Here is a 71,412-nt window from a genome sequence, read left to right as displayed (position 1 = left end):
CATTGCCTTCCCCTGAGGCTGAGAGCATGGGACTTGCCCAAGGTCACCCATTGGCTTTTATGACTGAGTGGGAATCGAACCCTGGTCACCAGAGTCATAGTCCAACACTCAAACCATTATGCCACGCTGGCTTACAATGATATAAATTGGACATAATGCCAGCAACTCACTTTTTTTTAACTTTAAGGTGGTTGGAAATATGCTGTGACCCAAATCCCCCTCAAATCATTTTATACACAGCACAGTCCCTCTCCAATGCTGCAAGGACATCATCTGCAGGGATGTACCAAGGAGCCTTTGAGGTCCATGCCAAACTCTGTTGCATGGCGTCGGCATCCAACTAAAGGAAAATACAATCAGCCCTCCATATCCACTGATTTTTTTTTTATACACAGATTCAAGCATCCATGGTTTGAAAATATTTTAAAAATATGTAAATCCCCAAAAGCAAAACTTGATTTTGCCATTTTATATAAGGGACACTATTTTACTATGCCAGTGCATTTAATTGGATACAGGAATCCACATGTTTTGGTATCCATGGGCGGTCCTGGAACCAAACTGCAGCGGATACCTAGGGCTCACTGTAGCTGGATGTGTCCCCAGTGATACTCCTGATCTCCCACAAGATGGAAATGGCCTTCTTAACAAGTGGGGCTAGTACTGGGAGATATAGTGATATATGCACATCTCCTGATGCAGGAGCTCAGTCATCTATCTATTCCAGGGTCACAACTCCAGGAATTATCCTTTGTCCCTCAAACCACCAGCTCACTGTGGCACCTACATACTACCTCTATGGATCATCTCATTCTTCCCTAGGTAAGGAGTAGGAATTATGTGGTCCTTCAGATGTTCTTGGGTTGCATTTCCCAGCAGGCCTGTCCAACATAGCCCATGGTAAAGAATGCTGGGAGTTGCAGTCCAAAAAAATCGGGAGGCTACACAGTTCCCACTTCCCTTCCTTATGGGGAAGAGCCCACAATGTGCTTTGTCTAATAAAGGACCAAAATTTAAGCTTTGGCATGGTCTGTTGAAGTGCAGTATGGTACTAGCAGATGATGTGAAAGACTCTCTTCCGGAGATCTTGGAGGAGGTCACCCTGTCCAAGGTTCAAAATACACTGCATAAAATAATCCAGTTTGAGACCACTTTAACTGCCCTATCTCAGTGCTAGGGAATCCTGGGAACTGCACTTTATTGTGGCACTGACAGAGAAGGCTTAATGTCTCCCAGGGTTCCCTAGCATTGAAGCAGGGCAGTTAAAACAACCTTGAACTGGATTCTGCAGTGTGTTTTGGACCCAAGTAAATTGTACAAGGCTAAGCTGTACTCAGTACCAGTGTTGCCAACAAGCCTCAAAGATATTCCCCAGAATGCTTTACCAAAATCCAAAATCCCTGAAATTCTCCAATATTTATTATTATTATTCAGTCAAAATCCCTGGAAAGAAATTAATTAAATTCCCTGGATTCCGGGGAATTCCCCCAGAAATTGGCAACACAGCTCAGAACATCTGGGAGAGCCACCAGTTGCTCACCCTTGTTTTACAGCCAACACAGTACAATTCAAGTCCACCCTGTCCTCCTTCAACACACACACAGCCTCCAAATTACTGAACCCACCCCATTGCAGGACATTAAAAACATTCTGTGGGGCTGCATAATTCTGCAGTCGCTTTTCCAAAACTCTCTTCCAGCTTTCAATGGCAACATTTTATTGTCAGAGACCAAAAGCCATCCGCTACTCTGCTGCCATTTTAGCAAATTTTGTGTGGTTTTCAAATCAAAGATGAATTATGGCGGCATAAAAAACAAGGCAACGAAAGCATATACACAGAGGTATATTACAATTGTTAACATGTACAGCTCAGCAACTTGCACTCAGCTATAATCGATGAAAATTTAAAAGGCAGTGATATAATAAAAACCCATTAAAAAGCACGAAAGCAACCAAGCTATTAAAAGAACATCATTGTTCAACTCAAAAATTAAGGTGTGGGAGGAATAACAAAAATCAATTTAGACTGGAAATCCTTGTTAAAGCTTTTAAACGCTCATCAAGATGAGGATTGACCAATATATGAGCCAGGAAATTCTAGATTCACATTTCAATTATGTTGTTAACTTACCAAGATGGCAACTTTTGCTCAGGTGAAGTCTCCCCTCATCTGCCTTATCGGGACACCAACCGTGATTGACTTTAGCATAGCATGACAATTTGGACCAATTGCTTAAAATATATAAATAAAAGGCTTTAGAGCGTCCATGGGTAGCATATAACTCTGTCAAAATTTTCTTCTCTGTGAATTTCTGTCCCTTCAAAATATCCCCCCCCACACACACACACAGAGTTTGGTTACCTCATTTGAATTGTTAGGTCAGGATAAGAGAGACCAGAGTTTGAATCTTGCTCAGCCAAAATGCTCATTAGGTATCTTGGCCCCAGTGCTCTCGTAGTATAATGTGTCTTGCAGGGTTTTTGTGAGGATAAAATAGGGAAAGGAAAGAACCATATATGCTCTTGGTTTTCTACAGAAAAAAATTGGGATATAATAGTAATAAGACAAACATTGACAACTAACAATTGGAGGAACTGTGGTCTCTTTAACACTTGGCGCTTTAAAATAATTTTAATTGCCATGGGTGCAGCCAGCGTGGCATAGTGGTTTGAGTGTTGGACTACAACTCTGGAGACCAGGGTTCGATTCCCAGTTTGGCTATGAAACTCACTGGGTGACCTTGGGCAAGTCACATGCTCTCAGCCGCAGGGGAAGGCAATGGCAAACCTCCTATGAACAAAACTTGCAAAGAAAACTCCCATGATAGCTTTGGCAAATACAATACACGCCCACACCTAATTAATAGTCCACTTTCCTCCTGGCATGGGTCCCAAAGCAGTTGTAATTGTGTTTTTTGAATGTAACTTTCCAAGCTCTGACAGTAATACAGTAAACAGCAGCGGAATACAAAGTACAAAACTCAAGAGGGAGAGGAATCCAAAGCAACAAGCAGCAAGACCAATTCATAACAGTATTTAGAACCAAAGGAAACAGAAGGGAGGCACAGTAAAATATTCAAGATTCAGTCAATCCCAAAGGACTACTTGGGATAGCCAGGAGTTAGCTTGGTGTCCAGTCATATAAGGTCTGGGATTGACAGGCTTCCTTTGAGCATTTCAATTTGCCTTCATAAAGGAGTTTAAGAACTCTGTGGCCAGATCAGACCATAGGTCCATTTAGCACAGCATTCTGTTTTTATTTCAGCAGCCAGCAAGATACCTCTGGGAAACTTCCAAACAGGACATGAAGTCAACAGCACCTCCTTCTTGTTTGTCCCCAGAGTCTGATATTTAGAGGTGTACATAGTGCTGCTGTGTGATTTTCATCCATTCACTTGCTTTATTTATATCCCAACTTTTCCACTGGTTACCCAAGGCAGCTATATAAAGACCCCATTTGTTTTTTAAGCAGAAAAGAAAACATCTTCCCTAACCATACCTGATCCTTTTATAAAGTCACCCAAGCTTCCTCTTTATATATGCCTTGGATTTTCTCTTCTGGCTCCTTCTGTTTTACATGTGCTGTGTAGTTTGTCTTGCATACTTTGTACACTAAAACATTGTGGAAATTTGCTGAAAAATTAAAGTTTGCCGCCTAAATAAACAAAACTCCCTCTGATGTTAATCGAACAAAAGCGTAAAGCTACAGGAACCTCAAATAACAAATTTCTCATTATTCATGGTCAAAACATGTTTGCCTACCATAAATATTTTAAAAGTTTTGCAGATGCTAGGAATAGCAACTGCTTTTCACCCCACAAAATAGTAGGTTGACTTCAGATTGCTTTCCAAGCAGCTGTATTTCAACAACAACATCAACTACAGTAAGCACTAAAATCCAATTGGACAGAGACAACTGAAACGTTCTGGGATTTTTTAATTGTGGGAGCTGGACTGTGGTAGAGACGGTGATACATGATTGTATATATGTGTGTATTGGGATTTAAGAGACTGGGTAAAGTTTCCAATAGGAAAGTTCCAGGGCTTGTAAGTAATAAGTAACAAGCAACAAATTATTTGGCATAACTACTAAGGCATAACTACAAAGTTTCAGTCTTTGTAACTTTTGTCATCTACCTTTCTGATCCACATCCACCTTTGTAACTTAACAAAGATATTGATGGTCCTTTGTGATGCATCCATAACTTTTAAAGTTATGTTTTCAGTTAACTCAGTAGGGGAGGAGAAGTATCATATGGATCAAATGCTGTTGTTGTTTATTGTTGCTATGTGCCTTCAAGTTGTTTTCAACTTATGGTGACCGTAAAGTGACCCTATCATGAGATTTTCTTGGCAAGATTTGTTCAGAGGTAGTTTGCCATTGCTTTCCCCTGAAGCTCAGAGCATGTGACTTGTCCAAGTGGATTTAATGGCTGAGCTGGGAATCAGACCTTTGTTTCCAGAGTCGTAGTCCAACACTCAAACCACTCCTGCTTTATTGTGAGTGTTCAGGTGATGATGAGCTAAACAGAAGGAGAAGATATTTTGTACCACCACTTTTGAGGTGAACATCACAGTTCCAAACTGAACGACCCTCCTATTTTGACAGGACAGCATTGGTACATTTATTCACTTCTGGCACTGCCATTTCTCACAAGCAGGGGGAAATCTGTGAACTGACTTAATGGATTGCCTCTTTTTAACTAGCTTTGCAATCTTGAGAGCTTCTGGGGGATGGGGAGAAAAGAACACAAAGAAAACAGGACAGTGAGGAAAATCCTCTGAGGTGAGGACAGAACTTGGAAATAACTTTTCGGACTACAAGTTCTAGAATCCCCACAACAGCATGGCCACTGCCATCTTTGCTTGAGTATGCAGGGAACTGTCATCCAAAAATAACTTTTCCCAGCTGTGAGGTGGGGATACATGGGAGAACACATGAAGGGCCTGACTTATCTCTTGTTCTGTTTAATCCAGAACACATTACTACAAATGTATAAAAACTTGTAGGAATCATACAATTCCTTCAGTTTTCTCATACACACACACACACACACAATCATTAGTGTTTAGAAATTTGGAGACATTGGCGGGATACAAACCGCCATATAGTACGTATAGGATGCGTACTAGGGTTAGGAAGGGGCGGTGCTTCCGCACCCCCCTAACCCTAGTACAGTGGTACCCCGGGATACGAATTGATCGCGTTACGAAATTTCCGGGATACGAAAAAAATAGATAGGAAAAAACTGTTCCGGGTTACGATGTTTTTTTCGGGTTACGAATTTTTTTTTCGGCGCGAAATTCAAACCGCAAAGCGCGGCTAGCGGCTTTCCAGCGCTAGCTGCTAGCCTTTTCGGGTTGCGAAATTACTCGGGTTACGAACGGAGCCGCGGAACGAATTAATTTCATAACCCGAGGGACTACTGTACGTATCCTATACGTACAAGATGGCGGCGCCCCTTCTACATGGGCGCCGCCATCTTTACGTACTGGACGCATAGCGTCCAGACGTGTCGCGGCGCCTATGACGTCGCGAATGCGCCGGCGGCGCTTCGCGACGTCATCAGTGCGCCGCAAGAAGAAGCTCCGAAATGGAGCTTCTTTTTTGCTCCGCGCGGGAGCCGCGCGGTTTGGCTGCTGCGGCTCCCGCGTGGAGCAAACGGCGGCGGCGGGGAAGCGCCGCAAAGCGGCGGTTTGTATCCCGCCTTAGGGTCTTGAATATGTTGCAGCTAGGAGATAGGAGACAATCAACAGGGAGAGTGTGATGAACAGTTTCACATTTATTTTACAAGCTATTGTACATGTTCTAAAATAACTAGGCTTGCCTTGGTTCTGTCAGTTTCATCAGAGAAGGCACAGCTTTTCAAAGAGGCTATCCTAGAAAGGAGAAAAGCATGAAAGTGGAGACTAGTAAATATAATATCTTATGAGGCATTTCCAATTAGAAAACTGTATGGGTATTTTTATAGCATGACCTCATCATTAAGTGAGATGAATCAGGCAGTTGCTCATAAATTGAGGATAGAAACTCCTACAGTATTTAGGGTGTCATGCACATGGTTCTCAACCATAGGTCCTTGCCAGTTAGGCAGAAACTGTTTAAAATTTAAGCAATCTAGAATCATAGAATCATAGAATTGTAGAGTTGGAAGAGACCACAAGGGCCATCCAGTCCAACCCCCTGCCATGCAGGAAATCCAAATCAAAGCATCCCCGACAGATGGCCATCCAGCCTCTGTTTAAAGACTTCCAAAGAAGGAGACTCCACTCCACTCTGAGGGAATGTGTTCCACTGTCGAACAGCTCTTACTGTCAGGAAGTTCCTCCTAATGTTGAGGTGGAATCTCTTTTCCTGTAGCTTGCATCCATTGTTCCAGGTTCTGTTCTCTGGAGCAGCAGAAAATAAGCTTGCTCCCTCCTCAACATGACATCCCTTCAAATATTTAAACAGGGCTATCATATCACCTCTTAACCTTCTTTTCTCCAGGCTAAACATCCCCAGCTCCCTAAGTCGTTCCTCATAGGACATGGTTTCCAGACCCTTCACCATTTTAGTCGCCCTCCTTTGGACACACTCCAGTTTCTCAATGTCCTTTTTGAATTGTGGTGCCCAGAACTGGACACAATATTCCAGGTGGGGCCTGACCAAAGCAGAATACAGTGGCACTATTACTTCTCTTGATCTAGACACTATACTTTTATTGATGCAGCCTAAAATTGCATTGACATTTTTAGCTGCCGCATCGCACTGTTCACTCATGTTCAACTTGTGGTCTACTTGGACTCCTTAATCCCTTTCACACGTAGTTTCATTCAGCCAGGTGTCTCCAATCCTATATTTGTGCGTTTTATTTTTCCGCCCTAAGTGCAATACCTTACATTTCTCCATATTGAATTTCATTTTGTTAGCTTTGGCCCAGCTTTCTAGTCTATTCAGGTCATTTTGAATTTTGATCCTGTCCTCTGGGGTATTAGCTATTCCTCCCAATTTGGTGTCATCTGCAAATTTGATAAGTATGCTCCCAATTCTGTCATCCAGGTCACTGATAAAAATGTTGAATAGCACTGGGCCCAGGACAGAGCCCTGTGGGACCCCACTGGTTACTTCCCTCCAGGATGAAAAGGAGGGACAAAACATCTTGATTGTTGTGTGAAATGTTTTGTAAATAAATAAATGTACGTTCATAAATGTAAGAAAAATTGTTAGTGTTTATGCATTATGGAGTTAACTAAAATAATTAAGAAAACAATTAAAAAAAATAAAATAGACCACAACATAATCCTATGCATGTCTATTCAGAAATGAATTCTGCTAAATTTAGTTGGATATTGTTCCTGGTAAATAGGAAAAGAATTGCAGCCTAATTTTGGTATCATGGTCAGACTACAGTAGATGGTGGAAGATTCCAGTTCCTGCTGAACTATGAAACTTGCTTTATGGCCTTAGAATAGTCATGTTCTATCAGCCTCAGCTATTTTGCAAGATTGTTGTGAGGATAAAGCAGAAAAACAATATACAGTGCCATCAATTCTTTGAAACAAGAATGTATTGCAGAGGAGAGGAAGAAAGAATGAAAAGGAGACAATAAAAAGGAGGGAGGAATAAAAAGAGCAGAGATAGTGCCCATGTCAGACTGCCCTCTGGCATGTCTCCAGGAAGGAAGACTGTTGTCTAGGACAACCACACCTGTTTCAATTATGCTGGTATGTGTATGTGTTTAGTTAGCTTATTTGTTTTATGAGAAAAATCAACATCTGGTGAATAGATTTCTTATGAACGATGACAATTAGTCAAACTCAGTGACTGTCGACATTTACTGACATATACTTCACTCTGCAAATGGCATGTTTTTCTTTGAGATGGGTGGAGGAAGACAAGCAAATTCTTACTTCTTATGGCTGCATGCCTGGAGTAGTACTTAGGCTGGGACAGCAAGCTGTTTTGATTCTGTGATGTTGGCTGGAAGCTTCCCACAGGAAAATTCCTTTTCAAGCTCCAAATTCCTTCCAGAGCAACTGTTCATAATATACAAGCAACACTGTTAGAATTAAGGATCCAGCCTTCCCTCCTAATTTTATGAAGAATATAAACCAATTTTATTTATTATTTATTTCAAGGATTTATATCCCACCTTTCTCCCACAATGGATTCAAGGCAGGTTAATACCTACAAACGGAAATAGCTGCACAGTCAGCCAAACTGATCATATCACTCTAGTTTTAGAAGGAACCTGTATAATATTCTGAAGTACATGACATGCAAACGTGGAATCATTTTTCTTTGTAACACATTGTTTCATAGCCATGTTTAAATATTTGATGGGATGCTATATTGAAGATGGAGCAAGTTTGTTTTCTGCTGCTCCGGAGAACAGGACCCAGAACAATGGATGCAAGCTACAGGGAAAGAGATTCCACCTCAACATTAGGAGGGACTTCTTGATGCTAAGAGCTGTTTGACAGTGGCATATACTGCCTTGTGGTGGAATCTCCTTTGTTGGAGATTTTTAAACAAATTCTGGATGATTGTCTGCCGGGAATGTTTTGACTGTGTATTCCTGCACCTCAGGGGGTTAGATTGGATAGCCCTTGCAGTCTCTTCGAACTCTATAATTCTCTATACAGCACGCACACCCCAACAGCGGGCTTGCCATTCACAGACGGCAAGCCCCATTGAATTTAATGGTCATGCATGCACACGGTCCGAACACAGCAGCAGAGCACACACATGCCACCATTGAATACCACAAGACTTGTGGTCCCACAGTTTTCCCCATCCGCAGGGAGGTCTGGAACGGAACCAACATGCATAAGAAGGACCCACTGTAAATAAAATAAAATAAAAGTCTGCATAGGATAAATTAACACATGTAAGCCCCCAGTCTGCAGGTATCTACACTCACATGTGGATACTAGAGTTGAAAGGAACGCAACACTGGCAGCTGCGTGGGCACTGGCTACCCAAAGCCCTTCTCCTTACATAGGAGTTTATCAAATGGGAAGAATTTCTCTTAAATTCGAATGAAAAGAAAGTGGGGCCAAAACGCATTCAGTTAAAGTCACTAGTTTTGCGCAATTACGTGAATACACAATGCATTTGAACTGGCTCCACATTGCCCGAAAATAGCATGCCATTGCCCGAATTTGCGTGTGGCAGTCTATCATGCAATAATGTGAAACCACACAATTGCGTTTGGACTGACTTCCCATTGCCCGAATTTGTGTGTAGTGGGTTATCACATAATAATATTAAAACCCATGATTACGTTCAGATTGCCATCGGATTATACTTCCAATTCCCCTTGTCTGATAAACTCTAGAGAGATGTTCACATGATTAACATCGGAAGAAGGCCTAATATGTTCTCACCATCCTTTGTTCTTTGGGAACTTGTTTCTTCCCAGGACTCCAGGTCTGAATCTGTGGTTGTATTCATACTGCAGAAATAATGCAGTTTGACACCACTTTAACTGCCATGGCTCAATGCTATGGAATTCTGAGAAATGTAGTTTATGGTGGCACCAAAACTCTCTACAGAAAAGGCTAAATGTCTCACAAAACTGCAGTTCCTAGAAATTCATAGCATTGAGCCATCGGCCTGTGGCAGTTAAAGTGGTGTTAAACTGCATTATTTCTGCAGTGTGGATGCAGCCTATATCACCAAATCTATGATATTGCATATAAAGCTAGGACATGCAATTTGAATGCATATCAGGAAATAACATACATTTTATAAACCATGAAGTCAGAGGACTGAATCCAAATGTTAGTCCCAAGTAGAGTAGACCTATTGACATCATTGTAATTTACACAAGTGGTAACTGATAACTCTTATTCATTTCAGTGACTATGGTCCAAAACACAATGCAGAAATAATCCAGTCCGAGACTGCTCTAACTGCCCTCGTCCAGTGCTAGGGAATCTTGGGAATTGTAGTTTATTGTGGCACAAGAGCTCTCTGACAGAGAAGGCTAAATGCCTCACAAAACTACTATTTCCAGAATCCCCTCGCACTAAGCCAGGGCAGTTAAAGCAGTCTCGGACTGGATTATTTCTGCAATGTGTTTTAGAACTAACATTCCCTGTGTTGTGACTAGCAATCTATTTGTTACTAATACTGCATTTACCCAAAGGGTGATGTTTTTAATTTTTAAAGCAGGAGCCGGAATTGTGTAGCTCTCAGCTGCTGTTGGGATGCTAACACCCTGAATTCATCACCCCTGGCTATGCTGGCTAAAGCTGCTGAGATTTGAAGTTCCGCTACATTTCCAGGGCCACACAATTCCCTTGTTGTTTTGAAGATATAGCATTTTGGAATATCTTCTAGCCCATGTCTTGGCAGTGGGGTCTGTGCAGAAAACGGAAACGGTTTTCTCTACTTTTTTTTTTGGAGGGGGGGGGAGAGATGAGAAATAAAATGGAAAGAACAGAGAACACATAAGATATTTCACAAACAAAATGATGTGCTGTAAGAACAGACACATGTTCCGCATTTTGGAGGTGGTGGGTCTATTGGAGTGGCAGAGTGCATGCTTTGTATATGAAAGTTGCAGTGGTTCAGTCTTTGGTGTCTGTAGGTAGGGCTTGGAAAGTCTTAAACTTTCGAGACCCACTGCCAGTCAGTGGAGACAGTACCAAACTAGATGAAACAGTGGTTGGGCTCACAGAAAGCTAATACGACTGCAGAGACAGTGGGTCTTCTGTACAACTGTCTTTCCCTGTTTGATACTGTATATTTTTGTAGTAAGAAAATAAAATTTTAGAAGCAATGGGGAAACATGGGAGGGTTACTTATGGGAAACTACCTACCCCATCCTTTGTGACACATATAGATAGCTGTCTGGGGACAGAGGGAGTTGCAGCCAACATATCGTGAGTGTGCCATGTTGGGGAAGGGTACTCTAAGTATGATTAAATCTGGATTCAGCCTATTCCCAACATGTAAACTTTTTGCATCAACTTTCCACAAATCATTTTGTCTCCCTTTGTCTTTTTGCTGGTTGCCAGGCTTACCTTCTGAAGGGTGTTTAATTCTACACTCATCCCTCCGGAAATAAAGTTCTTCTTCAAGTACCTCTTTAACTCTCCTGGGTGGTTCAGCGTATACAAATTTCTTCCCTGGTTTCAAAAAAGACAGTTTCAAGAAACAAGCTAAGGAGTTCTTTAATGGTACATCATCTAAAATTAATTATAATATCTAATTTAAGTATTGATAAATTAAATATTAATTATAAGGAGTAATGCCATATAATAAAATGTAAAATTATTCTCACAAATGTGGCAAAAACATGCCAGTATCAAAATGGCAAACAAGATATTCAAGGAAAGTGACATTTTATTATTTATTTATTTCACTTATATCCCACCTTTATCCCAAAATGGGATCCATGATGATAACCATGTTTCATATAAACTAACTGTGTGTCTGTAACTGTTTTCTGAGATTCTTAGTTACAGAACAGGCATTTAAAAAGTGTTGATCATCATCATCATCATTATACTCCCCATTAAATACTTCTCAACACAGAAAGTTACTGCCTTACACTGGGGCTGCATCCACACTGCAGAAACAATCCATTTTGACACCACTTTAACTGCCATTTGGCCCAATACTGTGGAATCCTGGGAATTGTAGTTTGTTGTGGCTCCAGTGCTCTCTGACAGAGAAGGCTGAATCTCTGACAAAACTACATTTCCAAGAACCCCATAGCATTGAGCCATGGCAGTGTCAAACTGGATTGTTTCTGCAGTGTTTTGGACCTCTGACAGAGAGCTCTGGTGCCACAACGAACTACAGATCCCAGGTTCAATGCAATGGAGTTTTGGGAATTGTGGTTTGCTGGGGGCACCAGAGTTCCCTAGCATTGGTCCAAAACACACTGCAGGAATAATCCAGTTTGAGACCGCTTTAACTCCCCTGGCTCAGGGGTAGGGAATCTTGGGAATTGTAGTTTATTGTGGCACTAGAGCTCTCTCTCTCTCTCTGACAGTGGCGGCTCAGTTCCCAGGATTCCCTAGCGTTGAGCCTGTGGGGGGGGGTAGATATGTGGAAAATGGGAGGCCCCCAAAGAAGATGGAGGCTGCCACCAGACACTGACTCACAGGGCTGCCCCCCTTCCTTGTGCTCGGCATAGAGCTGGCCCCCGCACTCCCCAGCAGCAGAAGCAGTAGCAGTGGCAGCGGCCGTTGGCTCCCCTCCAGGCTCCGCTCTAGTCCTCATCATTATCCCGCCTCTCCCGCCGAGGAGGAGGCTGCTATGGCTGCTGGCCATAATGCCTTCTTGGGGAGAGAAGCAGGAGAGGCGAGACTGGAGCTTGGACGCGGAGGCCGGTTGCCATAGGAGCCTCGGTTGCCCCAGGAGCCTCTAGAGGCGGAGGAGAAGGCCCCTCTGGGCCAAGAAAGAAGCCCTTGGCTTATGGCTTATTATTGTTAATGTTGGCCTAAGGCCGGGGGCTCTTTTGATAAGGCCGCGAGGGGGATGAGGAGGTAACTCCAGTCCCAGGCCCAGAGTGAGGCGGCTAGGCCCCGTTGTCATGGCAACAGGCGCTAGGCCAGGAAGCCTAGCAGTAGTAGTGCCTCAGTGGCTTTGTTGCTACTGTTGTTGTTGTTGTGTGACTACTAGGCTTCTGCAACCTCAGTCCAAAACACAACACACTCATCCCTCCATGTTTGCGGCTTTGATTATTCACGGATTGTATCAATATGTCCTCTCTAGGAATATCTAGGTCCCCCAGCGCAACTCTATGGTCAACTTTACTAAAAGTTTCACTGAAAGACCTAGCGATTCCTAGAGAGAATACTCTGCTAGGCCTTTGTAGCTCCTCCAGGGCAGGTCTATGGTCAGTGTTTGTTGGACGTTGACCACAGAGTTGCACTGGAGGACCTAGAGGTTCCTAGAGAGGTGTCCTCTTTTGTTATTTGCAGTTTTCCCGTATTCACGGGGGTCTTGTGCCCCTAACCCCAGCGAATATGGAGGGACAAGTGTAATAGAATTATGAGAAGAGACCCTAAGGGACATGCAGTCCAACCCCATTCTGCCATGCAGGAACTCTCAATCAAAGCACCCCCAAAGAGATGGCCACATCCAGCCTCAGTTTAAAGACCTCCAAAGGAGGAGACTCCATCACAATCTCCAAGGAAGGAGTGTGTTCCACTGTCGAACTGCTAGGTTTAGACCTAGGACCCAGGTCTAAACACAAAATTCATAGAAAAACTGAATCATAGAGCTGGAAGAGACCACAAGAGCCATCCAGTCCTGGTTACCAAGGTTACCAGGTGGTTTTTTCCATGGCTGACCAGGGATTCGAATCCTGGTCTCCAGCGTCGTAGTCCAATGTTCAAACCACTACATAACATGGGACAAATCCTGCTATGTATGTGTTTGGGTGTGGGTGACCTTGGGTAAGTCACTCTCTCTCAGCCTCAGAGGATGGCAATGGCAAACCCCCTCTGATGAAACTTGCCAAGAAAACGCCTTGAAGTCACCATAAGTCAGAAAGGACTTGAAAGCACAGAACAACAACAACTGTGTACATAAACATACACACACACACACAGCATGCAAAGGGATCTTGTAGCACCTTTGAGACTTAACTGAGCAAAATAAGTTATAGTTTAAGACTACATGTCATAGACTAATCTACGTCCCCAGATGCACATGCATGCACACAACTCAGGTATAGCTAGTTGGTGGTACCTCGCATACAGCAGCTGGCACATTTCCGTCTTTCAGAAATGCAGAATGGACAGAAACTCTACAGATGAATCTCCATCAGGATATCTATACACCTCTGAAAACCCAGGCTGGTCATTTTTTATATATGATAGGCTTAAAAAAAAAATGAGTTGGAGATGCTACATGGTGCAAGATGGGGGCAAAATCCCTAATCCAGCATGCAATTCAACATACTTTGTATTGCATTATTTGTAGAGGTTTTATAGCTGTATGGGACATGTTCCCAAGGAAATCTTTTTATAACAGGCTTATGTAAACCACTTATGTGAGCAGGATTGTAGTCTGTAATTTTCTAGGTGAAGGTACTTGTGGCTTGTTCCTGCAGTACAATGTGTTCCATAAACTTGCTCTGGAGGCTGCAACCCACAAAACCTCACACCCAAAAGTAACACAAATTCATCTGTGGTGTATTAAGTTAGAGATGGGCAATGCACAATCCTCCAGATGTTGTCCCTGCTGTTATTTATTTAAAGCATTTATCTTGTTCCTAGTGTGAGCAAAATACACAAGATTCCGAGAGATGCTTACAACATACATAGGTGTCAATCCTTGCCCGCAGGCTTGCAATCTAAATTTAAGGCATGACCTGAAAGAAATAATGGATAGGGAGGGAGAGAGGAAGGAAGAAAAATAACTGGGTTAGAAATGTAGCAGAAATAGCTGTGTTGGCCATAAAATGTTGCTGTTCTTGTTAACTGCCTTCAAGTTGATTTCAACTTGTGGTGACCCTATGAATGAGAGACCTCCAAGTCACCCTGTCCTCTGGGAATATCTTTATTGGGCCAACAAAAAAAAAAGGTGTAAAATACATCATTGCTACCTTTCAAAAATTCTGCAGGTTTCTTCATCAGGTAGAGGTGAGGAAAATACAGGGGAAATAAAGTGTCAGTGTGCCTGGCGGTGTCTACATTTTGGTTTGGAAGTTATGGGAAGCATGTGTGAACAAAAAAGTGACTCCCCCATCCCAGGTTAAACTGGATGAGAGCAAAGGGAATAATGGAGATAGTTTGGTGTCTCCGTTTGAAGTTACAAAGCCCCCTCTTGCCGAACTACATTTGCCTCTATCTAATTTGAAGCAGTAAGAGGCTATGATGGAACAATATATTTAGTCTCTTGGGTAAGTCTCTGTATTCTTATGTAGAGAGAGAAATTTAGGCAATGAAACTACCCATTAAGGCCAAATGGGGTTGCTGGTTCAGGCACCCTGCAGGAAAAGCTCTGGCTGTAATATCCCTCAGTTCCCTGTCTGAAGCAGCTGTCGGTAGAGGAGTTTATTTCAATAAATCTTCCATACCATCCCTACAATTCTTGGGTAGTTTTAGGTTTACCAAGATTGTAGGAATTTGAGGTCTAAGATACAAATGATGTTGTTTCCCCACAAAATACACCACTATATACTGTAATCAGGTATCTGCATTCAATTAAATTCCCAGAATGATAAACTGCTTTTGAAATTTGGCCTGTATCTGGAGGGCCACCAGGCTGTGTCAAAATCTAACTGAACATGGGAAAGACCATTCAGATCATATTGCAAATGTGCATTGATTAGTGGAGTGCATAAAAGAATTTCAGAAAAAAATCAGGTGTGATTATAGATTGGGAGCACTCAATAACATCCGCAGAAGGAACCAGAGACATATCTCAAACTGCTCAATTGATGGGTATTTTTATTAGTAAAAAACCCAACATGTTTTGGCCTGTATATACTCTCAATGCCCTTGTTCAGGGTCTATATAAAATAATAGAAAGAGAACACATTAATACATAATATATAGCATCATATTAAATAATTATTACATTTGTACACTGCCTGTGACTTGAATATACCTATTGGAAGCTCAATATCAGAAATTTCTGAAGCTGAAACTCATACCATTTACAAGACAAAAAGAAAAATGTGAACAATACCTCAATATAGAGAAGCATCTCTGGTTTCTTCTGCAGACTTTATAAATTAAAGCAAACTTTTTGTGTAAATCATGAAAAAACGATTTTGTCTAAAAGAAATGGATGTGCCACCAAATGTTTGTTCTGACTGACATGACAGAACACAGAGAAACAGAATGGTTTCCATTTGGCAGGGATGTCGGACAAGATCATGCTCTCTGTTTAATTCATATGCAGAACATATACTGAAAGTGGGATTTGACACAAGAGGAAGGAGGCATGAAAAGTGAGGGAAGCATCACTAATAATTGCAGGTATTCATGCAACATAACATTACAAGCAGAAAATAGCAAAGACTACAGATATAGCACCAAGTGCAAAAGCAGCGTTACAGCTGAACATTGAGATAAGACAAATGGCCACAGATTATTCATGTAAATTAAAGTGGATGATGTAGACCAGGGGTAGGCAACCTGCGGCCTGCGGCCCGGATGCGGCCCGGTGAGGCCTTGGGATTGGCCCCAGCCCACTCCTGCCACCGATTGCCGCTGGGGCCCTTGGCCTCTCGTGCGCAGGGGCAAGGGGGGCAATTGTCTATAGACGCCTCAGAAACATGCATTTATATTAACATTTTTTTAAAAAATCAGCAAATTTTTTTGCGTGTCCTCCACTTTTTTAAAATAAGTGTCCACCATTTGAAAATGTTGTCCTACATTTGTCCTAGTTTATTTATTTATTTAAATTCTTTAAAAAATATTTAATTATTTATTTTTTGGCTTCGGCCCCCCAGTTGTCTGAGGGACAGCAACCCGGCCCCCGGCTCAAAATGGTTGCCTACCCCTGCTGTAGACACTGAAATAGTTCTGTACTTTGGCATAGCTACGAATAAAAACTGAGAGTAAGCCCAAGGTGGCTTAAAACACAGTTTAAGAATGTCTGAAGCCCCCATTTGCATACTGAGTATGGCTCTTATCTCATCCCAGAGATGTGTTGCAATAGAAGACCCGATCAAATTACAGTGTGTTAAATATTTTATTTTTAAATAAGACTCACAGCAGAATTACAGTATACTTTTTTTCAAGTTTTACCTGTATACGTTCAGTTACATTCAGTTTCACTTTTCATGCAGCTTTCAAAAGTGAACATGTATCTCACAAAGGATTAACACACTTTGAAGTGAATTTTGACTGCATCTGTTTGTCATTTCATACAATAATACTAATTTTTCCTCCATAACAATGCACCAGTGCTTTATAGCTTTTAAAAATGGATTGCCTAACCCAAAATGTGCCTCCAGATTTTGTTGGACATCATCTTCCAGCATTCTTCACTGCTGGTTACTAGTTAAGCCTCCTTTCACCATCTAAAGCATTGTGCTTTGTCCCAGTTCTGCAGTACATCTTTGCTAGTTTTCACTATCTCTGCACTACACATTCCAAATAGTGACCAAGCTGCTTCCTTTTCATGGCCCCCAACCAAGGTATCCTGGGAACTTTATTCTTGCTATATATTCTGCAGTACAGCAAAGTAATTTTTGTGAGGAAGCTTCAGTGTGTTTGCAAAACTACAATTCTCGGTGTTCATTTGGGAGGACACTGTGACAGTTAAAGCTGGTTTAAATTTGTTGTATGACCTTAAGACAGTAATCTGCCAGCCACTTAAGTTGGTAGATTAATGCTTAAAAGGCATTATGTTCATTATGTTCAGCCTTATGCTGAGGATTTCATTAATAAATTACGACCCATTGAAATTGGTTATTATTTTCTTATTTAAATTATTAACTTCTAATAATATGGTTAAAAAAATAGTATTTTACTGTTTTTACCAAGACTGTAACACATATAAATAAATATTTTTATAGAAGCAAAGACTGCTGATAAGTAAACAAAACCACATAGTAGTAAACTTAGGTATGCCAATTTAAGAGGTTTATGGACCACACTGTAATACTTCACAGATCACCACATTTACATTCAAGAAAGTTCCACTGACTTCAAATGATTTTCATGCTTTTAAGTACAAATTAGAACAGGAATCTCTGATCATATTATTAGTGGCTTAGGACACAACCCACGTTCCGGTGTATTTAAAGTTCCAGTGTACTCAGACCTCAATGAGTTTTAGTTTATAGTTCTGGAATGTTGTAGCCTCCAAGCTACAGTAAACAGGAGGAATGATTCTAAGTCTGTTTCAGGGATGGTTAACTTGTTATCTTGCAGATATTGTTGTTGGTACTCCCACCACTCCATGCTGTTGGCTATGCTGGCTAGGACTGACATTTGCAGGGCCACAAGTTGTCCACTTTAATCTATTGTAATGAAGCAGCATTATACTGGACCACGCTGAACAATCCCATTTTAGTGGGATTTATGTTTAACGTAGTCCTGGTTTACACAAGAAGCTCAAAGCAGTGAACAAAGTGTATATAACACATTTGAGCTGCAGCACAGTACACAATGATCCTGGTTTCATCATCTCTGCAGGCATTAAGACTCACTTCTGCAATTGTAGTTCCATACTCAGCACATTCTGAATGTCTAACTATACAGGAACAGGCATGTATGCCATTACCCTACATCAGTGCTTCTCAATTATTTTCTGTCATGCCCCCCCTAGGAAGAAGAAAACATTTCGCACCCCCCGCGCGACTGTAAATAGTATCATTTGTCTATAAAATTGTTATAAGTACACCTCTGCATAACAGAGCCTCGCGCCCCCCCTGGGGGGCCCGCCCCACTATTTGAGAAAGGCTGCCCTACATGTAGATGATCATGTTTGCATCTAAATTCTGCCTGGTACAAACTTTCCAAATGACATGGGAAAATATGTATAGATTTTCTCAGACAGACTTTGTATAAATGATTTTTTGAACCGCAGTTATGTTAAATGTATTATGTGAACAAGCCCAACGTTTCTTCAGAAGTGGTAAACCAATAGGTATAGCAACAGGCTGCTTATGTTGATGAATCACGTGCAATGGTTTCCAAAATTCACTTCTGTATATGAGAATTTCACGAAGCCACATATGTATGACCTCAGGTTCATACTCTTAGACTGTGACAGCATCCACGTCTTTGGATTACTTCAATTCTGCAATTTTGTGCTTCTGGAATTATTTTCTAAATACTATGACTATAAAATGCCTACCTGTGGCAATGGTACATAAGAAATCCACCTAAATTTAAAAAACTGAAGCCACTAGTGGATTATAGAACTCTAATAATGGACTCACCTTAAATAGATCCTGCATAATATTTCCAAGTATAAGCATTCATGTTGAGACATTTTTAAAAAATCAAAAACTGGCAGCACAAAAGTTGTATATTTTGAAGGTAGGCAGGTAATCCAAGACTGGATATACTGTATTGCATTGGAGAATGCCATTGATATCTGATGATCCCATTGTACTACTATCCTTATCTTGGTTATGTTTTAACAGCTGAGACGATGTTATTGTCGTCTGTTGATTGGTGGGTGCTAATCTTAATACTACCTGGAGACTGTATTTTGGAAGTTTGTCTCTACTGTTCTTTTTCTGCTCAAGGTTGCCATCAATTAGAACTCATTAGTTCTTCAACAATTTAAAAAGCAGCAGCCAGTTTTTGAAGTAGTTTCACCTCTCCATGTGGGCAATTCCATGCCTTTTCGAGAAATGGCTTACGGGAATATTCCCATCCTGTTAAGTGGGTGAGTGTAAAAAAACCAAAAACCATTATACTGAGGATTCCTCCAAACTTTTCAAGTAAAAATGGAAATGTTTCACAAGTATAAGAGTAGTATGGTTTATATTATAAAAATAATGGCATTTTAACAAAATGAGATGTCATTTCAACATCTCACAGAGTAAAGCTATGGCAAAGTGGTGGGGTTGAAAGCACCAAATTTGAGTACAGTTACAAAGTGTTTTTACAAAGGCGCAGACAGTGTTTCCAACATTCAAATGTTCATAATTTCTAAGAATCTGACACTGAATTTGTGCAATTTTCAACAATTTCAAACAGGTAGTGATATATATCAGTCCTTCGAGCAATATCATATGCTGTTTCATCCAAGTTGTTTTTAAGATGTGGCTTTAAATAGCGATTCATGAGCAAGAGTTCAAGAGTTTCCTTGCTTTCCCTGTTTCCTGCTGCAAGGTGCAGCGGTGTCAGCAAACCATTGGTCTGAGCATTAATATCTGCACCATGCTGAAGCAAGAATGATGCTATCTTTGTGTTATTCCACTTACAGGCACTATGCAGTGGGGTCCAACTGTCCACTGTCAACGCATGAACATCAGCACCATGGGCAATCAGCTCACGTACGATTTCCAAGTGTCCATTATAGGCAGCGCGGTGGAGAGGGGTATATTGGTCTTCATCCTGGACATTGACTGGAGCAAGATTCTGAGACAGGAGCCTTTGTACTGTATTAAGCTGTCAGGATTGGAGAGACAAACACACTGCTTTATGGTAAGTACATCGATGAGTTTCTTATTAATGCTTTACCCCAAAACCTTGCTTGCATATAAGGTTCACTGTTTATTGCCTGTGTTTATCTCTTCCCAGTTTAAGCAGTTTATTATATTTAACCCACCTTTCCTCTTGGAACTGAAGGCAATATACACACTGGCCCATTTTTATCTTTACAATACTATGAACTAGGTTAAGTTTTTTCTGAGACATATAGCAATTGCTTAAGGTTACCCAGCAAGTTTCAGAGCTGAATGGGGAAATGAAGCCGGTCTTCTGCAACCCTGATTTGACACACTGAACATTACAACACCTTTGCTTTCCCCAGTCTAAGAACAAGGCTTATATTAAAACCTTTTTAAAAAAGCAATTACCAATATTGTTTTTATTGTGGTGCTCAGAAGACACAAAGCCAAAGTTTTATTACTCTTGGTTTCTGTGCATAACATTCAAAAGTAGCATTGCTCTAGTTGTTTTGGAGATTAATTTGAACACTGATGGGCTCAAAGCATTGAATCTACTGTTTCACCATTAACTCTACTTCCAACATATATTTTTTAAAATTTTTATTTTTATAAAACTTCCAACATAATTTTTCAAGGTCAGAGGGTGTGCAACCTTTAGTCTTCCATATGTTTGGGAGCTCAAATCCCAGAAATCCTAGCCTAGATAGCCAAAGATAATGGACTGTGAGAATTGTAGGTATTCCTGTTCTACACTATATCACATAAAACAGCCTGAATTACTGTTTTAACTTAACAACAGTTATCAACATCTTACCCTATTTTTTTCAGCTGCCCAAAGCAGAAGTTTATCAGGGTTGCTTTCCAGTTTTTTCTCCTGAGCTTGGTACCATTCCTCTGTTTTCTCTTCCTGGTCTTCTTCGTCAGAATCTCCGGACCAGAGACTCTGTGTTCCTGTGGGAATTAGATGTCTATGGGTTTCTAACAATTCAAGCTGGTTAAAGCTCTCAGGAAAGTCTTTAAAATCTTTTGCTTCCTCCTCTGTGTTCTTGTCAGAAGATTTGTCACCTTCATTCATTTTGCAGACATAAGTATTCAGGTGCCTAATACAGCAAAGTTATGTCCACTTTCTCTAGCTCATTTCAATCTCTTTTCTCTAGTGGAGTTCAAACACACACAAAACTGCTAACAGCAGCTAATGAAGAGCAGCATCGCAACATCATGAGAACCTGTGAGGAAGAAAGGTGAGAACAGATTAATACCCAACTAGATTAAAAGAAGAGAAAAGTTTGGTAGAAAAACATGGGTACTAAAGCTTCTTAAAAAAGGAGTAAATTAGTCTCTCTTTCTCTGGTTTGGCTAATGTAAGAGCCTTACATGTCCTACAAAAGCTAAAATGAAATGAAAAATAAAACATTTTTTCTTGTATTACACATAGTCATTTCAATTAGTCTCTCAACTACTGTACTGAAGAATGTGGAAATATTGTGGCTATTACCTCTCATCTCAGCCTATTAACTCCCCAAATATTATTACTACTGATTGATTTATGTCCCACTCTTTTTTGAAACATGGGATTATTTACGAAGAGGTATTACTATAACATAAAACAATTAAAATACTGTCTATAACCCCAAGACAGAAAACAAGGAGACAGAGCTTGCAAAAGTTGTTTGGACAACAATAACCAAAATAACCCAGCCAGCATGGTGAGTGGTAAGACCTAAACAAACACCTCTGAAATGAATGTGCTGATTTTTCTTATAGGCTGATCTGAAGACTTCTAGAACCAAACTGTACCAAAAATATACTGAAACCAATATGACGTTCTCCCCTTGTCTACTGACTTTTCATGCTGCTGTACTGGCCTTTGTAGGTTCTGATTCAAAGAATGGTCAAATCTTGGTAAAATTGCCAGTCAAGCTTCCTAATTCTGCCTTGCTTCTGGGTTTGGCCAAAGTGCTGTGGTAGGTTTTGAAGAAATGTAAAATCTGGTTTGAGAGATGACTGTGAAGTGAACATCGACCCTTTCTTTTAAACTCAGTATTCTGAAAAAGTGTAAGTTAACTTTAGTTGCCACATCCCATGCCAAATTAGTAAGAAAAGTATCATCATAAGAAACAAAAAGTTGCTTTCTAGAAAGAATATGACTTTGCCAAAATGTGAAAAGAGTGCAACAGATCAATAGTACCTTTCCTGCAAAAAGGGCAGGTGGGAGAAAAATAATTCAAAACACATTACACTTTAGAATAAGTGACAAGTGACACTAATTGATAAGACCAAATAACCCTCACCGTAAGATTACATGTTGGGAGAGAAAGAGCATAACTAAAGGCAAATACCACCAGAATTGTATTATCAACTTTTCACTGGTCTCTGATTCCAGCAGATATCTGACATGCCAAAATATAGCTGGTGATGTTTTTCCTTCTATGGAGGAAGAGGGAAGATAAATTTCATCTGTATAATTTTCATAAGCTCAGTGTTAAAAGAGCCAGTGAGAAACAACATGGTATACTGGGTTAGAAATGGACTAAGAAGTCAAAGGGTGAAAATCTTTTGGTAGTCTTGGGCACTATCTTTTAGCCTCATCTTAGGCAAGGTATCCAGCAGCAAGCATAAGTTGCTGGACTAGTATACTTGGTAGGATTGCAGCTTCTACCAACCCCAAAAAAGACAGTAATTAGGACTGTAGGGATTTGTGATCCAACAACATATGGAGGGTCATGAATTGCCTACCTCTAGCCTAACCTAACAGAGTGGATATGAAATTCAAGTGGATACTGGATAGGGTGGGAGATTTCTATACTGTCCTGGATTCTTTGAAAAGATGGGCAAGATTAAAATGTAGCAATAACACAGGAGATGTGGAAGAAAGAATAAGAAAAAAGAAAGCACACTCAGTATTCTAGTGAAAGTATACCAGTTTCTATGTGAAGTCGAAAGTATACTAGTTTCTGCAAGTCCAAAGTCTTCTCACCCCAGCCATAATATAGAGAAATCAGGAGACTCCCACTTCCATGCCCTATTCCATCCCTACATTGAAAAGCAGTGTAACTTTGGATTGTCATTGTTCAGGGAAAACACTGTATTTTTATTTAATTTATATTATGCTTTTCTCTCAACATGGGACATAAGGTTGTTCACAGCAAAAGTTAAAACAAAGTAGAACTGAAAAACAGTAACAATAATGGAAAAACCCCCAATACAAATAGACACCATTAAAATATTGTTCTGCACAACTAATTAATTGCCAAACACTGTTTATATTTTTTAAAAAGTCTTATTTTGCTTCTGGAAGGAGAGCAGAAGGGACCAGCCTAGTCTCCTGTGGAAGAGGAGTCCATAGCCTGGAATAAACCACAAAGAAGGTTCTATCATAGGCCCTCACCAGGTGTGTGTGTGACATGTTGGGACCAAGAAAGAGCCTTTCCTCAAAGGTCTTAGACATCATGCAGGGAGATATTTCCCTTGCACAAAAATACTGTCTTTTAGACAGTCTACACCCAAGCCTTATAGGGTTTTCTACATCACAATCAGCACTCTGAATTGTGCTAAGCAATGAACTAATAATCAGTGAAACTGTTGAAACAAGGGGGTTATATGTTCACTGTAACCAACTAACAGCATCCTACCATAGCTTTTCAGTTAAAATTCATGATCAATAACAATAAATGTAGCAACAGTAAAAGAACAATAGCACCTGGTGTGTTGTTACATAACTAAGTGAAAGAGAACATGTTCAGCATGCAAAAAGTCTCTGGTTCTGTTCTCAGCATCTCCACATGGGGTTTGGAAAGGCTTCTGCCTAAAACCCTGGAGAGTTCCCAACATTCTGTTTAAAAAAGACCCCCAATACTCAAGTAGACTCTGAATTTCTGATGAAATTACTATTACTGATTCTTCAACATAATTCCTCCTCATCTTATAAATATTTTGAGAAAAAGCTGTAACTCTGTAGCAGTGTACACAAAGCGTATTACAAAAGGTACCAGATTCAGTTTCTGTCATCTTGAACTAGATCTCTAAAAGCATTCCACTGAAAACCTGGATTGCTCTTTTCAATCAGTATAGACAGTGCTGAACTAGTTGGTTCAACCTGGTACGAACCACCACTGTTTTGTCCCAAGAGCAATACTATGGACTTTGGGTGTAGTAAGGCCTCTGGCTCTTGGGATCACAGCCAGAACAAAAGTCTTGTCCACAAATTTCTTAAGTTTCAAAAGCTTTACTGGTTATAACACAAAAACATGAAACTGATTTCTTCTCTCAATAGTCCTTCCTAAATACCTTACTCTCTCTTCTTGGTGGATTCTATCTTTCTTCTTTTGAGGACTATCTTTCTTCTTTTGTGGACTTATCTTTTTGTCAAAGGAAAATACTCTCTCCAGGTCTGACTTGGCTGAAATCTTACTACACACTAAAAATAACTAGAGGGAGACAGTAAGAGACCCTGGGATTTCCCACAATCCTTGTCTTTCTTAAAGCTGTACATCTCTATTTTCCCTTCTAAACTAATACATAGAAAAGCTAATATAATCTCAACTAAATATATGTCTCAAGAGCATCAAAGATGCTCTGGAGGCATGACAACCACCATCTGTCTTATTACCTGTGCTCTACATGTGCACCTGTAGAGGGGTGTCACAAAAAAACATGCTTTACAGGCATAAGATTCCAGGTTCAACCTCTGCCTTCTCCAGATATGGCTAGGAAAGACCTATGTGAAAACCTGGAGAGGCACTATAAATTAAAGTAGACTACACTAAGCAAGAAGGATCAATAGCTTTGGGATGAACTCCTAAAAGTCAAAGGGACATCCACAAGGGGTTTTTACTGTTAATTGCCTTTGAGTCAACTTCGACCCATGGCAACTCTATGACAGACCTCCAAGTCACCCTATCCTCAACTGCCGTGCTGAGCTCCTGCAGATCCATGGTCGTGGCTTCTCTGATTGAGTCTATCCACCTTGAATGTGGTCTTCCTCTTTTCCTATTGAGCTCCACTTTACCAAGCATTATAGTCTTTCCTAGTGAGTCCTTTTTTCTCAAGATATGGCCAAAATATGACCACCTCAGTTTAGTGATTCTTGTTCCTAGGGAGGGTTCAGGCCTGATCTGCTCTAGGACACATCCATTGGTCTTGAGTAGCCCACAGTATTCTCTTCTCCAGCACAACATCTGAAATGAGTTGATTTTTTCCCTAGCAGTTTTCTTCACTGTCCAACTTTCACAACCATACATAAAAATGGGAAATACAATAGCATGGACAATCCCAGCTTTGGTATTTAATGTCGTATCTTTACAATTCAGGATCTTGTCTAGTTCCTTCATAGCTGCCCTTCCAAGTCCTAGTCTTCTTCTGATTCCTTGACTGCATTCTCTGCTCTGATTGAGCCCGAATATGAAAAAATTTTGAACTCTTTTCATCTCTTCATTGTCTACCTTAATGTTAAATAGATCGTCAGTGATTGTAATTTTTGTTTTCTTGATGTTCAGCTGTAAACTTGCCTTTGCACCTCCTGCCTTGATTTTTTCAATAATCTTTCCATATCTCTGATATTTTCTGCTAGTATTATGGTGTCATCTGTGTATCTTAGATTGTCTATGCTCCTTCATTTTCCACATCTTTCTCCTCTGATTCCAATCCTGCTTTTCGTATGATTTTCGTATGAACCTACCATAGCCCTAGGATCGTCAGAAGGCTTTCTTTCGGTCCCACCACCATCACAGGCTCATCTGGTGAGGACACAAGAGAGTCTTCTCAGTAGCTGCTCCCACTCTCTGGAATACTTTTCCATGGGAAGCAAGGCTGGCCCCCTCCCTGCTTGCCTTCTGTCAGCAAGCAAAAACAGTTTTATTCAAGCAGGCTTTTAATATGTAATCATGGGATGGCTTTTTTATATTGGGTGTTTGTTATATGGGGTGGGTATCATGGTTTTATTGGGATTTTAATGTTTGTAATTTTATATTGTTTTTATGTGATGTTTTAATTATTTTTTTGGATTACATTTTAAGTGTTTTATTTGTAAGCCACCTTGGGTCCCTTTCTGGGAGAAAGGCGGCATAGAAATTAAATAAATACATGATTGTTCTCAGCATACACATTAAATAGATAGAGTAATATTCAAAGGCACAGCAATGTTCGTCTGGAAAATCGTATGCAAAGATATCTTTTAGCCCCTTTGAGACTAAATGAAAGAAAGACAGTGGTATCATAGCTTCTTTCTTTCAGTTAGTCCCAAAGGTGCTACAAAATCCCTTTGCATAAAGTTAGGGTGATCAGCCTTTCCTGACCCCCTTTCCCATTGGAAACCATTCCCAATACTATGAAGGATTTATAGTATTAATTATAGTATTAATTATATTATTTATAATATTACTCAGGAATAATTGAGACTGCAGTCAAGAAATCAGAAGAAGACTAGAATTGGAAAGGGTAGCTAGGAAAGAACTAGATACGATCCTAAACAGTAAAGATATACAACTGAGCACAAAAGTTAGAATTGTCCAAGCCACTGTATTCCCCATCACCATGTACTGATACGAGAGCTGTACAGTAAAAAAATAAAACAGACAAGAAGAAAAAAAAGAAGACAGTCAACTCATTTGAGATGTGGTGCTGGAAAAGAGTGCTGAGGATATCATGGACAGCCAAGAAGACAAACAAATGGGTTCTAAAACAGGCAAAGCCCAAACTATCCCTAGATTATCAAAGTGAGGTTGTTGCACTTTAGGCCATCATGGGGAAAAAATGAACAATTAAAAAAGGGAATGATGCTAGGAAGGGTGGATGGCAATAGAAAGAGAGGAAGACCACATGCCAGATGGTTATACCCGGTCAGGGAGGTCATGGGCCTGGGCCTGCAGGATCTGAGCAGGTTGACAGGGGTCTTGGAGGAGTCTCATCCACAGTTCACCATGAGCTGAAGTCGACTCGAGGGCCGTTAACAACAACAAACTCCTACTGAACTCAGTAGGGCTTCAGATAAAGACAGACATGACTGGGCTAGAGATTTTATAATAATAATAATAATAATAATAATAATAATAATAATATAATACGTTTTATTTATAAACCGCTATTCCAAATAGATCATACATACATACATACACACATATATATATATATATACACACACACACATGTATAGAACTCTAGGATGTACACAACTTGTTGTTGTTGTGTGCCTTCAAGTAGTTTCAGACTTATGGAGACCCTAAGGTGAGCCTATCATGGGGTTTTCTTAGCAAGTTTATTCAGAGGGGTTTTGCCATGCCATCCTCTGAGTGTGTGACTTGCCCAGGGTCACCCAGTGGGTTCCCATGGCCAAGCTGGGATTCAAAACCTGGTCTCCAGAGTTCTAGTTCCAACCCTCAAACCACTATACCATGTTGGTTCTCAAGCCTTACCTGAACAGTAACAATAGCAGCTCCAAGGTCTCCTACAAAGGGCTTTGGGTTGTGGTCTTCCCTTTCTTCTCATATTGGTGCTGCAGCATCATCTGCAAATGATTCCTCTGGGTCTCCTTGGGAGAGCAGAACTATCAGTTTCCAAGAGTCATTATTATGTACACAAATGTTGGTGGCATATTAGATACACTGGAAGCCATATAGAAACTAGACATATAGCATTATATACAGTACAAATATATTGTAATACACACACACACAATGAGAGAATTCAAAGATATAGCCGTGTTATTCTGTAGAATCAGTATGTAGAGAGATCTTGTAGCCCTTTTGAGTCTAACTCAGTGGTGGCGAACCTATGGCACAAGTGCCAGATGTGACACTCAGAGCCCTCTCTGTGGGCACACACACCATCAGCACAGAGTTCGCCAGAGTTTGTTACTAGAAAGTCAGAAGGACAGGGCACTTTGCAATAAACAAGTGGGTTTTGGGTTGCAGTTTGGGCACACAGTCTCTAAAACATTTGCCATCACTGGTCTAACTGAAACACAGAGGTTAGCAGCATGAGTTTTTGTAGACTAGTATATAGTATTATATATACATATAGTATTATATATATGTGTGTGTGTGTGTGTGTGTGTGTGTGTACATACACACACACACAGAGTATTATATCTTTTAAGAGGAGAGGAATCAGTTTCCAAGAGTCACTATTAGGAATACAAGTGCTAGTGGCATATTAGATACATTGGAAGCCATATACAAACTAGACCTATACCATTATATATAAATATATTGTAATACACACACACACACTATTACACACACACACACACACACATAGAGGCATTAGTTTCAAGAGTCAGTATTATGCACACAAATGCCAGTTGCATATTACATACACTGGGAGCCATATACAAACTAGACATATAGCATTACACATAAATAATTTAGAATGCATACACTGACTATTTTATATATATATATACATATACATACACACACACACACATATATATATATACATAACACAGAGACAATATTATATCTCATATCGATAGACAGTATTACTGTATATATATATTACATTAAAAGCAGAGGCATTCGTTTCCAAGAGTCATTAGATACACTGGAAGCCTTATATAAATTAGACGCATAGCATTATATATATATACGCACACACATATACAGTATCATATATATTATATCTACTATATACATATATAGATATATAGTATTATACATAGCATCATTTGCAAGGCATGCATATAGTATTATGCACAATATAGTACATATATATAGATAGATAGATAGATAGATATATGGCCGGTGTATGGAGAGGCTGCATACCTTGCGTGCTCCTCCTGCGCAGGCGCATTAAGAACTCTTCTACTCCACCTGGCGCGCGCCCCCTCCTGCGCCTCCCCAGAAGACCCGGATGTAGCCCTGGGGACGAGTGGAGTAGAGAGCCCTGCCTGCTCTGAGGGTTCCCCGCTAAGCCCCGCCCCCTCCTTGCTCTAACCACAAGGGAGTAGTGGGCGGGGTCAAGGAGTGACCAACCCGGAACCCCACTAGTCGGACTTACATCCCTCTCTGTAGCCGAAAAGACTCAAGTCTCCGCTTCGTGCACTCTATTGCGCATGCGCAGTGGGGCTCTCCCTTTGCAGCACTGTGGGAGTTTGGAACGGGTTCGTGTCGGGATTTGGGGCGGAAGTCTCGCGAGAAGAGCTGAGCGGCGCGTGGGCCCGGAGGGGGCGTGGCCCGACGTGGGATGAAGCGTCTTTTCTCGGTGAAGGAGAGACTGAGCCAGTTCGGTGGCTGGGCTTCGGAGGCAGAGGGCTCCTTGGCCGCCCTTGTAAACGTCGTCTTACTTAAAAGGAAAAAGGTCATGTCAACCTAGGGATGCATCTGCACTGTTGGAATAATGCGGTTTTACATCGCTTTAACGGCCAAGGCTCCATTCTGTGGAATCTTGGGGAAAACCTGCGGAACCACAAATCCTAGGAACCCCCCGGAAGAGGCTCTGCAGCGCTTTAAGTGGCGTCAGACTGCATCGTTTCTTGGATTTGCGTAGCTGGATCCTACGGAGTCCTGGGATTTGTAGTTCTGTGAGTCTCCGGCACCTTTTTTGGCAGACCTCATGAAACTACAAATCCCAGGACTCCAGGGGAAGGGACTACGGCACTTTAAGTGGTGTCAGACTGCATTTATTTCGCCAGTGTGGGTCTATTCTCAACTGCTATGTCTCCGTTTTACAGACTCCTGGGATTTGTAGTTTGTTGTGGCGCCAGAGCACTCTGACAGAGAAGGATAGTTATCTCACAAAACCACAAGCCCCAGGATTCCGTAGCGTTGAGCCTTGGCAGTTAAAGTGGTGTCATACTGGATTATTTCTGCAGTGCTGATGCAGAGTGGATCCAGTGCACACTGCAGGAATAATGCAGTTTGACACCCCTTTTAACTGCCATGGCTCCGTCGCACAGAATCCTGGGACTTGTAGTTTTGTGAGGCACCAGCACTCTCTGGCAGAGAAGGCCTTGTAAAAACTACAAATCCCACGATTCCATAGGATGGAGCTGCAGTATTTAAAAGCAGTGTCAGACTATGATTTCTACAGTGTTTTTGAAACCCTTTAACTGTTGGTTTAAACTCTGTATTTTTATTGTTTTGTACTGCTTTTCAGCTTGGACTATTTTAAATTCTGTTAGCCGCCTTGAGTCCTGGACCAAGAGGAAGGCAGGGTATAATAAATACATATACCATATATACTCTATATACTATAAGTCAACCTCATGTGTAAATCGAGGGCAGGTTTTGGGTTTTGATATGACCCTTGGATAAACCAAAGGTAAAACTTAGGGGCATGAAACAAAGGATCTCAATGATGAAGCAAAGGAAAGCAGTGCCAAAGAACCTACAAAATCACGGCAGGCATAACTGTTTTGGCTCAGACTAAAGGCTGGATGGAAGAGAGAGTAGAGGGAGGCCAGTGCTTCCAAGACAGATTGCACTCTTGTGGTTCCTTTTTAAATGAGAGTTAAAGCATAGGATTTACATTGGCCCATGGATAAGTCGACTTAGGTTTTTGAGATCAATTTTTTGACTAACATTTCTAGACTTATACATGAGTATATACATTGATGATGATGATGATGATGATGTGTAGATGCACCCTTTGATGACGCTGGAGACCAGGTCTGAGCTACGCTGCAGCAATAATTCAGTTAACCATCATGGCTAGGATTTGTAGTTTGTTGCAGCCCCAAAGATCTCTTGACAGAGAAGGATATCTCACAAAACGACAAATCCAAGAATTCCATAGCATTGAGCCAAAAAGAGTTAAAGCAGAGCCAGACCGGGTTATTTCTCCAATGTGGATGCAACCCAGGAGAAATTGCCTCTGTCATTTCATTGGGTTCATTCAGCCCCAATGAATACGTAACAACCATTTAAAAACTGGCTTGCTGTGTAGTCCGCTGTGCCTGCTGTACTAGTCTCGTGCATTATTTGGCTGTCAGCCATTTTTTTCTAGACAGAAGATACGTTTGTGACTCCAAAGTTTTATTTTTCTTTACAGAAAATGGAACTAGCAAGCTTGCCCCTGTTGTTTTTATGCAAGATCTCAGCAGCTAGTAATCCATTCTTCTATGGAAAAATGGGAAAGGAGAGGCAAAAGGGAGCTGATTCTCTCCGGTCCATTGGAAGTTTGCAGAAAGCAAAAGCAGTACGAAGTCAAAGGTTTTCATGGCTGGCATCCATAGTTTTTTGTGGGTTTTTCATGCTATGTGGCCATGTTCTAGAAGAGTTTATTCTCTCAGGATGCCAGCCACAGATGCTGGCGAAACCTCTTCTAGAACATGGCCACATAGACTGAAAAACCCACAAAAAACTACAAAAGCAGTACCTTGACACTTTTGGTTATAAATTATATGGGGCTGTCTTTCCTTTCCTTTTCCTTTTGGATAGTTTTATTACTGTGCTGGTAGCAACATAGCACTCCTCATGCTTTCTGAAAAAGTCAGTGTGACCGTTTGAAAGGCTGAAAGCACAATCACAGGTGTGCTTTAGTTTTTCATTGACTTTTTGTAATACTGAGCTTTTTGGTGAACAAATCGGCAGATTATGTATTTTAAATAAATAGTAGTTCAGATTTTGGGACACAAGGTCACCCTAATACTTATTTCCTTTTTTATGCTCTGATTCTTAGGTATTGACTTCAGATCTGCTTTTTGATCTCTCCGCATTTGACGATACAGCAGAGCTCCCTGGTGAGACAACCTGGGATTGCCGGTGTAGTTGTGGAAATGAGTCCTCCAACCTCCATGTAAGTTCTCCTACAATCTCCTTTTGGAGATCATCTATTTTAGCCTTATTCTGGTAACATTGGTATCTTTTGAAGGCTTTTTGTTATTTATACTGCATTCAAGATGTTCTCCATAAAGTATATGGGAGGAGGTCTGTTTCCCCCCTCCCATATTAATCTTTGCTGTGAATAACTTAAATGCATATAAGCAGTGGGGGAAAAAGGCCTTTGTAAAGAACTTGTAAACCCGTAACACTTTCTGGAAAGTCAAGCAAATGAAAACGGGTCAAACTGTGATTGAGATGCACCTGCATGCAGTCTGCACAATACAGTAGGTACTTGTGGTAGTTGAAGAAGGAAGGTGGCAGAGTACAAGTGTTGCTTATCGATAAGTACATTCGTACATAGTTTTTTGTTGAGTTTTTGGCCTATGTGGCCATGTTCTAGAAGGGTTTATTCCTGATGTTTCACCAGCATCTGTGGCTGGCATCTTCAGAGTGTGAAGATGCCAGCCCCAGATGCTGGCAAAATGTCAGGAATAAACTCTTCTAGAACATGGCCACATAAGCCAACCCCCCCCCCAAAACAAAAAAAACCCTATGGATGTTGGCCATGAAATCATTCGACTATACATAAGTACATATCTCATAATAGACCATAAGCTGAACATGAGTCAGCAGAGTAATGTGGCAGCTAAAAAAGCTTTCTTCAATGTTATTGTTTTTCAGTGTGCCTTCAAGTCATTTATGAATTATGGCAATCCTAAACTGAACCCACCATAGGCTTTTCTTGACAAGATTTTTCAGAGAGGATTTGCCATGGCCTTCCTCTGAGGCTGAGAGTGTGACTTACCCAAGATCCCTTAACAGGTTTTCATGGTTGAGCAGGGATTCGCACCCTGATATCCAAAGACATAGTCCAGTGCCCATACCACTACGTTCCAAAAAACTCTTTGAGACTACTTTAACCACCTTGGCTCAATGCTAGGGAATTCTGGCAACTGTAGTTTTGTGAGACATTCAGTCTTCTCTGTCAGAGAGCTATGGTGCCACAATATACAGTGGTGCCTCGGGTTACGAAATTAATTCGTTCCGCGGCTAATTTCGTAACCCGAAAAACCTTCGTAACCCGAATTGCCATAGGCGCTAATGGGGAAAAAAGCCGCGGCTCTGCCGCGGCTCCATTTAAACAGCGCCGGAGTTTTTTCGTAACCCGAAAAAACGTTCGTAACCCGAAACAAAAAATCCCTATGGGATTTTTTCGTATCCCGAAAAATTCGTAAGCGGGTATTTCGTATGCCAGGTCCACGGTATACAATTCCCAGGATTTCCTAGCACTGAGCCAGGGCAGTTAATGAGGTCTCAAATTGGATTATTTCTGTAGTGTGTTTTGAACCTTCCTTGCTCTGTCTGCATACTGCTAATTATTTTCAGAGTCTTTAAGTGTCCTAAACCCAGCATATGCCTTTCACTATAAAATCATAAAAACATTTCAGATAAACAATAAGCTTTCTGTGTAAACTAGTAGTAATCCTCTCTTGTTCTCCTTGCTCTGTTGTGTTTTCTGCCTTAGATGCAGTTTTTTTCTTGCTGCACATGTGAACTTATGGTGACCCCACGAATTTTCATAGGGCTTACTTAGACAAAGAACACTCAGGTGGTTTTATTTGTTCTGTCCCATGAAATATAGCCCACAGCACCTAGAATTCATTGATTGTCTTCCATCCAAGTTCTAACTAGGGCTGACCCTGTTTAGCTTCTATGATCAGATGTTGCCTGGTGCTTTTACTGTGTTTGGTACCTTCTTTTTATTATTAGGAGAGACATCATGGTGTAGTGGTTTGAGTGGTAGCCTAGGACTCTGGTAGACCAGGGTTAAGATCATGCAAACCCAAGGTAATTCACTGGGTGTCCTTGGGCAAATCTTACTCTTTCAGCCTTAAAAGTAGGGCAGTGGCAAACCTCTAAATAAATTTTGCCAAGAAAATCCTGTGAGAGGAGTTTATAAGCTGGAGTTATTTGAAAGCACATGAAAACGACAATTTATTTTAAGATTTATATGTTACACTTTTTGCATGGAACTCAAGCCAGCATCCTCACAGTTTCTCCTTGTTTAACCTCACAATAGTCCTGTAAAGTGAGATAGGATGAGATCAAATGGCCCAGGGTCACAGTGGTTAAGTGTAGAGAAATCAGACAAGACCAGCCATCTAGTATGAACAGTTTAATTGATCCTGATCAACTGAATTGACACTTGGCCAATTTAATTGACCATGAACTAGGCAAGTCCATCCCTTTTATAGACAGAGACAAATATGTTTTCATGGTTGCACAGTCATGGTCTTTCAGCACGTAGGAAGAATCTCTCAGCATGTACAGGAAAGATTTCCCTATACTGTAGTTAAGTGCTGGTACTGCAGTACTTAAAATGACTCGGGGCATCTATGGTCTAACCTGGAGTGCAGCCACAACATTGTATGTTCGATCCTAGAGGAGGGCTCCAAGGTCCCCTCAGCCTTCCATCCTTTCGTAAATTGGTAAAAGCTTGTTGAGGGTAATTGGCTTACACATTGTCAACCTCTTAGGAAGTGCTTATTCACTGATAAGCAGTATAGAAATGTACTTGCTATTGCTATGTTAACTTCATAGCTGATTGTATAGCCATACAGCAGGGTCTATTCAGTCTCACAGGCTGGCCATCTCTAATTCTGCTGTTCTGTGTACATTTATTTGGGAATATGCCTCCTTGGACTCAGCAGTGCTGTCTTCCAAGGAAGCATTATAAAACAGAGCTCCACAAGATAAAATACATATATTTTTGTACAGTGTAAAAATGTCCTGTGCAGTAAGGAATGTATAGCTTTGATTGCCTGTTGAAATATAGTGGATGGGACTGTTAATAGCTCCATCTTGAGGCTTTTCTGTGGTGTGCAGGAAGGCAGAATCTTGTTCTGTTACTCTCAATTCTATAAATTGCTTGAAATGAGAAGACTGTACTGTACATTTACAGAGTTCTGAAACCTATTATGTTACGAAATAGCTTGTTGTAGTAGGTGTTGGTAATATAATAGATAATGCAGTAAGAATATTATTTTCCCCTTTTCATGCTCACTTTAGGGATCAAGAAGAAAAAGACACATTTAAAATTTTAGTTGCTACTGACATTCATCTTGGGTATATGGAGAAGGATGCTGCACGTGGAAATGATACATTTGTAACTTTTGGTGAAATCTTGAAACTTGCTCAAGATCATGAGGCAAGCTGTTTTTATACCATTTAGCAAAGTTTGCAATGGAAGTCAAGATATTTCTCAGAAATAAATATTTTAGTCTGTTAAACAAGCATTACATATATATGTTATATTATATTTGATATCTGTAGCCCTTTTTGGTCACAGCTATCCTGAGAGACTTCTGCTCTCAGTGAGGACTGGGTTTGTAATGAAGTATTAACTTATATTGTCATACAATGTAGGGGCTAAATAGACCAGCACTAAATGCTGGCATTGGGTTGGAGTGGGGGCATTGTGACCGCATGCCTGCCACCCGACTCCTCCCTGATACTAGCATTGTGCTATGCCAAAGAATCGGTGAAAAGCCACCGCCGCTACAGCAAGGGTGACTTTTTGGCACTCTAAAAAGGAGTGGCATTTTGCCAGTTCTTTTTAGGGCAGCAGACTGCTGGATTGGGGCTGCCGCATACAGTTGCTTCTGCCCCGATCCGGTGCTGAAAAGCGCACTGGGACCCCGCTCTATCGGGGTGGTCTGTTTTGCCTGTTAATTGGTTTCAGATAGATGCCACAGTGCTCAAAATGTTTGAGTTTATTGAGACAGTTTGGTTCATTTTTTAAAATTTCATTGTAATGCATACATAGAGTAGATATTTTTTTTAAACTGAATAGTTACTCATTTTACAGAGGGGACACTTCAATGGCCTGGTTCAGACACAACAATAAGCCAGGATTGTGGGGCTTGTCTTCAGATGTGCTGCCCAGTTGCTCACACAAGTGGGAACAGTTAAACAAACCATTAATTTTCCATATGTTGTTTGTTTATCATTATATCTGAATCAGGAGTTGTAGCTTGTATTTTCCCTGACAAGGCAGAGGAGTAAACCCAGAACAAATACAGTTTATGACTGGCTTGTTGAAGAAGAACCAAGCCAGAGATCCCTGTTCACATAAAATGATAAACAAGTCATGGACAGAAGCTGTCCAGTGTGTTTAACCACTTTCAGGAAGAGGCAGACATAAACAGCAGATCAGAAAGCACCAGCTTTGTTTTGTGTTCAGTGAGAGAGGATTCATTTGAAAAGTACGGCTGCAAATTCCTGGTTAAGCTTGCCATCCCTTTTTATGGTCTTTGTACTTCTCAGATCATCATCAAAGGGCTTTTGGGAGGTTTGTGTAATACTAAGAAGGTACATGAATGTACAGTTTATTTTTGACAACCAAATACAGGTTATAGCCATCAAATTACAAAAATAAGTAAAACTCTTTAAAACTCCCACTGTCAATTAGCCCTATAACATAGAGAGCAATATGTTTACACTAAAATTACAAGTAATACTAAGTAGGTAACTTATTAGCACTTGGGAGTTGTTTTTATTATAACTTGTTTTATTGTAACCTAAATTACTTCATTCTGAGCAATTTGTATGTTTAGTGTTGGATATGAACAGCCATTTCAAGGAGTGTCTTTTTATATATCTATAGGTGGATTTTATTTTGTTAGGAGGAGATCTCTTTCATGAAAACAAACCTTCCCGGAAAACATTATACACCTGCTTAGAACTATTAAGGAAAAACTGTATGGGTGACCGTCCTGTCCAGTTTGAAATTCTGAGTGACCAGTCAGTTAACTTTGGATTTAGCAAGTAAGTGTATTTCCTTTGAAAGTCCCAGTCACTTCAATAATTTCTAAATAAGGTTGAATGCAGAACATGAAGTCTGTGAAGGGAGGCTCCTCTATGTTCCACTGTGGAGGCTATGGAAGAGGACCTTTTTTGCTGTCTCCTGCTAGTTGTTGAATACATTCAGAGGCTTAACTGGTGTTGACATCAATTTCATTCTGGCAGCTAGTAGAAATATGGCTCTTAATTTAAGCCTTTCAGGCCTAATTGAATTCAGCAAAATCTGCATGTTCATAGTTTTAATTTTTTCACATTATTTTAATTGGTTTTAAATTACCTTGCTTTGACTTTTCAAATTGCTTAATTTTTTTGTTAGTCTACTTTAAATTGGCTAAATTATTTTTATTGTCCAATATCATGAAAGCCCACGATCAGTCAGGACGTAAGCGTTTTAATTAAATAAATAAAATTTCTGCTGCAGTCAGTGGTACTTTTAGTGATTTTGGATGCCGGACATACTGATGGAACAGAGCACTCTTTAGATGGTTATGCATTGTTTTAAAAAGTGCTAAGCTACCCCCCCCCCCCTTTGTGGAAGGGACAGGTTCAGCCAAGAGTTCTTGGAGCGTGGGAGTAACTTTTGTTAATTCCTCCTGAAGCTTCTGGCAACAACTCCCACACATTGTCAAAGGTTGTATGGTCCTCTGGAGTAGATTTTTCAAAGGAAAAATGAAGGAGGGGGAATTGTATCTCTTCCTTCCTCTACTAAGATCACTAGTTTTGCGATTCAAGTTCTGCTCATGGGACTCTGAATTTAACTTGTAGTGTGTTTAAGCATAATAAAAACACTTCATGTTCATTTGTACAGGGCTTACATTTTTGTTCACATACAGATGTTAAATTTTGCTTTACTATTCAGGTTCCCATGGGTGAACTACCAAGATGGAAATCTCAACATCTCCATACCTGTGTTTAGCATTCATGGAAACCACGATGATCCCACAGGGGTAAGGATGTTAAAAGAAACAAGACAATAAGTTATTGGATACACTGATAAACCTGTATAGCCAGGAGTGTAAAATGTACAGCCCAGCAAATGTATACTCAAGTCCCTAAATGAGATTAAGCATGTACTTGCAGCGTTGATGTTTAAGTAGAATACATTCAGTAAAAGATTTAGGGCTTCCACTAGAAATTTCAAACATTGGATTTTTTAAAAAGTGATTTATTATTGTCAAGGTACATTCTTATTAAGAGACTGAAAATAAAATTGTGGCTGAATAATTCAGTTCCTTTTTTAAACATAGCATGAAGCATGATTTCCTAAAAACTAGTATATAAGCTTTTTAGTTGGATTTAGTTTACTCTATTTAATAGATCCACAGATTTACTAGCACACAAGATATTTTACTGCATTGTACATGTACATATATCTTTGTTATTCACTGAATGATCTGGTGAGGAAAATGATAAATTTTTCTAGATGAAAATTTTTTACCTAGTTGAGTGCAGGCTGTTGGCAACCTGTGACTGTAAAAGATGGGTTCAGTTGGCTTGAAAACATATAAGGGCTTTTTCTTTAATGTTTTGAGTATTCAAGAATTAAATTAATCTAATGGATGAATAAACCACCCTATGAGAAATGCACATTGATTGTCATTACTCTGTTTTATCTATCTTATAGGCAGATGCTCTTTGTGCTTTGGACATTCTGAGTTGCGCAGGGCTTGTGAATCATTTTGGACGATCCCAGTCTGTAGAGAAGATAGACATTAGTCCTGTTTTGCTTCAGAAAGGCAGTTCAAAAATTGCTCTGTATGGATTAGGTAGGCTTTTAAAAAAAGATTTAATAAAGGTGTGATATCTTAAAAGAAAGAACTTGACTGGTCTTTCAAAAACAGAGTATACAGCAGTTTTCTCAAATGGGATGTTTTCCAGATGTGCTGGATTACAATTTGCGATTGTGGGATTATAAAAGTTGTTACCCAGCACACCTAGAGAGCACATAAATGGAAACAGTTGGAGTATATTTCAGAAAGAAGACTAGACATTAATGTAATAATACTAATGCTAATGATTATGAAATATATTTATTTGTATGAGTGATCTGGAGTGAAGGTAGCAGAGCTTGATCTGAGCCATTGCAGTGGTTTCTTGAATTGAAATTCATTTTTAGTTTCTACCAAATAATGAATTCAAATGGTACCTCAACAGCTTACAATTGAACCATTTATTTCCTTGGCTTTTGTCTGTAAAAGCAAAATAAAAGTCAGCTCAAGCATGACCATGAAAAATAGATTGTAAGTACATTAGATGTACAATTGTATGCCTATCTGAGGTCTTCAGAGGACAGTATATACAGTCAGCCCTGCACTTTCACAGGTTTAACATTCGTGGATTTGATTATTCACATCTATGTGTGCTCTCCTTAGGCCAAAGAATGGAGGGAGGCTGGACGGGCGAGCGTATGCACTACTCTCCCCCCCATACTTTGTCTGGAATGCTTTGAGGGAATATGCGGAGGAAGGCGGGAGGGGTATGCAGGTGCGCATGGCCCTCCCACCTTCCTCCACTTATTTGTGGTTTTTCACTTTTGTTGTGCTGCTCTGTTGTGTGAGTGTGATGCAGCCATATGATGAAAGTGGTGACACGTGACTTGGCTGCTTGCCCAGTGACAGTTGTACATCTTCCAAGTGAATGAGCAAGTGACAAATTACAATGCTTTTGTTCCAAACTGTGTTGACCAGCTGGTAACTTTTCTGCAAAACTATGCTGTTCTCAAAATGATTGATCATTAAAAATCCATTGCCTGATAATTCTTCAATCACATCTGTTCCAGGGTCTATTCCAGATGAAAGGCTATACCGGATGTTTGTGAATAAGCAAGTAACCATGCTGAGGCCAAAGGAAGATGGAGATAGTTGGTTTAATCTATTTGTAATTCACCAGAACAGGTACAGCTGCTGCTCATTAAGGTGATAGATTGTTTTGTTGGAACAGTAAAGATGCATGGCACACTACCCCAGTTTCCAAACTACTTTTGAAACATGCCACAAACTCAGAGGTGTCATGTACTGTGGTGTACGGACATGGGCAGCATCCAGATTATAAAGATGTGGTTTTTCTGTGTTTTTCTAAATTGTTCCATCTGAGCAGCATGTTGCACCACTGAATAACACAGGCTCACATATTTTCCTTGATCCAGTAGATAGCCCATGACCAAAGCTTGCTCTTAATCTCTTGTCTATTTGGGAACCTGGCACAGACAGGTTTTTCTTTGGTCATGCTGTTCACCCTGTTGTCCTTTGAACTTTAATTTACTTGGACCCCAAGTAGTCACTATCTGCACTGATTCTGCATTCAGCAGTTTTCATTTCTGCACAGGAACAGAATTAAATCATAGGAATAGTATGACCATCTTCTGTGTAAAGCATCTATTTACAGCTTAGCTAGGATTGTAGCTTTAAACACTGAAACTATGTTTTCATTGGTCCTTTCTTAAAATTCATTTGGGACAGATATTTTTGACAAAGTGATAGTGAAATTTGAACATTGTAGGAATATGCTATATTTTTTAATTTGGGTTCTTTAGGGTAGCATGCAAGACTTCATTTTTTTTGTTTCACTTGGATTGCTTATTTCCTTTGGTGCAGGAGTAAACATGGAGCTACAAATTATATTCCAGAACAGTTTCTGGATGATTTTATTGATCTTGTGATTTGGGGTCATGAGCACGAATGCAAAATATCTCCAACACGAAATGAGCAGCAGCTTTTCTATGTTTCTCAGCCAGGAAGTTCAGTAGTTACATCACTGTCACCAGGAGAAGCTGCCAAAAAGTATGTTCATTGCTTTTACATATTGATTTGTGTTTTTATGCACTGTTAGCATGGGGCTTGCTTACTTCTTTACATTCCCCATGTTCATAAAGTGATTTATTTAATGCATTCCAGGCATGTTGGTTTGCTGCGCATTAAAGGGAAAAAAATGAATATGCAGAAGATTCCTTTGCAGACAGTTCGGCCTTTCTACATTGAAGATATTGTTCTTGCAGACCATCCAGACATCTTTAACCCTGACAATCCTAAAGTAACACAAGCAATACAAGCTTACTGCATGGAGAAGGTATTCTTTTTAATGAATTTATTTCCAAAACACACATCAGAAATAATCCAGTTTGAGACCCCTTTAATTGCCCTGGCTTAATGCTAGGGAATTCTGGGAACTGTAGTGTTGTGAGACACTTAGTCTTCCCTGTCAGAGAGCTCTGGGGCCATAATAAAATACAGTTCCCAGGATTCCCTAGTACTGAGCCAGGGCAGTTAAAGCGATCTCAAGATGGATTATTTCTGCAGTGTGTTTTGGACTCATGTCCCTAATGTAGCATGCATTTTTGTTCTAATTTAATGTTAAGATTAATTTTACCTGATTTGGTTTCCTGTAGAGCATAAATATAAATAAATTATTTTAAATTTGATTTCTCAGTTTATAATATAGTGCCCAGGTAGAGCACTGTTGGTTTTTGATCAAAGCTCTGTACCAAAAAGAAAGGAGCCAGATTAAATGGCTTGGGCCCAGAGTACTTGGAGGACCGCCTCTCCCCATATAATCCGCCCTGCACTCCCACTCAGGTGGGAGACAACTTTTGAGAGTTCCTAAGGTGAGATATATAGCGTCTGCGCATAGGGCTTTTTCTGTCTCGGCCCTGCGGACTTGGAACTCTCTCCCTGACGAGCTCCGCATGGCCCCCTCCCTCGAGTCTTTTAAGAAAAATCTCAAGACTTACCTCTTCCACCAAGCTTTTCCTCACATGTCCTAATCGATATTCTCTCCTATGTATTGTGTGATTTGTTTGATTGGAATCGTTTTATTGCTTTTTTTTTACTGGTTTTAATTATATGATTGAATGATGGATTTTAATCGATGTATTGTACTGTTTTTAATTTGGGGATTGTTGTTGGTATATTTTATATCTGGTATCTTTGTACTTTGTATTTTTACTATGTTGTAAACCGCCGTGATCGAAGGAACGGAGGTATATTATTATTATTAACCTTTATTCCTTCCTTCCTTCCTTCCTTCCTTCCTTCCTTCAAATAACTACATTTAATCTCATTTTAAAAAATAATAGCCTTAACCATTATTCACATAAGAGATGCTAATTGGCTAGAATAGTATGTTTGTATCAATCCACTTCAGTTTTTGTTTTGTTTTGTTTTGTTTGTTTTTTTAAAGGTTGAAACTATGCTGGACAATTCAGAAAGAGAACATCTTGGAAATCCCCAACAACCAGAGAAGCCTCTAATAAGATTGCGAGTAAGATTGGGCTAATATATCACTATGTATTAAATAGTTTATATAATTTATATACCAACCATCTGGTTAGTGGGTTGTGAGAAAAGATCCTGCATTGGGAGACATGGGTACCCCTTACCACATAGTTGCATTTCCATAGCTGTGTCTTCTAAAGCTACTCATCTGCCACTCGGGGTAGCCCTCCCCAACATGGCCAGAGAGCTCTGGGATGATTCTCTGATAGGCATTGATATACCCTGTGATAAGCATTTGAACAGACTTTTGAGTATCCTGCAAGCTTCGAATATCCTTGCAAGGTGTCCAGCTACAAAAAAAATAGTCAGTCTTGTCCCTGCTCAGCCCCCCCCCCCCCAAATTCTCTGACACCATGAAAATGGCTGCATTAGAGAAAGGAACTACACTGTTTACAAGGTAGATTTGGGGGTGGGTTTTGATCATTACATTGTTTGAGCAAAATTCTGACCTCAACAGTGATCATGAAAGTGAGTTACAATGGTGTATTATCTAACTTAAACATTTGTAATTTACTAATACAATGCCAGCCATGGTCTTGAATAATTTCAAAGCTCAGCATACCTTTTATGGTTTGTTTCTTGCTTAGTGGACTGACAGCAAGTGAACTTGAGTGCATGCTTTGTGAGGTGGGATAAAATTGTGGCTCTTGTGTGAAGTAATGATGAATTAAAAATCCACTTAGCTATTTAGAAAGGAAAATACATATGGGTATAGGTAGTGAAAACATATCTTGATATGCCTAATGTTTGTCTAATATTTTTATTAATTATATCACATAATTCATAACTGAAAACAAAATATTACATATTACACATCAAATACACAATTACACAAAAATACACATCAACAATTTGCTAAAAAGCTTCCCAAATGATGAGAGATCAGCTCAAGTCATTGTATTCAGATAGACATTAATAGATCTTTCTGTTAAAACATAAAGAGAATTAGTGGTTAAATCGTACCATTTTTACTATTCCAATCTTTTTAGAATTAACATAAGCACTACATAATCATGTCTCCCATGAACAAGTAATAGCCAAATCATATGTCTACAAATCTAGGTTAATTTATCAAATCCATATTGTAGATAATCTGAAGTTGTTCCCAATCTCTGATAAATTTACCAATATGGTAAGTATTCCCTAATATTTGAACAAAAGAATTCTTGCTGCTGTTACCATGTGCCAACAAAGTCTATCAATCTCTTTCTTGGCACTCCTTTCAAAATGAAATAGACCTAGTAGAATCAAGTTAATTTTCTTTAAAGTAACCTGCATTTTTGATCTTATCATAAGCTAGAATTTTTTTACTTTCTTATACCTCCAGCACATATAGTGGAATGATTCATTTTCTTTGCCATACTTCCAACATAAATTATTGGTGCCCTTAAATCTTTGCAAATTTGTGAGGAGAGAAATGCCATCTGTGCATCATCTACCAGAAATTTTCTTTTAAATAAAAACATTTAGTATTACAAATGTTGTTCTCCCATAATTTCTTTCAGTTGTCCAAGTCTATATTATCATCTATTTCTCTAGTCCATTTCACCATGCAGTCCTTAACTAATCCTTCCTCTAAATTATAAGTAACAACATTCTGTACAAGTTACCAGTCAGATACTTAAATCCTTTCAGCAAGTGTTCTTCAAATTCGTTCTTTTTAAAGTCAAATCCTTAATTTTTTTCAGTTTTGAACATCTCAGAAGGGTGATGGGTTGAATCAGAATCTTAAGACCTTTTTCTTTTGCCAAGCTTTCCCCCCATGAGATGTGACATCATGTCCTTTCCCCAATTTTGTAATTGATTTTTGTAAGGTTTTATGGTTCCTCAACTCAGCTGGCTGTGTAATTGTTTTTAATATGCTATTTTTATGCATTGTTTTTATCGCTAAGTATGCACTTTGATGTTGGAATTTTAATCTGTACGCCGCTTTGATCATTGCGGAAAAGTGGGATAGAAATAAATTATTATTATTATTATTATTATTATTATTATTATTATGCTAAAGCACTCCTGAGAAATGGCCAGATCTCCAGAGAAGGAGGGAGCCCACGACTCTCCAAAGCAGTCCATTCCATTGCTGAATAGCTTTTAACCATCAGTAGGTTCTTCCTGCCTTTATGGGCAGAAATTTACCAATCTATTCAACTAAATGATGGGCTTTGAGTTTTAAAGATGTCTAATGCAGATCCTACTGCTCACTCTTTTTTTTTCTTTTTTGAAGGTAGATTACAGTGGAGGCTTCGAACCATTTAGCGCTGTTCGTTTCAGTCAAAAATACATGGATAGGGTAGCTAATCCAAAAGACATCATCCATTTTTTCAGGCATCGGGAACAAAAAGAGAAAAACGGTAAACAAAAATAACCTCTATACATTCTTCAGACTTGTAATTAAAAAATATTGTTCATAGGGACAATAGCACTTACTAGTAGATTTTTAATCTTTGGAGTATTGTCTCCATAGACATATTCCCTTAAACATTGTTTCCAGCAATTTCTTTAAGTTCTGCTACCTTCCTCAGTTGCTTTTTATAGTGGGCCCTTGGTATCCTCTCGGATTTGGTTCCAGGACTATCACCACCCATGGATAACAGAATCTGTGGATTCAAAGGCGCATTACAGACAGGCCCATGAGGCGCCGTCATTGCGCCGTCATTATGCGCGAGGGGCGGCACTTCCTGACGCGCCTTGCCCCTCATGCATAATGACTACGTCAAAATGGCGGCGGCCATTCCACATGGCTGCCGCCAATTTAAAGTAGGTGACGCTCTGTGTCCACACGTTGCGCGGCAGAAGTGACACCGCAAGTGTGCGATTAGCGCCTCGTGGTGTCTCTTCCGGGGCCGAGGAAGGACCGCGATTTTGCGCTCCTTCTTTGTTGCGTCCGGGAACCATGCGGTTTGGATGCTGCGGTTCCCGGACGCAGCAACCAGCCGCAGCACAAGACTGCCCCTTCTGGGCTGTCTGTAACGTGCCAAAGATAAGCTATTGCTTGCCTGTAGGTGTTCAAGTCCCATTAAATAACGTGGCATAATAAAATAGTATCCCTTATATAAAATGGCAAAATTAAGTTTTTTGGTGGGTTTTTCAGGCTATGTGGCCATGTTATCTGAATGCCAGCCATGAAAGCCTTCGACTTCACAAAATGAAGGTTTGCATTTTGGAATTTATGTATTTTTTAAATATTTTCAAACCGTGGATGCTTGCATATGTGGATATGGAGGCTGATTGTAATTGCTCACTGGAATGTCCAAAAACTGGACCTCAAGGACAAGGGTGATAGAAAATTAATGAAGAGAAATGTCTGAAAATCTGTAGGAATAAATCTCTACATTCTATTTAAACGTTTTAAAAAGTTGTTTGTACGAAATGTTGCCCTAGCAGACATTTGTAGCTTATTCATATTTCTAGTGGCAAATCTGTACCAGTTAACCTCTCATAATTGCAGTTTTTTTGGTTTCATTTTTGCATTGCATAGAACTATATAACAGTGTTTAACAAGCCATCTGATGTGCTGGGTCTGGATTTTTCCCCTAGTGTGGCAGGGACTGAATACTACACATTTTATTGTGTTGTGTTATTATCCTGTTCTCAAGGTTTCCTAAAAACCTTGCTGTGGACAAGATTAGCTAATAGCTCACGGACCAGGAATGATCTGCAGATGACTACTGTGGGTAGTACTGACGTAACACATTCTCTGTGTGTCTTCATTGGGACATCATATTTTCTGTGGGATGATGATGATGATTTTATTTTATTCATTTATATCTTGTCTTTCTCTTAACAATGGGACTGAAGGTAACTAACAACATATCCAAAAAATACAGTTAGAGTCAAAGATACAGAAAATATGATAACTGGTACCTAGCAGAGATACAGTAGATAGTACTGTATAAAGAATATTTTGACTGTAATATGATCCACACTGTAACTTTTTAAAGTGAGGGTGATGGCTGTGCTTCCTGCATTTAGGATCAGTGCTAGGTATTTGGGATTAGTGGTAGCAGTTGGTGTTCAGTACCTAGTAATATTATTTTCTGTTGAGTGACATCATAATGCACATTTTTCTTCCCCGGACCCTACATCATTCATTATTATTAAACAGGAATGACAGGTTCCCTTTGATCTAAAAAGGCAGTTTTGGTTAGGAATATATTGAATTGCCTTGGAGGGTGTTACTAAATAGATTACAGTGGTGCCTCGGGTTACGAAAGTAATTCGTTCCGCGGCCGCTTTCGTAACCCGAAAAGCCTTCGTAAGCCGAATTGCCATAGGCGCTAATGGGGAAAAGCCGCGTTTCGTGCGAAAAAGCCGAAAAAAGCACCAAAAATTTTATTCGTAACCCGAAAAAACATTCGTAACCCGGAACAATGATTTCCAATGGGATTTTTTCGTATCCCGAAAATTTCGTAACCTGGGTATTTCGTATCCCAAGGTACCACTGTATTTTCTCTGTGTATAGATTTATTTGATCAGGTTTATGAGGCCCTACTCTTTTAGAGGGCAGCCTTTCACATGCCTTTATTAAAAATTAGAGAACCAGAGATTAAAACTCCATTGTGAAAAGGTGCAATTATATCTGCCTTTAAAAATGAACATTTTAAAGCAATAATTGATCTAAATAGTATGGCCTAGATGTGTGACCTGCATGTATCACCAGTAATTAAAATATTTTCAGTCAGGGACTGATGTGTCACAATAATACCCTTTTAAATACTGTAAAGCTAAGAGGTATAACTATTTCAAAAATACAGTAGTTGTTGACACAGTCATAAATGGTGGTAAGAAAGCCTGACAATCTGTAATTTAATGGGCCATTTAGGGTTCCCCCCTCAAAATGCATTTTTAAATGAAGAAGAACGATGTTAAAGTTGCTTTCCACCAAGTTTTTTGGGGAGGCTTTTATAGAATTTTCCAAATCCCACCCTATATATGCCCTGCTTTTTAAATGTTTACAAACTGAAAGTTGCCTGGAATTTTCATTTTGATGAAGCAATTGTCTGCTTCTTGAGGATTGTTTAGCAGTGCAAAATGTTTAGGCAGCTACTGTATGTGAAGACCACGTGAAGCAAGATTAAGTATTTGAATGTTCAAGCTCTGCAAAGTGCTATTTATTTTTTAAAATGAAATTGTTACAAATGGTTAAATAATTCTCCCCTTTTAACTCTTTGCTCTCTTGTGTTTTTGAAATGAAGAACTTCCTGTTTTGCTTAAATGTTCAAAAGTTTTAACTATTATCTATTGAAGAGGTCAGTCGGAGTAACAAGTGTTTTCTTAAAATATACCAAAATTTGCTTTTTTTCTGATTTCTTAGAAGATGAGATTAACTTTGGAAAGCTGGTTCACAAGCCCACATCAGAAGGAACAACTTTGAGGGTAGAGGATCTAGTGAAGCAGTATTTCCAGACAGCAGAAAAGGTAAACTTAAATTGTCACTTATTATCACTTGTTTTAAGGTGTCATTTCTTTTTTTATTTTTCAAGTATAAATGTAACAGTTTCAATGTGTTCCTCAAAGTCTTTTGTGCACTGCTTCTTCAATCTGAGAGGATTTGAAATTGCATAGGAGTGAGAGGAATCCTGAAGAACAGTAAATCAGTTAACAAAGCCTCTAACAAAGAAGCTCCTTTATGGAGACTTTTTTTTTTTTGCATAGATAGCTCCTCTCCTTTTTGTCATCTGCCTAGATGGATACTTTTTAGCAGCATCAGCATTGGGAGGATGGTGAAAGAGGGCTGAAAAAACAAACATTTTTGGTGTTGGATTCTAGCTTCCCAGCTTTAATCAATCTTGGATGAGACGGATTTTCTGGACCCATTTCAAACCGGATTCCGGGCGGGCTATGGAGTTGAGACTGCCATGGTCGCCTTAGTCGACGATCTCCGTCTGGGCATGGACAGGGGAAGCGTGTCCCTGTTAGTGCTTTTGGACATCTCACTGGCTTTCAATACCATTGACCATGGTATCCTTCTGGAACGCCTGAGGGAGTTAGGTATCGGGGGCACTGCACTCCAGTGGTTCCGTTCCTACCTCTCTGGTAGATTCCAGATGGTGCAGCTGGGGGACGTTTGCTCCGATAAGAGGGCGCTTACATCTGGCGTCCCTCAAGGAGCGATTCTGTCCCCCATGCTATTTAACATTTACATGAAACCGCTGGGAGAGATAATTCGGAGACACAGGGCGTGGTGTTATCAGTACGCTGATGACACCCAAATATGTTTCTCTGTGTCCCCGACTGATGCAGTAACTAGGGATGGCATCTCTCCTCTAAATGCCTGCTTGGAGTCGGTAATGGGCTGGATGAGGGAAAACAAACTCAGTCTGAATCCAGAGAAAACGGAAGTACTGGCGATAGGTTCCCCGGGTCTGGGTGGTGAGATTTGCCATCCGGTCCTGAACGGGGTCACGCTCCCCTTGAAGGACTCGGTCCGCAGCTTGGGAGTGCTCCTGGACTCGTCGCTCCAGCTGACATCTCAGGTGGATGCCGCAGTCAGGAGCTCTTGTTATCAGCTTCGGCTGATACGCCAGCTGTGTCCCTATCTGGACCGGAGAGACCTTGAAACTGTAGTACATGCTCTGGTAACCTCTTGATTGGATTTCTATAATGCGCTCTACATGGGGCAACCCTTGTACCAAACCCGGAAGCTACAGTTAGTCCAGAATATGGCAGCGAGATTGGTCGCTGGTTGTTCCAGGTCTGACCATATAACATCCATCTTGAAAGATCTTCATTGGCTGCCTATTCGCTTCTGGGCTCAATACAAGGTGTTGGTAATGACCTATAAAGCCCTAAATGGCTTGGGCCCAGAGTACTTGGAGGACCGCCTCTCCCCATATAATCCGCCCTGCACACTCAGATCAACAGGGATGAAATTGTTGGAGGTCCCAGCGACACGCTATGTGAGGCCCTCACAGAGGGCATTCTCTATCGTGGCCCCGAGATCTTGGAATAGTCTCCCAGATGAGCTTCGCTCCACCACATCCTTAGCTCTTTTTAAAAAGAATCTGAAGACGTATTTCTTTTCCCAAGCCTTCCCACCGTGAAAAATCTTCTCTTACCCCTTTTCATTGATGACCCGGACTGTATATATCAATTTCCCCTTCCATCTGGCTCTTTTGTCATTAGTATTACAGGCTTCCTGCACGCTGGCAGTAGAATGACCTTGTACACTCTGTGTTGCTATGCTCAGCAGCTGAAGCTCATCAGCTTCATCCTCTGGCTGTTGATTGTTCATGGTCACCACACATCTAAACATTTCTTCTTAGCTTTTAACTCTTAAATATAATATAATAATCATGTAACTAAAAGATTTCTATAGCCATTTATATTTATTTAAGAACCAGTTTGGAAAGGTAAGACTTTTTACATTTTTAGCATAGGCCTGTTACAGACTGCCAAAATAAAGCTGCTTCGGGGCATGCTATTTAAATGATGCATGGTTCCTAAGAGTCCGGAGGTCGCGCCAAAGCCACACTCCATTCCTAAGCACTGGGGTGCAGCTTTGGTGCAGCTTCCAGATTCTTAGGATGCATGCATCATTTAAATAGCATGCCTCCAAAGAGACCCGAAGCAGCTTTATTTTGGCAGTCTGTAACAGGCCATAGTCTCACATTTAGTTATTTAATAACTAAATTTAATTGCTTAATTCTGGAATTAAGTTGATGCTGAAAATCCAACTTAAATCAATCAAGTTAAACATAATTTTTATTAAATTACCCTTTTGTTAGAAAATGTCTAACTTCATTGTTTTTAATTAGCTAGTTGCTACCACTGAATACTATTCCCCAAAACCATCTCGTAATATGTCTTTGTCTCTCCAAGAAAGTGCAGCTATCCCTGCTGACTGAACGGGGCATGGGAGAAGCAGTACAGGAGTTTGTAGACAAGGAAGAAAAGGATGCCATTGAAGAGTTAGTGAAATTCCAACTAGAAAAGACACAGAGGTTTCTGAAGGAACGACATATTGATGCAGAGGAAGCAAAAATTGATGAAGAGGTTTGTAGGGAATGAATTCTCTTTCTTGTAATGTCAGTGGGAACATAGGAGATGGAAAGACACTGAATTTTACAACTGTTAACAACCTGGAAAAGTTTGGCACAACATCATCCAATTTTCTTTTGGATGGCTTTGGTGTATTTCACATTATCAAATCAAAGAATCCATCATACCTTTTCACAGGCAAGGGGGGAAACATTAGAAGCGAGGAAACTGCAACTAATTATACCTTGCCATTATGTCTGATTAGGACTCCAGGTTTCAAATCCTACCTCAGCCATAGAAATCCACTGAGCGATCTTGGGTAAGTCACACACAGGTCCAAAACACTGCAGAAATGATCCAGTTCAAAACCTCTAACTGCCCTGGCTCAATGCTGTGGAACCATGGGAATTGTAGTTTATTGTAGCCCCAGAGCTCTCTGAGAAGGCTAGATGTCTCACAAAACTATAGTTCCCAGAATTCCCTAGCATGAGCCAGGGCAGTTAAAGCAATCTCAAACGGGATTATTTCTGCAGTGTGTTTTTGACCTAGGTCAGCCTTACATTAAGACCATACTAGACTGCCTCTAAATAAAACTTAACAGACAATGCTGTGACTGCATTACCATAAGTCAGAGTCAGCTTGGAGGCACACAGCAACAACAAGTTAATGGTTTTCAGATAAATTACTTTCTGGAAGTCTTGGTTTAAGGGTGGTTTCTGAATCCTGCATTGTTTGAAAGCCATTTTACAGTCCCCTGTTCCAGACTGTACAATGTAGATGCAGGTAACATGTATCTTCATGGTTTGTTTCCCTGTTTATAGCAAAGCAAAGTTGAAGTAAAGTGGTTTTATAAAGTTTGCACGTACCCTGTGTTCTTAAGCCAAAGGCATATCACTTGAACATGGGTGGTTTTTTTGGTCCAAAACACACATTTGTTTTTACTTGTTTATCTCCCACACTTCCGGTATGGGACCCAAGGGGGCCCAAAACAAATTAAATAAAATGCATCTAAAAACTAAACAAGATAACAAAGAGATTTTTAAAAGAATTAAACAACTTATTCTGTTAAAAGCACTAATATAACTGTATAAAAGCATTTTTAAAAATTAAAAGTAAGGATAAAGATACAGCACTGTTTATTTGCAACCAGTGAATAGCAGGAAAGTATAATTATAAAGGCATTTTTCTGTTAGCAGGAGGAAATCAGAGGGTGGGCTGGTCTAGCCTTCTGTTTGAGGACCAGTGATTTAACTAGAAAAAAAACACCTTTACTTTTACTACTTTGATATAGGTGCAGCGCTTTAGAGAGTCAAGAAAACAGAATACAGTTGAAGAGGATGAAGAAGTTCGTGAGGTAATTTCTGATGAAGTGGGTTGGGCCAACAGATATATTTGCCTAATTCACTAAAAATTCATGAAGAGAGAGAGAAAAATTCAATACTCAACAGTTTCCAAAATTAATATTACAATGCTTTTTATTTCACTTTCACTTCCATTTGTTTTCCTTTTGTCATATTTCTTTCTTCTGATATCTCATGTCTTCAGGATTAACTACTGTATATCTCTAGGTTTCACTTTTTCTCTTCCAGGCCAAATTTGCTTCAGTCCTATCAGACAGATAGTAAACTCTGTGCTTTGTTCTAGTGAGTGCATCCCATTAACATGGTTTGTTTCATTTCACTTAGGCTATAAACAGGGCTAAAGCCCACAGATCTCAAAGTGATGACCATGCTCCTGTCATCAGTGACGATGACCTCATGGATTCAGATGATTCTTCTGTGCCTACCCAGGGAAGAGGCAGAGGGAGAGGTCGAGTAAGAGGTGGAAGAGGCCAGAACACCACAGCGCAAGGAGCATCTCGAAGAGGAAGAGGCCAGTACCTTACATTCTATTAATCAACCACTTTCTCAGAGAACTGTCAGTATTCACAGTTTCATGTGACAATATATTTATTTATATATTTACATATACATATTTGAATGTGTATATGTATATTCTCATACCAAGGGCAATATTGGTTGTTGTTAATGACTCTCGAGTCTCCCCCGACTCATGGTGACCCTGTGGATAAGCCCCCCTTTGCTCCACTGCTCTGCTTAAGTCTTGAGTCTAGCCATCTGGTGTGTGGTCTTCCTCTCTTTCTGCTGCCCTCTACCTTTCCTAGAATTATTGTCTTTTTGAGTGAGTCATGCCTTCTCATGCTGTGGCCAAAGTACGACAGCCTCAGTTTTGTCATGTTGGCTTCCACAGAGAGTTCTGGTTTGATCTATTGGAGGACCCATTTGTTTGTCTTTTTAGCTGTCCACAATATCTAATATCCAGCTCTTACATCTGTACATGGTGATGAGGGATACTATGGCTTGGACAATTCTGACTTTGGTGATTAGTTGAATGAAGTCTTTTCTCTTTAGGCTCTTACCTAGATCTTTCATTGCTGCCCTTCCCATTCCCAGTCTTCTTATTTCTTGGCTGCAGTCACCATTCTGATCAGTTTGATCCTTGGTACAGGAGCCCTTTAACTATTTCAGTTTGTTCTTTGTGTAGGCTGAATTTCTCTATTTCTTCTGTAGTCATTATTTTTGTTTTCTTTATGTTCAACATTAAGCCTACCTTTGACCTTTCATCTTTGATCTTTTTCAGTATTTGTTCCAATTCTGTGATGTTTTCTGCTAATAATATGGTGTGTCTGTATATCTAAGATTGTTGTTGTTCCTTCCTTCCTATCTTCACTCCTCCTCATCCTAATTCTAATTCTGCTTTTCTTATATTTTCTACATATAAATTGAACAAATAGGGTGATAGAATGCAATCTTGCCTGACCCCCATGCCAACTGGGAACAGTCTGTTTCTCCATATTTTCTTCTAACAGTAGCTCCTTGTCCTAGGTACAGATTTCTCATCAGTACTATCAAATGTAGTGACATACCCATGAGCTTTAGTATTTTATGCCCAGTGAAAACACTGAAATTCTGGACCATGCCAACAACTACCATGTCGGGATGCACAGGGAAGCCATTGAAATCCACAAACACTTGGACAATTTCAACAGTTAAGAGGAAACCCTTAAAGTAAACAAGGTTTGGTTATCAGTCCTGAAAAATAGCAAGATGAAGACTCAACAAATGCAAATAAATGTGTGCAGATTTATAACTTTTCAGGCCATGATTTTCAGCTATTTGATTCCCTCATTTCAGGATATGCCTTCATAGGTTTACTCTTGTCTGCAGTGGAACAGCAACCTGTTGAAGGCAGAGTAGCAGCCCTGAGTATGGCTTATCAGTGATTTGTGAATTAATTTATGGTAACAAACCAGAGTTAGCACAAACAGTTTTTAGATCCTAGTTTGAGGATCTAAAGCACAGCTTCAGGGTTAGAAGACCATTGTGTGTTACATCTGAAATGAAATGTAATGACCTCAACTGAGGCAGAAGACATTTTACCTGTATATACTGGCTTGCTAATGGATAGATAAGAGGAAAAAATCTAAATATCTGAGTATCTTTTATTTTTCTACAGGAAGTGCTGGTCAAGGCCAAATGAACAGGAGCAGAATGTACAAGCCTGTATCTTCTCCTGCAAAAAACATGTCAATTATGGATGGTATGTTCAGAATTCAGATGAATCATTATACACACAAACATGAATATCTGAGATTATTATACTTTTTTAGTAGCATTTTAATATTGAAAAGGGAGCATTTCTATGGGGATACATGTGCCAAAAGTGAATACAAAAGCAACATTTTTTCCTGACAAATTTAAAGACTTAATGATACTATTGCAGGTAGCAATAGAGAGTGAAGCCTGTAAGCAGCAAGAAGAAAAGAGAATACAGTAGGGAGTTTGCAATGCACAATGTGGGCCACTGTAATAATTTGCTGTACTGTGAAGTTTAGCAAATTACTACAGTACAGTAAATGGCTACACAGTGTGCTGTTCCCTATTATGTTCTCCTTTCTTCTAGCTGTTTACTCATCTGAGGATGCTTTCACTATATGAAAGTTAGCTTGCTTCACCTCCTGATTGCCTTTGTATCTAAAGGCATGTTATGTATTTGCTAAGTTCTGAATAAAAAGTTTGCTGAAATATGTTGAACTTGGTTTTGTTTTCTGTGGAGTAGGAACCTATCCCTATTCATAGAATTACAGAATTGGAAAAGACTCCAAAAACCATCCAGTCCAACCCCCTTGCTATGCGGGTATATACAATCAAAGCCTGACAGATGGCTATCCAGCCTCTGTTTAAAACCTCCAGAGAAGGAGACTCCACCACACTCCCAGGCAGCATATTCCACTGTTGATCGACTCTTACTGTGAGAAAGTTCTTCCTAATGTTTAGGTGGAATCTCTTTTCTGGTAGCTTGAATCTTTTGCTCCATGTTCTAGTCTTTGGAGCAGCAGAAAACAAGTTTGCTTCAGCCTCAATATGATATCCCTTCAAATATTTAAACAGGGCTGTCATATCACCTCTTAACCTTCTCTTCTCCAGGCACATACAAAAACATACCAAGCACTTTAGGTTGCTCTTAATAGGGCTGTTTTCCAGAGCTTTTACCATTTTGATCACCCTCCTCTGGACACACTCCAGCTTGTCAACATCCTTTCTGAATTGTGATAGCCAGACCTGGACACAGTATTCCAGGTAAGGTCTAACCAAAGTAGTATACAGTAGTACCATTACTTCCCTTGATCTAGACACAACATTTCTAATGATGCAGCCGAGAATCGCATTACCTTTTTAGCTGATGCATTAACACTTTTGGCTCATGTTCAGTTTGTGGTCTACTCCTAGATCCATTTCACATACAGTATACTGTTTCGTTTTTACTGCCTGAGTGTTGTACCTTACATTTCTCCTTGTTGAAATTAATTTTGTTAGTTTTGGCCCAGCTTTCTAATCTGTTAAGGACATTTTAAATTTTGATCCTGTCCTCTAGGGTATTACTTACCCCTCCTAATTTGGTGTCATCTGCAAAGCATGCCCCCTATTCTATCACACAAGACATTGGTAAAGATGCTGAATTGCACAGGGCCCAAGACAGAACCCTGTGGTCCCACTGGTCACTCTTCTGCAAAATAAGGAGAAGTCATTGTTGAGCACCTTTTTGGTTTACTTGTCAACCAACTACATATCCACCTAACAGTGGCATTGTGTAGTCCACATTGTACTAGCTGTTTTGCAATAATACCATGGGAGACCTTGTCAATGGTCCATGTTATTTCTACTTCTGATAACAAGAGTTTCTGTTAAGGAATTAATGCCCAGGAAGACAGCTACTTAATTAACTGAGGTATACTTGTATAGGTTTAAATACCTCAGAGACATCAAGAGAAGTTAGATTAACACCCCTCAAGGATGCTTTAGATGTGGATTCCTGTACTGGTGGGACCTGAACTAGGTGGTCTCTAGGATTCTTTCCAATTCTGTGTGTCAGTAATTTTTATTTTGTTTACCTCAGTGATTGATAAGTTATCTTTGCTAAGTTATTTTTATGAGTCTCCATGCGGAGAAAGGTGAAATATAAACAAATTACTGGATTTTAAAAAAACTACATATGCTGTCCATTTCAGGGTATCTTTTTTGTCTGACCTGTAATTTTCCACTATCAATACATTTTACTCAGTATATATCAGAATTCCAATCTTTGTTGCATTAAGCATATTTTCAAAGTTAGTGTGTTTTTTATTGTCACCTGTTTCAAACCTATTGATAATATGAATTATTCCATTTGAGGCTTTTCATACAGTGATATTTCTGTAAACTCTTCAAAAAGCTTCCCTCTCTCCCCTTCTTGCTCACTCTGTCTTGTACATACACACATATTTCCGGCATTAATACTTCTCATTTTGTTTAATTCTAGCATTTAAGTCATCAAGGCAGCAGCCCTCCCGGAATATGCCTTCTAAGAGTTATTCAGAGGTGAGGAACTACTTTATGATCTCACTGATTCCTTTGTGTATAATATATAGGACCATTGTAAATTTCCTTACTATAAGGTCCATTTGTCCATCTAGTTCAGTGATGGAGAACCTTTTAGAGACCAAGTGCCCAAACTACAACCTAAAACCTACTTATTTATCACAAAGTGATAAATCCCTCTGGATTTCTAGTGACAAACTAGTGAACTCTGTGTTGGGACGATGGTGCATGTGCCCACAGAGAGGGCTCTGAGTGCCACCTCTGGTACGCATGCCATAGGTTCGCCACCACTGATCTAATCCATTTCCATTTCCATTAACTGGTAACAGTTCTTTAGGGGAATAACAAGGTTGAACCTGAGAGTTTCTGCAAATCAAGTATATGCTCTACCATTAAACTGTGATCTTCTCTTCTACATAGTGCAAGCATAGGTATCATATACATGTACTTAGGCTTGAACAATTTTCTTTGCAGTGGCTCTTGAAACACTATCCTCCAGCAAAGAGCTAACCATTCACCTTTGAAGTTACAGAGGTAGTCAGAGATCATTCTGGCATTTGCATGATGAACCTTTTCCCCTTTTGTGTGTAAGATTCAGGGAAAGGTTGTTGATTGTTAGACATACATATGACCAAGGTTAGAGAGTCTTGCCATAGATCTAAAGAGTAAAGCAACTCACACTATCTTTCCAAAGAAGGAAAGGGCACTGAGGAAGGACGGTTTATTAGGTTCTGCTTCCGGAAATTGTTGAGAACTTGTTTTGTGTTGCTTGGAATGCACAGGAAGGGTTGCAAAGGGCTTTAATTACTCTGGCCTTTGCTATCTAGGCTTCCAAACTGTAGGCTAGGAAAACTCCCCTTCTTGGCTGGCTCTGTTAGCAGAGCTTTCTTTATCTGGACCCAGGAAAGAGATTTCCTTTGACTGGCTCCGTTAGCAGAGCTTTCTTTTCCTTTGACTGGACCCGAGAGAGAGATTTCCTTTGACTGTTTTGTCCCAAGAACAATGCTATGGACTTTAGGTGTAGTAAGGCCTCTGGCTCTCAGGAACACAGCCAGAACAAAAGACTTGTCCACATATTTCTTAAATTTTCAAAGGTTTTACTGGTTACAAACACAAATAACATGAAACTGATCTCTTCTCTCTCAATAGTCTTTCTTAAATACCTTGTTCTCTCTTTTTTGTGGGTTTTATCTTTCTTCTTCTGAGGACTATCTTTCATCTTTTGTGGACTTATCTTTGTCAAAGGAAAATACTCTCTCCAGGTCTGACTTGGCTGAAATCTTACTACACACTGAAAATAACTAGAGGGAGACAGTAAGAGACCCTGGGATTTCCCACAATCCTTGTCTTTCTTAAAGCTGTAGATCTCTATTTCCCCTTCTAAACTAATACATAGAAAAGCTAATATAATGTCAACTAAATATATGTCTCAAGAGTATCAAAGATGCTCTGGAGGCATGACAGAACTCTTTATAACAGTGATACCAAACATATTTGGACTTCTTCCACAGACCTGGTCTTTTCTTCTAGAAATGCCAAGAGGAGTGGGTATGGACATTGCATTGTGACAGAATTGGTGGTACAGTACATTCAAGCTATAGTACCCAAGCTACATTGTTCCACTTGAGATGGCTAACTGAGATAGGATGGGGAAATTGCTGATGAAAGTATTTAAGCCAGACAAGAATTGCAATCTTCATCATTTCAAAGGTGTATGGTTTGCCTTTCTCCAAAACACAAAGGAAGGATCTCAGAAGCCAGAAACCATAACAGAAAGGACCACTAATGACACTGTATGCACAATACAAATGAGGAAAGTTTGCTCAGGGTACAGTTCATAAATCCAGCTCAGTGAATACATTCTGTAATGACAAACCAACCAATTGCCAAGCAGCCAACCTAAATACGAGAGGCAGGGAAGCAATAAATGGAGTTCAGTTATGGGATGCCACACACACACAGCATGGCTTTGGTGATAAGTTTATATAATCACCAGTATCAAAGTCTGTGAAAGCCAAACATAAGGCAGCCAACACAATTAATGGGCAAAGCCAAGTGAAAAATTGTCAGAGTTAAAATCAAAATATGCACCAGTGCAGTATAAATTAACAGAGAAAATAAGAAACTCAGTGAAAGGTAACTGTAACAATAACACAGTCTTGTGGAAGCTAAATTCTACATGTCTTGTGCTTCTTTCCTTATTTATGTTGTAACTTATTAATGTGGTTTTTTTTATATTTCTACTGAATATTGACATGTTTTTGTAGTCAAAATTTGATATTATTGATTATATTCATGCCTGTATTCTCACTATACATGTTTCATTTGTTTTGGCTTACTAAGGAGCTTATCCCATAGTGTTTTAATTTGGCGTACCTCTATCTGGTTTAAACCTTACTTTGGGTAATATCCTAATAATATCAGATTTCTTTTTTGCCACCTAATTTGCCGCCCAAATACAGCCCAGGTCCATCGCCACTTCCAGGAGCGCTCCGCCGGCCATTTTCTCAAGCAGGAAAACTCCCAGATCCGAAAAGAGCTGGGAGGAGCAGCTCTGGAAGCGGTGATGGACCCAGGACATATTTGAGCAGCAAATTAGATGGCAAAAACTGATAAGATCAGGATGCTGCCTGAATTAAGATTTAATCTGGATAAAGGTAAGGCGAATTAAAACACTATGGTATAAGCTCCTTAGTCTGTTTAGGGAATGGTGTGTCATTTGTGGTTCTTTATGCTGTTGTTCGCTTTTCCTTCAGGAGATGCTCATAATGCACTATAAAAGAATATCAAAAGAAATCTATTACTCTATCTAAAAGCTACAGAAAACAGTAACAAATTGAGAAGAAGAATTTTGTGTTTGTATTGAAAATGTCATTATATGCCATTATTATTATCCCAAACAGACAATTGAAGATGATGACTCTGATCCGGAAGAAGTGTCCTTTACTCCTTCTTCTACTGTCAATCAAAGGTTAGTGCAGTTGTTTCTGTGACTGTATGGTTTGCTTTGGAGATGGAAATTCATTCGTACAAATAACAAAAGCAGGAAGTTATTAAGTGCTAGAGGAGTTAATTAATTGTTACTTTTTCATATACTGAGATACTGATGAAACAATTGTAAATGTGACAAGGTAAAGTACAACTTTCAAACAGTGGTATATAGGTAGACAAATGATAGTTTAAACACTAACAAAATCCTTAAAACAAGCAAGAGAACAATTTTTTCAAAACTGTGCAATGAGCCAAATGGAACAAAAGTGTACTTTTAAAGCATCTGAAAGGAGGGACTTGTACAGTTGGGATGCAGCCAGAAATACCGCAAGACCTCTGAATAAGGTTATAAATTGTAGGCATGTTCCTGTGGAAGTAAGCATCCTGTTATGTATCTTGGCAGCAGCCTATTACGGCTTTATAGATAACAATCAGTATTATAAATTGAATACAGAAACAAGTTGGCAGCCAGTGCAGTGGTTATAAGACTAATAGTTGTTGATGTTATGCTTTCACTGATGATGACAACTTCCCTTGTTATAATCTTTAGATTATCAAGCACATCAGCATCCAGCAAAATCAGCTCACAGAGCCAGGCATTAAGAGGAGTAGATTTTGAATCAGATGAGGTATGAAAAATTGTCTTCCCCTTAATGTTTTTTGTTTCTTCTCTCTCTGAAACATCACTGAACAGTGCTTTTGTGTGCTAAGAAAGGAAACAGTTGAATATGTAATTTGATTACCATATATTCTCGTACATAAGTTGAAAAATTTAAGCTCCAAAATGGGCTCCAAAATCCTGAGTTGATTAGTATATGTCTCAATATGGTAATACTGCTCCAATGCAGAGACCGTGAGCCTTGGAAAAGCTGGTGGGAGAGGGAGGGAGGAGAGAGAGAAAGGGAGAGAAATTGGAGGTTGGTGTCCCCTTTTTGCAAGCCATGAGCCTTGGGAAAGCAGGTGAGAAGGGGAGGGAGGAGAGAGAGCAATAAAGAGAGAAAACAGAGGTTTATGTCCCCATTTTTGCAAGCTGTGAGCCTTGGGAAAGCTGGTGGCAAAAGAGGGAACAGAGAGAGAGAAACTGGAGGTTTGTGTCCTATTTTTGCAAGCCATGGGCCTTGGGAAGGTTGGTGGGGAAGGGAGGAAGGAGAGAGAGAAAGGGAGAGAAATTGGAGGTTTGTCTTCCCATTTTCCATGCCAAGACTGTGACTTTTGGGAGAGGTCCAGAGAGGTAGGAGGAGGGAGGGGTGTTTCCCCCCCTTTAGATCCTTTGTTACATGCCCCTGATTTTGACCCTTGACTTATCCACAGGTCATATCAAAATCCATGATTTTGGCCCCAAACATGCCCTCAACGTATACATGGGGTTGACTTATATATGAATACATACAGTAGCTCCTCAGGTTTGTCTTAAGAACTGGTATACCAGCTCCTTGGTTCACTGTATCAGTTGTCTCTGAAAAGGATTAATAGAACACATTAGATTATAGCATCAGAGCCAGCATAGGTTTTAGTGGGTTTTTCGGGCTGTGTGGCCGTGGTCTAGAAGAGTTTATTTCTGACGTTTCAAACGTCAGGAATAAACTCTTCCAGAACATTGGCACATAGCCTGAAAAACCTACAAAAAACCTATGGATTCTGGCCGTGAAAGCCTTTGACTTCACATCAGAGACAGCATATTGTAATAGTTTGAATGTTAGACTAGGACACTGTGAGATCAGGATTCAAATCCCTGCTCAGCTGTGGAAACCCACTGGATAACCTTGAACAAGTGTCACTGTCAGCCTGAGGAAGGCACTGGCAAACCTGTTATTAAACCTTGCCAAGAAAGCCTAATATTAAATTCATCATAAGTTGGAGTCAGCTTATAGGCAAATAACAAAGAAGATGGTGAGAAAAACCCTGTATAAGAGAAATGTTTTAAATTCATCTGCTTAAATTCTTTTGTTTCAGTTCCAGTAGACACAAATGTCTCCTTACTTGTTACTTCCTAGTGTTCTAAAACATTAGTGCACTATCTTTTTGTCATAGAAGACAGGTGTGTGGAAAAGGAGGTCTTTTCTGCTTTTCCTCCCTAAAGTCTCCTGCCTCCCAAGTGAGTAGCAGCTAATCTGTTTTGCTCTACTCCTTCAGTATAGTTCAGCCTAGGTTTCTCTTTGTTTGCAAGCCAGGAAGATAAGAAGGTGAAACACAAGTCTAGAAAGACATTAACTTAAGTTGTGATGGTTAATTTGGTTGAATCCTGAAAGTTGTCCAGTAGCTGGCAAAAACAAACCAAAGCAAACCAAAAACTCATTGGAAACTACTATTAGGCACAGTGGAAGACATTCAGATGTACACTGTGGTGAGAGTTAGCTTGATTCTGCTTTTCCAGAATGTGTCCCCACCTGTTTTTCTGGCTTCAAAGTTAAAAGTGCTCACAGTTTGAAGTCTAAATGAAATACAGAGTTATAGAAGCATGTTCTGTAAGCCCAGGGCTCAAGTTAATAAGTATCACAGTAGGTGAGCACATTTTCACTGACAAGTATGTAGCAAAATCTGAGAAATCAATGGAAAGGACAGCAGGCTGATGACATTTAGATGGAAGCAAGCTATACTATTGTCAAAGGTGCCCAGGGCTGTGTATACAAGCCTGCAAAATCTATAAGAAATTCACAACTTATAGTGGAGGCAAACCAGAAGAATCTGGTGAAAGATTTTTGAGAATGTAGAAAGCCAACACTTTTTGAAGGTCAGAAGCCATATCTTCATTCTCTACTCATAGGTGCTGAAGTAACGTATGTAAAAGAACAAAACTGGATTAGGTACTTGGGTGCTGATGAATACAGCTCAGTTGGTTCACAAGCTTGAGTGGGGTTTTTATCCATATACAGTGGTGCCTCGGGTTACGAAAATAATTCGTTCCGCGGCCGCTTTCGTAACCCGAAAAGCCTTCGTAAGCCGAATTGCCATAGGCGTTAATGGGGAAAAGCCGCGATTCCGTGCGAAAAAGCCGAAAAAAGCACCAAAAGTTTTTTCGTAACCCGAAAAAACATTCGTAACCCGAAACAATGATTCCCTATGGGATTTTTTCGTATCCCGAAAATTTCGTAACCTGGGTATTTCGTAACCCGAGGTACCACTGTATTCAAATAGGTTTGACGTCCTTTAAAATATTGCACTGTTACTGTATGAATGCAATATCTATCATTAATTTACAGGAAGACTTATTCAAGAATACTACTGTTTCAAGAAGAAATAGATGATGTTTTCAGAAACCATTGCATGGAAAGATACTTGCTGCAGAAGGGGGGAAAACTCCTGAATCTCTGTAAAGGAATGTTAAGAAGTATGCAATCTTTTCCCTAACCATTGCACTGTTTATTGGACCTTACCTTGAAATGTTTTGCTTCCTAAAGGTTTAATCTTTGTATATGAAATACTTTGAAGTACCTGTACATATTTATTGTGTTGGACTGAGAGTTTGTATGAAGAGAACAGTATTCATGGCACATTCGCAACAAAAGAGGCAGGGCAGTTTTGTCCAGTTCCTCCTTCCCCCAACCTTTGAAAAATCTGCACCTATATGGTGCCTTTGGTCCATAATGAATTTTGTAGTTTCCTTACTTAAGTTCATTTCTATTCCCAAATTAAAGCCATTGTTTCTTTGAATTAAAAAAAATCATTTTGAAAATAATTTTTACTCATAAAGAGTATGTGTCTTAAAAATTAAGTTGGTCTTGGTAAATGTTAAATGGTACAATATTTTTTCACACAAAAAGTCCATATGTAATATAATTACTATAATTTATACATCTTTTGTCACTTGGGGAAACAGGAGACCCAAAGATGTTAAATATATGATACAGAAAAATTATATATTAAGTATTCTCTTCCTCATATTTTTATCAACATTTCTTGTGTTTATTTGGAAATAAATTCAGGCTGCAATTAAGAAGGGGTATGGGAACTACAGTATCTACACAGACAGGCTGCATTGCAGTGGGGGAAGTCATGTTTTTTTATGGCTCATATTCTGAGGATGGCAGGGCAGATCAGTCCACAGAAAGCTGGGCCAAAGCTAACAAAATGAATTCCAACACAGAGAAATGTAAGGTACTGCACTTAGGGCGGAAAAATGAAATCCACAGATGTAGGATGGGTGACACCTGGCTGAATGAAACTACGTGTGAAAGGGATCTAGGAGTCCTAGGAGACCACAAGTTGAACATGAGTCAACAGTGTGATGCGGCAGCCAAAAAGGCTAATGCAATTCTAGGCTGCATCAATAGAAATATAGTGTCTAGATCAAGGGAAGTAATAGTGCCACTCTATTCTGCTCTGGTCAGGCCCCACCTGGAATATTGTGTCCAGTTCTGGGCCCCACAATTTAAAAAGGATGTGGAGAAACTGGAGCATGTCCAAAGGAGGGCGACTAAAATGGTGAAGGGTCTGGAAGCCATGCCCTATCAGGAACAACTAAGGGAGCTGGGTATGTTTAGCTTGGAGAAGAGAAGGTTAAGAGGTGATATGATAGCCCTGTTTAAATACTTGAAGGGATGTCATGTTGAGGAGGGAGCAAGCTTGTTTTCTGCTGTTCCAGAGACTAGGACCCGGAACAATGGATGCACGCTCCAGGAAAAGAGATTGCACCTTAACATTAGGAGGAACTTCCTGACTGTAAGAGCTGTTCGACAGTGGAACACACTCCCTTGGAGTGTGGTGGAGTCTCCTTCCTTGGAGGTCTTTAAACAGAGGCTGGATAACCATCTGTTGGGGATGCTTTGATTTAGATTGCTTGTATGGCAGAATGAGGTTGGACTGGATGGCCCTTGTGGTCTCTTCCAACTCTATGATTCTATGGCGGGGTACAAACCGCCGCTTTGCGGCGCTCCCCCGCCGCCGCCATTTGCTCCGTGCGGGAGCCGCAGCAGCCAAACCACGCGACTCCCGCGCGGAGCAAAAAAGAAGCTCCATTTCGGAGCTTCTTCTTGCGGCGCCTCTATGACGTCGCGAGGCGCCTGGCGCGGACTCGCGACGTCATAGGCGCCGCGACACGTCTGGACGCTATGTGTCCAGTACGTAAAGATGGCGGCGCCCATGTAGAAGGTGCGCCGCCATCTTGTACGTATAGGATACGTACTAGGGTTAGGGGGGTGCGGAAGCACCGCCCCTTCCTAACCCTAGTACGTATCCTATACGTACTAAATGGCGGTTTGTATCCCGCCCATGATTAGTATTCTGTGATTCTATGAAATGATGCTGAAGACAAACAGGCAATAAAGATGGCAAAGGAAGTAAAAAGCTTACCGGTACTGCGAAACACATCAGCTGCAGCAGCAATTACTGCCGATTCTGAGGGCAGTTACCATTTTGAAGAAATGGTGAAAAACAGTCCGGACCATCCTCTTGACATTGTCAGAGGTGGGGGATAAGTCAGCATCACATGAGACAGGTCTGATTCATAAACCTATGCTTTGTAAAGTAATGTCCTGGAGTGCAGCCAGCACACACACACACCAACACTGATAATGATGGCTCAGCATGGAAGGAGATGGGAGACAGTCTACAGACAAGTCACAAACAAAGCCAAGGTCAGGATACCAGAGTTCACAGAAGTCAGTTCGGTCCAAGGTCAGGGCAGCCAGAAGGTAGCAAGAGTCCAGTTCGTTCCAAAGTCGAGGGTCCAAGACAAATAAGGGTTCAAGGAAACAAGAAGCCAGTGCTGACAGCAATCACCAAGAAGGATTCTGCAATAATTGCTGGGAAAGGGTCGGTGTTCCTCAGCTGCTTGAATGCAAGACGCCCTCCCTTGTGCCAGCTGTGGCTTATCAGCAGCCTGCCTCTGCGAGCCTCCTGGATCGATGCACGCAAGAACTCTCAGCTCTTCGCTGCCTAAAGGAAGAAACCTCCAGGCTTGGTTCTTCCCCAGAGACACCACTAGGCTGCTGAGCCTCAGGAGGGATCCCTACAGAGCTAGGACCTGGCTGAGCTTCAACCCCTGGGGCTGGGAGATCAGGGCTGGGGTCTGGCAGGGCAGGATAGGGCCTGGTATAGCCTCACTCTCCTCTTGCACTTGAGGAGCCACGGCATCCTCCTCATCCTGCTCTTGGCTGGCCATGACAAGTAAAGACAAAGGCAAAGTACTGTAAACCCAATTAGGAAGCAGTAGAAACAAAGCATTGAAAAGCATAACAATATAACAGGCAAAGACACTCAGGAACTGAGGTGTGAGGAACACAATGAAGTTCATGCAAAGGATCAATCAGCATTGCTTTCAAGCCTGATAGCCATCACACCTAATGTGAGCAATGTTCACCAGGCAGAGCAAAAAATTACCAGAACTACTAAGCAAAATAGTGGCTTCCAAGTAAATGACCTATTTAATGTGTTAAGAACTCAATGTCATTAGAGATTGCTAATATGGTACAAGACACAGGAATTAGCAAGCATGTTAAATATAGATGCCACTTTGCTGCAGACGGAAAAGAGAAGTATGATTACAAACAAAGACAATAAAAAATGTCCTATGGAATTGGATAAGGAAGAACAAACCATGGGAAGACATACCAAGAAAACAAAACACATGCTTTGTACAAAGGTTATCCTTTTCCATTTTCCTGTATTTCTCCATCTGACCAATATACAGATCATTCTGTTATCACACACATACATTGCAAACCATTATCAAAAATTAAAGTTTGTACAGGCATCTTTTGTAATCTGCAAATAGAATCTTCCACAGAAAAAGCAAAGGGCTCAGTTTGCTTTATTCCAATTCGACAAACAAATCCTTCTTCCCATTTTTCTCACTGTAACTATGGTTTCATTACCATGATACCACCTTGAATTTATACAAACAGTTTTATTTCATAATAAATAGGGCCCCTAATAATTTCCCCCAGTTTTTGTTGGTATTGCTTCTATGTCACATAATAGTATATCTTCTGTACTTTTTGTTTTTCTATTGTCAACAAAGTGATTTTCCATTCTTTTTCTTCTAATTTAGTATCTGTTATTTCAACCCATCCTGGAAAGTCTGTATGAATCCAATTTTCTAGAGCTAGAATTTTAACAAACATTTTCCCATGATTCTCCCACAAAGACATAATCATTTCATCTTTCCATCTTTGTAATAACATTTTTATAGTCAAACATGACAGTACTTCAGAAACTTCATTTAGTGTCTATCCTTGGGTTTCTTTTATTGCAAACAATGTTTTATTCAATTGAGCAAACATTTCTTTTCCCAAGGTTGCTGATATTATATGTAACCTAAAACATGTTTCAGTGTCATCTCCAGTCATTTTAACACTTTCCATTGTAAATCTCCTTGAACAGATCATTTGTTAGCATTGGTTTCAGTATACCATGAATTTGCCACCCCAACTCCAGCACCAATGCCCCCTAAAATGGTATCTAACAAGTCTCTTATTTCTTTTCCAAAATCCCTCTCTTTTCTTCGTTGTTTCTAATAAAGGGTTTACATATTTTATACGCTGAGGCTTATAACCAGATACATTGAAATGACTCATATCAAGCTTTATAATCCATTTGTGTATTCTTAGGATTATGACAGCTTTTTCAAGTTGATGCCATAACTTTATTATATTAGGGGTGTGTATGTTATTACTGTTGGTCTTATTGATTATTTGGAACAGTCCATATTCCAAACTCATCATTTTTTGGCTTGTTTGTTTCTGGATCTTCACATTTTCCCTCAGTAGTACTTTTTAATATTCCTTTCATTAACACTAGTTGCAAGTTTGTTGAACAGTTAATAGACAACATCACTGTGAGATCTTATCTGAACAAACAGTGATTGTTCAGACTAAGATTGTACCCCCTAATGGAAGAAGCAACCAAACTCTTTCATTGGGCAGAAAAACATGTCTCATCAATAACCGCTCAATACATACCAGGGAAGATGAATGCAAAGGTGGACTACCTCAGTTATCACTACATACACCCAGGAGAGTGGCCTTTACACATAGAAATACTCAACTAATTGAATCAATTATGAGGCCCATTTCAGATAGATCTATTGGCATCAAAGGAGAATCGAAAACTAAGTATGTACTACACATTACAGAAGGATATGAATGCGTAAGGCACAGCTGCTCTGCATGCTCCATGGCCATGAGGTGTACTGGATGCCTTCCTGCCAATAAAAATAATCCAGAAAGTAATACATTGAACAGGAAGAAGCACATGTGATATTAATAGCCCCATAATGGCCAAGAAAACTTTAGTTCCCATCACCATTGCAATTGATGGGGAGGGAGCCAATACAGCTCCTGAAACGTCCAGACATCTTGACACAAGGATACAAGGACCAATACTACACAAGGATCCAAATTGGCTCAAACAAACTACATGGTAATTGCAAGGCTAAGATTGAAAGACCACGATTATTCACCTCAAGTAATTGAATGATAGTAACATCACACCGCCTCTCAATGCAACAAATTTACAACAAGACAAGGAAGGTATTTTACAGAATGGTGTGATATGAAATAAAATTGGAAGATTTGGAAATTAAACATGATATTTTGGGTGATGAACCTTGCCCATGGTCCCGGTCTGGTGCCAAATGGATGAAGATGCCGGTTATCTCTCCAACTCAGGAACAGAGCAAAACTCCTAACAGGCTTTCAGCTTGCTAAATCAAAGAATCACTCTCCAGTAGGATTTCACTCCTTAGAGGGCTTTATTACTTTGTTTCAGATAAACACAAGCTAGTTACTACTATACAAAAACTCTTACTGTCACACCACACTATCTCCAGCTCCCAAACTCCCACAATTCATCAGAACAGCGTTTTCCTTATATACAATATTACCATGAGGCGACCACTAAGTCCAGCCTCTTCATACACAAGTTGCTATGTGCCACAGACACCAATCCCTCTTCAGACTGAAGACATAGCATGTTTACATTTAGTCCTGTTCAGTTGACCTTGAACATCTGGCTGCTGTTCTGGACTCCAGCTGTAGCCAATTTAGGCTTCTGCAGCCATTGCCACATCTGAACATTTTCACCTTCAATATACATTAACAAAACACGTATTAGATCTCTTGTAGGATGGACTCACAAAAGTTTTAAGACCAAACATTAAAGAGACAAATTGTGGCCTTATCAGTAGTACTCCATTGTGATGAGGCTAGGGCTAGGCTATCCATGCAGGAAGACATACAACATTTTCTGACACGAGAAACGTTAATATCACACCCAACTAAACAGATTTTCTACATGGAGTTTACCCTTGGTATTCAATAGGCTGATGCAAACTCCATTCCAGTCCTTAAGATCAACATCATTACAGTATCCACAGGGAAGGAAACTTGTGACAGCACTAGCAAGAAAAACACAGAGAACATGTGCACATGCTTGCCTTTCTTGTCAGACGTGGGTAGAAAGAAAAGTCTCAGGGCTCAGCTCCTTTTCCCATTTGATTAATAAAGGTTTTTAGATAAGCTTTAACTAAAACCACGGAGAACGTGGTTGTTGTTTTTCTGCTTCCACTTTGGATTAGAGAATGATGTTAATTTCAGCTAGCAAATGTCCATTATAGCAAGCATGTGTTCAAATCTCTGCATAGGATACAAAACCTACTAAGGCATGACAATTAAATACTACGATTGACCAAGTCTGTAACTTTTGCCAGCCAAAAAATTTCTTGTTGTATGGACTAGGGAATGGCTTATTGCCATGAGGTTCTTTTTGTCACTGTGCCTTATCTTTGATATTTCTATAGTTTTTTGTGGGTTTTTAGGGCTATGTGGCCATGTTCTAGAAGAGTTTCTTCCTGATGTTTCGCCAGCCACAGATGCTGGCAAAACGTCAGGAAGGAACTCTTCTAGAACATGGTCACATAGCTCGAAAAACCAACAAAAAACTATGGATGCCGGCCATGAAAGCCTTTGACTTCACATTTGATATTTCTTTTGAAATATGCAAGTGGTACAAAAGTAGTTACTTTTTTCTTGCAATTACATTAAAATTATATTTAATTTTTTAAAAAAGATCAACATCATTGAAACATTTAACATATAAAGTATGTTTTCTGGTGGCAATAACATTGGCAAGATGAGTTTCTGAACTCGGCATTATCGGTGAATCCTAACTTCCATCATTTTGAAGAAAACTGATAGGTACTTACGTAAATGGAACATTTCTACGTAAATGTGTAACAAAGAAAGGCTATAATGATAGAATATACTTAACAACATTCAGTCCGAATCCAACACATCCAAAAGAGAAATGGTGGTACCTTTTAGATGTCAGCTGTGCTGTAAAGAACTATAAGAATAGAACAGATTCAAGAAGGAAAACAGAAGCGTTATTTTTGTCATTCAATCTGAGAACACTAGGACACAAAGCATCTAGAAACATAATAGCAAAATGCATAAAAGCATGCATACTACATTGTTACGACTTAGGCGGCAAGACAAGATCAGCAAATGTATGCACTCACTCCACAAGATCAGTGGCAAGCAACATGGCTCATTCAGTGTCGTCTTCTTTGCAGGACATATGCAAAGCCGCTGGATAGACTGAGCCTAATATTTTCATTAACGATAATAGGTTACGACAAATACAAATCGGCACAAGCAGTGTTTGGCAGAACTGTGCTGCAAGCAGTGGTTCAGGAACATTAAACCCATCGCTATTATCAAATGTGTTGGGCATATCCCAGCATTGGTGGATTGGTCTGCCCTGCCATCCTGAGAATGAGAGGTTATACTTACCGTGAAGGGTCATTAATAATAAATAATATTTTTTAAATTTCTATCTCGCTTTTTGCCAGGCAATCAAAGCGGCGTACAACATCCTATCATTCTGGGATGGAGAGCAGAACAATCTACATCCTCCCAAAATAGTGCAAGGAATTATACATTCTTAGGGCTAGGAAACAAACTGAAGAGAAGGGGAGTTGAGGCCAATGGAAAAAGTTAACAGATTCGAACTTTGGACTCCTGCCTCGCGATCATCGCGTGAGGTGGAACCCAGCCTCAGTGGATTCTTCTGCCCTGCCATCCCAGAATGACCCTTCACAATATGTTTAACCTCTCCATCTGAAGCTTCAGATTCTCAGTGAGAATCAAACTTATTTGGGTCACCTTAATCTACCTACCGATTGGACTGTACTTAGTTATTGCTGTGCACAGCCATTTTTTAAATAGAAAGGGAATGGATTGCTTTTCAGCCTATAAAACCTTAACCTATCTTTTAAAACATGAGTCCTTTGTTTGATTTACATTACACACCAGATGTTTACAGACAGAATTGAGATCACAGAAAGCAGAAGTAAAAGAATAAAAAAACCCTTCATAAATATGTCATAGACTTGGCAAGAAATAGGAAGCCCTCTAAGCATTCAAACACAGAAACCTGCCTACATAGAGAAACCGTTGTTGGCAGTGACACAGCTAGGGATGCATATTCATCAGCTGTAGAATAGAGAAAATTTAATTTTGTACCACTTTTCAAAACAAAAAAACAAAACAAAACCCTGCCATATTGTGTTACCAAAGAGATGGATGGATTATTTAAACAAACAAACAAACCTATTATCCTCCTGATTTATTGAACTTTCCCTTGCCTAAGAGAAAGCAGATTCATAAGTATTAACTTTTATGGTTTACTAGCTGTGATTTTAAAACTTACTTCACTTCTAAAGACAATACAGTATCTGTGGGGGTTCCATTCCAGACCTCCTGTGGATGCCAAAAACTGTTAGACTTCAAGTCCTGTGATCTTTAATGGTGGCGTGCGCACCAGCATTAGGGCCAATGGGGCTTGCCATCCATGGGTGCTCAAATCCGAGGAAGGCAAGCCTACTGTTGTGGCAGGTGGGCTGTAGTTTGTGGATGCTGCATGTCAGCTTGTGTATGTAAAATGGTCTAGCTTATGAAATTCAACTCTGTGACTTGTTATTATATGAATAAAATTTATTATTGCAAATACGTATATTCTCACATTCAGTTAATTTGTAAAACATGCTAACATAATGGAGCATACTTGTCAATCTCAGATTGCAAAGATTTTAACAATGACAGTCCAGACGTGAATGTATGTAGTGTAATAACAGGAATACTAATTAAGATATATATTGCTCTGGATACAACAAGCCACATTAAACGTATTCAAGGGCTTGCATGTGCCTATTGGAAAATTGGTATTTCTTAAATTGAGAACCATCGTGTCATCTTTCCAGTATTTTTGAGCATCTCTCAGTGATTTTTCCATCAATTACATGAGGTGGCTATTCAAAATAAAATGCCCAATCCATTGAATACCTAGGACTGAGTGTATTCTGGGCATACTTAGTGTATTTCCTTAATGGGAAATGTATGTACTGTTGATGTTAATAATTTCACTTGTGATTTGAATGAAATAAACCTTTGGCTGGTACCACTTACAGTCTATAAAATTTGTTTCACACCATGTTTTGTGCAAATAGACTGAGAGGGGATATGGATGGGGAGAAAGGGACAGTGAGATGCCACCCCTTTTTGCTCCCAACAGAGGCCACAGAAACCAAACGGCATGGCCTCTGGGAGCCCTAAAAAGAACCCACTCCTTGTAGGTTCTTCTTAGGGCATGC

General features: G+C 39.9%; 4 protein-coding genes across 8 annotated transcripts in view; 1 reads left to right on the top strand and 3 right to left on the bottom strand.

Moving 5' to 3' along the window:
• The window catches only part of LOC121927174, a 39,249-nt gene extending 36,562 nt beyond the window's left edge, over positions 1–2,687 (bottom strand). The window contains exons 1-2 of the mRNA XM_042460788.1: positions 2,363–2,687; positions 2,132–2,232 (exon numbers count right to left, since the gene is read on the bottom strand). Coding sequence (XP_042316722.1) covers positions 2,132–2,232; positions 2,363–2,643 — 382 coding nt within the window. The 5' untranslated portion in view covers positions 2,644–2,687. The remainder of the gene's footprint in view (positions 1–2,131; positions 2,233–2,362) is intronic.
• A 3,076-nt stretch (positions 2,688–5,763) lies between these two features.
• C3H11orf97 (chromosome 3 C11orf97 homolog) lies at positions 5,764–12,668 on the bottom strand. 2 transcript variants are annotated; one of them, XM_042458224.1, is made up of 4 exons: positions 12,106–12,653; positions 11,017–11,121; positions 7,894–8,019; positions 5,764–5,880 (listed from the first exon to the last, which is right to left on the bottom strand). In XM_042458224.1, exons 1-4 carry the CDS (start codon positions 12,272–12,274, stop codon positions 5,876–5,878), a joined length of 405 nt encoding a protein of 134 aa, XP_042314158.1. In that variant the 5' UTR covers positions 12,275–12,653; the 3' UTR covers positions 5,764–5,875. The 2 variants fall into 2 exon arrangements, with proteins under 2 accessions (XP_042314158.1, XP_042314159.1); XM_042458225.1 differs by lacking the exon at positions 7,894–8,019 and having other exon boundaries at positions 12,106–12,668.
• A 6,725-nt stretch (positions 12,669–19,393) lies between these two features.
• On the bottom strand, positions 19,394–29,083 carry ANKRD49 (ankyrin repeat domain 49). 3 transcript variants are annotated; one of them, XM_042458223.1, is made up of 4 exons: positions 29,037–29,083; positions 27,452–27,567; positions 20,857–21,268; positions 19,394–20,040 (listed from the first exon to the last, which is right to left on the bottom strand). In XM_042458223.1, exons 3-4 carry the CDS (start codon positions 21,115–21,117, stop codon positions 19,579–19,581), a joined length of 723 nt encoding a protein of 240 aa, XP_042314157.1. In that variant the 5' UTR covers positions 21,118–21,268; positions 27,452–27,567; positions 29,037–29,083; the 3' UTR covers positions 19,394–19,578. The 3 variants fall into 3 exon arrangements, with proteins under 3 accessions (XP_042314157.1, XP_042314156.1, XP_042314155.1); XM_042458222.1 differs by having other exon boundaries at positions 27,452–27,582; positions 28,802–29,045; XM_042458221.1 differs by having other exon boundaries at positions 28,802–29,045.
• MRE11 (MRE11 homolog, double strand break repair nuclease) lies at positions 29,072–62,704 on the top strand. 2 transcript variants are annotated; one of them, XM_042458219.1, is made up of 20 exons: positions 29,072–29,336; positions 31,659–31,775; positions 34,871–35,009; positions 36,468–36,628; positions 37,524–37,611; positions 38,289–38,430; positions 39,444–39,558; positions 40,258–40,443; positions 40,558–40,729; positions 41,840–41,920; positions 44,159–44,285; positions 47,249–47,352; positions 49,756–49,929; positions 51,206–51,268; positions 51,600–51,786; positions 53,431–53,514; positions 55,774–55,832; positions 58,736–58,803; positions 59,374–59,452; positions 62,024–62,704. In XM_042458219.1, the coding sequence occupies exons 2-20, from the start codon at positions 31,756–31,758 to the stop codon at positions 62,066–62,068; spliced, it is 2,094 nt and encodes a 697-aa protein (XP_042314153.1). In that variant the 5' UTR covers positions 29,072–29,336; positions 31,659–31,755; the 3' UTR covers positions 62,069–62,704. The 2 variants fall into 2 exon arrangements, with proteins under 2 accessions (XP_042314153.1, XP_042314154.1); XM_042458220.1 differs by lacking the exon at positions 49,756–49,929.
• The last annotated feature ends 8,708 nt before the right edge of the window (positions 62,705–71,412 follow it).

Source organism: Sceloporus undulatus, chromosome 3 (assembly GCF_019175285.1).
Source record: "Sceloporus undulatus isolate JIND9_A2432 ecotype Alabama chromosome 3, SceUnd_v1.1, whole genome shotgun sequence".
NCBI classification, from domain to species: Eukaryota; Metazoa; Chordata; class Lepidosauria; order Squamata; family Phrynosomatidae; genus Sceloporus; species Sceloporus undulatus.
This window is presented reverse-complemented; position numbering and strand designations above follow the sequence as displayed.

Bases quoted from the DNA above. Each gene is read 5' to 3' on its own strand.
- C3H11orf97 (XM_042458224.1), bottom strand. From the start codon at position 12,274: ATGGCCAGCAGCCATAGCAGCCTCCTCCTCGGCGGGAGAGGCGGGATA. The intron at 11,122-12,105 runs GTGAGTCAGTGT...TTTTGAAACCAG, and splicing joins CAAGGAAGGGGGGCAGCCCT to GGAAGAAATTTGTATACGCT. The intron at 8,020-11,016 runs GTAAGCCTGGCA...TATTATGAACAG, and splicing joins AATTAAACACCCTTCAGAAG to TTGCTCTGGAAGGAATTTGG.
- ANKRD49 (XM_042458223.1), bottom strand. From the start codon at position 21,117: ATGAATGAAGGTGACAAATCTTCTGACAAGAACACAGAGGAGGAAGCA. The intron at 20,041-20,856 runs GTAAGATGTTGA...CAATCCTGACAG, and splicing joins GGGCAGCTGAAAAAAATAGG to CTTAATACAGTACAAAGGCT.
- MRE11 (XM_042458219.1), top strand. From the start codon at position 31,756: ATGAGTCCTCCAACCTCCAT. The intron at 31,776-34,870 runs GTAAGTTCTCCT...TGCTCACTTTAG, and splicing joins ATGAGTCCTCCAACCTCCAT to GGATCAAGAAGAAAAAGACA. The intron at 49,930-51,205 runs GTTTGTAGGGAA...ACTTTGATATAG, and splicing joins AAGCAAAAATTGATGAAGAG to GTGCAGCGCTTTAGAGAGTC.